General features: G+C 37.5%; 2 protein-coding genes across 2 annotated transcripts; both read right to left on the bottom strand.

Annotated features, from left to right (window-relative positions):
• Nucleotides 1-10,029: 10,029 nt before the first annotated feature.
• On the bottom strand, nt 10,030-30,445 carry LOC103508729 (carcinine transporter-like). Its single transcript, XM_008473301.3, has 11 exons — nt 30,292-30,445; nt 29,900-30,083; nt 28,967-29,225; nt 28,400-28,592; nt 27,313-27,418; nt 26,927-27,039; nt 26,394-26,608; nt 25,829-26,004; nt 24,438-24,610; nt 22,984-23,153; nt 10,030-10,137 (listed from the first exon to the last, which is right to left on the bottom strand). Exons 1-11 carry the CDS (start codon nt 30,408-30,410, stop codon nt 10,121-10,123), a joined length of 1,725 nt encoding a protein of 574 aa, XP_008471523.1. The 5' UTR covers nt 30,411-30,445; the 3' UTR covers nt 10,030-10,120.
• A 239-nt stretch (nt 30,446-30,684) lies between these two features.
• LOC113467198 lies at nt 30,685-31,743 on the bottom strand. The gene is made up of 2 exons (XM_026823245.1): nt 31,385-31,743; nt 30,685-31,065 (listed from the first exon to the last, which is right to left on the bottom strand). Exons 1-2 carry the CDS (start codon nt 31,700-31,702, stop codon nt 30,685-30,687), a joined length of 699 nt encoding a protein of 232 aa, XP_026679046.1. The 5' UTR covers nt 31,703-31,743.
• Between the last annotated feature and the right edge of the window lie 19,251 nt (nt 31,744-50,994).

Here is a 50,994-nt window from a genome sequence, read left to right as displayed (position 1 = left end):
CAAAAGTTTTGGGGTAAAAATTTTTGGGTTTTTTTTTTTTTTTTTTTTTTTTTCAGTATTTCCGACTTTTAATAATGGACTCCGAAAATTCCACAAGGCGTGAATATTGAAATTCTTGGCGGTCCCAGTTGATTTTTAGCTATATCGAGACATATGCAGGCATTTTTGAAATGGATTTCAGGCATTTTTTATATTAGGGTGTTGGGAATATTTTTTTGGGAATGTTTGGGTTATTTGGGCTGCCGAAAAATTCATCATAACCGAAGTATGTAAGATTATGCCGGAGATATTTTCATATGAGAATCATGATAATTTTTTTTTTTCTTTCGAATTTTAGAAGGAAATTGATGAAGATTTTATTAGGACTTTTATTAGATAATTAGACAGTATGTCTCAGAAAACTCCTTTGAGGTAGGTACCCATTTATCTTTTAAACGGGTAGGAAATTTTGAATTCTGATTTATCCTGGGACTAGGAAAAGGCTTATGCCCCAGCATCTAGTGGAGACGTTAAAAACCAGATTCTATAACCCTAATCCTTTAATTCCTGCGTTTACATAATACAGAACACTTGGAAAAAGCTCTCCCTGGGACGGAGGCCACAATATTCTCTGCGATGGAGCCCTCAGCTTGTGACTACAGCTCACCATGTTCCTTTCTGTCGAAATTTTTTAGTCGAATTTAAATAGCTGAAATAGAGGAATTAAAAAATATTTAATGTTTAACAAAATATGAATATTTTAACAGGGCCGTTTTCACGAAGAATTCAGAGTTTTCACGGTAGGTAGACATTTTAAGTTGGTGTACTTATGTAGGTGGGTATAGGCTAATGAAAAGAAGTCCACTCCCCGTGTGTTCTTGGGAAGTACCTAAATAACTATCCTGTGAACACTTCAAAGGTTTATATTCAAGTCGTCCTCAGACTTTATTTTTATACTTTAAAGGTTTTTTTAAATATAATTATGCGCGTTCTTCAGAGGATATTAATTTTAGTAATGATAATAATATTAATAATCATTTAGGTACTTTTTTTTACGTTGTAGGCTGCACCTATAACGACATACCTAGGTACCTATTAAATTATTTATTCACCATTCATAAATTATTAAAACTTCTCTATGCTATTTTTATTTTAATTTCAAGGTAAAAATAAAGCTATTCTCTCTATTATAGGCAAAATAGTACTTACTTAGGTACCCCCTACCTAAATAGTTACTAAGCACCTACTTGTCAAAGGAAGATTCTTTGGAATGTCTAATATAGGTTTGGTAGTAGGCATTAACTTTCTGAAGGTCTGTACCCTTTTCAAGCCTGGAATGCGGCCCTAGACATTTTATTCCTCCCTCTAAACTAAAACAATAGATTTGATGAATATTTAATTAGTACGGATTTTCGTTCTTCCTTCTCCTTCTCCTCCTCTTTCTCCTCCTCACCCTCTTATTATAAACCCCCTCTCCCTTTCATCATTCTCTTTTTATATCTTCTTCTTCTTCTTCTTCGCTTCTTATCAACATGCACCTCTTTCCTTTTTCTCTATTCCTCACTTGGGCTCCTTTATCTTTTGTTTTAAAATTCCTTCATCCCTCCCTTCCTTTTACTTTTACATCGTCTAATTCAATGATTTCTTCTCCTCCTCCTCCTCCTCCTCGTCTTCTTCTTCTCCTCATTTCTTCTTCTTTATTTTAATTTTCTGCTATTCATTAGAATTCATAACGAAAGGAGACGGGAAATGAAATTCGCATTATCTCCTTTTCTTCATTATTTTCTATCTCGTTCCTCCTCCTCCTCCTCCTCCTCCTCCTCCTCCTCCTCCTCTACTTTTCCTCCTCCTCGCTTCTCCGTCTTTCAGAAGGATCTAGGGTGGGGGGAATTGTAAGGAAAGATTATATTTTTTCATTTCTTTTTATGATAATAATTTTTGATAGAAATACAATTTATTGAATGCTAATTATTTTGTGAATAGTTATAATTGGGTCATAAAAGAAGGTACCAGGCATTTGAAGGTACAATAAATAATAGAAAGAAAAAAATACATAAAAAAAGTTAGGTATTTAGGTATGTATAGTACATACTATGTACCTACCTATACTGGGGAAATATTAGAGGTCCTTTCATTGGATTCCGTTCAAGGCGTTTTTCTAAGACGTATTCCTTGTTTTAGACTTGAACTTTTAAAAAAATAGCTATAAGTAGCTACTTACCTACCTACACACAGCTATTCACATTACATAGCTATTCGAGTAAAAATGTAGGCTGTTTAATATCCTTTTATAAATGTATGACTGACAAGAACATGATGTACGAGAAAGAGAAAAAGGTAAAAGAGAGATAAGGAGAGAGAGAGAGGAAGAGAAAGATGAGATAAACATGAAAATAATGGTGAAGAATAAATCTAATAATAACAAAGGCAAGATAATGTAAATGCAAAACCACAAGGGAGAGAGAGGAGAAAGAGAGAGAAAGAGAGAGAGAGAGAGCGAGAGAGAGAGAAAGAGAGTGAGAGAGAAAGAGAGCGAGAGAGAAAGAGTGGAGAAAGAGAGAGGGAGAGAGAGAGAGAAAGAGAGAGAGAGAGAAAGAGAGATCGACCACTCTGGCTAAAGAACAAGAAAAAAAAAAGAGTCCCTGGGCTTTTGAGCTTTTTAGAAATTTAATTATTTTGCCTCAACTACGAAGTTCAAAGGGTTTAATGGTGTTGTCTGCATATAGTACCTACATGAATCATTATTCTAATTCCCATACATATACATACCTAACTACAACTCTACAATATTAGAGATGTAGGAAGCATAGGGGTAGACGGGTGAAAAGGAAAGATTCATACCAGGGACTATCTAAGTATAACATGCTAATGATTGAAAAAAAGACAAAATTATTTCTGAACCAATTACCTATAACAGGTACCTAACTCCCTACATTAATCGAACAATCAAATTTCGCAATTTACGGTATAGAGCAATATACAGACAGACTGAAAATCTAAAAATACCATAAGAAATAATAAGGAAAGTAAAAAATACAGATCTCTCCTCGTTCGTTCAAAACGGGTCAGTTCCCACTCAGCCGATGCCCTCATAAAGTATCTCATTATTATTAAAAGCTACTCTAGGTATATCATAGTAAATAGTACCTACTCACAGCCTCTCTGGTTCATAAATTCTACTCAAAACTCCATTAATATTAATAAACACTTGAATACAAACATTTCGGGTCAGAATGATTTCAGGACCTTTTATTATTATTATTATTATTATTTTTATTATTATTAGGTATTATTATTTTTAAGAGGTTTGACAGAGGGAACTGTAATTGCTATGGTCTTATCGTCCCGAAATCGAAGGGAAAAGGAAGACAGGATAGGAGAAAGCCAGCCGTTCCGAGAACGAACATTATACCATCAGGATAAAATCCGCCCCGGGCGGGAATTGAACCCGCGGCCTAGCGCTTACAAGGTAGGCGCGTTACCCTCCAAGCTAACTAGGCTCGGACCTTTTTTTTTCTTTTTCTTTTCTCTTTGAAGGGTTTTGATAGGAACTGTAACCGCTTTGGGTTTTATCGTCCCGAAAGCGAAGAAAGAATAGGACAGGATCAAAGAAAGGCCAACCGTTCCGAGAACGAACCTTACCGGTTGAAGATAAAGTTCGACCTAGCTCGTACAAGGTAGACGTGCTATACTAAAAAGGGTGGCTAAAAGGTGTTTGAAATGACCTATTAAAGAAGAAGAAGAAGAAGAAGAAGAAGAAGAAGAAGAAGAAGAAGAAGAAGAAGAAGAAGATATTAAAGCCTGTTAAAAATATGAATTGCCAACTGCCCTGAATTTTTGCACCCGAGTATAAGATAGTCTCATAATGATTATTTTATTCCTGTATCCCCGTTGTATCTGACAAGTTTTCACTTTCAGAAAAAAGGCTCCAAGTACCTTCTGCAAGTACCTTCTGCCTAGTACTTCATTACAATTTTCAGTAAATAAGTCAGTGGAGTGGGGTGAGGTTTTCAAAAGGGGAAGCTGTACACATGTAAAACCCATACATAATATGTATTCTCCTCCTCCTCCTTTTCCTTCTCGTCATTTTTTCTTATCTTCTTCCTCCTCGTCCTCCCCTCCTTCTTTTTTCAAGTTCTTTTCCTTCCCCTCCCTCTTTTTTTCCCTTTCTCCTCTTCCTTAATCGTCTTCTCCTCCTCCTTCTTTTCCTCGTCCGTATTTCTCTTCCTCCACTTCCTCTCATCTTCTTTCGCATTTCCAGACTGCTCGATTAAAATTTCGACTCCATTTCAATGAGAAAAAAAATGGTGACAGGGTGCCACAAGTTTAGGGTGGAAGAACTCTATTATTTTGTTACTTCCCCTGATTTAGGCTGTTGGAATGGTATATTATAGTGTCGAGCTTACCGATATAGAGCTCAATATTAGAGTGCCGGAACCCAGTCACCCGATTGGGAGTGAGGTTTTCAAAAGGGGAAGCTGTAAACATGTAAAACCCATACATAATATGTATTCTCCTCCTCCTCCTCCTCCTTCTTTTCCTTCTCCTTCTCCTCATTTTTCTCATCTTCTTCCTCCTCGTCCTCCCCTCCTTCTTTTTTCAAGTTCTTTTCCTTCCCCTCCTTCTTTTTTCCCTTTCTCCTCTTCCTTAATCGTCTTCTCCTTCTCCTTCTTTTCCTCGTCCATATTTTCCTCCTCCACTTCCTCTCATCTTCTTTCACATTTCCAGACTGCTCGATTAAAATTTCGACTCCACTAGGTTGGAAATTTCAATGCGGACACTTTACGTCGTATTGAGAAATAAAAACATTTATTTTTATCCTGAATTATTTGTGCTCGTTGAGAATTTTATTTCATATTTACAGGGTGGTAAAAGTAAAGAAGAGAAAAAAGGTGTTTATGCTCCAAATTTTAGGAGTCCGTCCCACACAGTAAAAAGGAGAAAAAATGATGCCCGAGGGAGTTCTTTTGTCTGTGTAAGATCTACAACTCTACAACACTGAACCACTTTTTCACAGGATTTTGTACGCTTAAATGACAGGAATCTCACACCAGCTTTTTACACCCAATACCCAATTTAACAACTAACAAAAGACATCCTGAACAATTTGCCTTTTTCAAAATAGGAATTCTCGGAATCTGTCGATTGAGAAATAAAAACATTTATTTTTATCCTGAATTATTTGTGCTCGTTGAGAATTTTATTTCATATTTACAGGGTGGTAAAAGTAAAAAAGGGAAAAAATGATGCCCGAGGGAGTTCTTTTGTCTGTGTAAGATCTACAACTCTACAACACTGGACCACTTTTTCACGGGATTTTGTACACTTAAATGGCAGGAATCTCAAACTTTTTACACCCGAAACCCAATTTAACAATTTTATTAACAAAAGACATCCTGAACAATTTTCCTTTTTCAAAATAGGAATTCTCGGAATCTGTCATGAAAATTTCAACTTTGCATTTGCACGAATACAAAAACATCACAATTTCATTGAAATAGCACCTTCGTCTTCCACCCTTCCTGTTAAAAATAGCAACCCTGTTAAATTCTAGAAGCTTTTCATACCTCAATCTTCTCTCTCTCTCCCCCCTCTCTCTCTCTCCCTCTCTCTCCCCCCTCTCTCTCTCAACTGTTGTTTAATGGTTAAAAAAGTGTTTTTTTTTTTATCCACAGGTGTTCAAAAAGGTTTTTTAAATTCCAAGTGGTGTCTCCTAATTCCTTTTCTCTCTCTTTCTTTCTCTCTGTCTCTCCCTCTCTCTTTTTTTTCTCACTCTCTCTTCCTCTCCTTTTTTTATCTATCTTCTTTCCATCTCTTCTTTCACTTCTTTTTTATATATTTAAGTGTTGTCTTTTTCTCCTTTTTTTTTCAGAAGTCAGAGAAAAGAGGGAAAGTTTAGTCTTTTTGCGAGTTTAAATTTTCTTAAAGCTGAAACCTATCCTGCTCATTTCACCGCATTAGAGTTATTATCCTCAGGCTTATATGTAATAGTGAGATCGAAATCACAGGGCAAACAGAAAATCTGCTTAGCTTCAGGGCAGTACTTTTTTTTCACGAGGGAGCTGTAACTATTAAGGTCTTACCGTCCCGAAAAGAAGGAGGACTGGATAGAAGAAAGCTTGCCTACCGAGAACGAACCTTATCTGTTTAGGGTAAAATCCACCCGGAGCGGGATGAAACCCGCGACCTAGCGCTTAAGCGCAGCACTTTAACTTTTGGAATTCGAACCAACTGTTATTTACATAAACTTTTCTTTTTACCTGATAAAGTTAATGTTTTCTTAGAACGAAACGGACCATAAAAACCCAAGGGGTCTGTTTTTCGACTTTTTTTTCTGTACCAAAAAACTTTCTTAATTAAAATCAAATACGAGATGCTCTGTTTAAACAAAAGTTTGATGAACATTAAAGTCCGATTTACTTTTCGGGGGAACAATGAGTTAAAGTTTCAAAAAAAAAAAAAAAGGAAAAAAATAATACCTACATTCATCCCTATTGGACAAGGAATTTTAAAAGAAGAAGAAGTAGAAGAAGAAGAAGAAGAAGAAGAAGAAGAAGAAGAAGAAGAAGAGAATAATTTACTTATTTACCTACCCCCTTATAGGACAAGGAAAGTAAAAAGTAGGTAGGTATTATTATTGATAGGATTAGTCCAAATTAAGTTCGAGGATGAAATTTCATACCTGGGCCGGGACAGAACCCGCGTTCTTGCTTCCCTGCTTCTAGGTCCGTGCCTGAGCGAAAAGATGGGAAGACGCCTTGATATAGTTCAAGAAAACTCAACCTAATTAAAAACTTGTTGATTGAATCAACCTGAAAGCTCAGGGAAAAGTTTTAGCCAACACGAAAGTGAGTTTTTCTTCTCCGACAAAGGGGTCTTTGTAGTTGTAATGCGCCTTTGTGTGTTAAACGCCCTATTTCTGTGAAAAAATGAACTTAGAGACTGAACTTATTACATTAGAGAAGACTTGGGGGACGTCACGTCAATTTGGTCTTGATGAGAAGTACCTACCTAAGTTGATGGGACGAAAATAGAAGCACGATAAGCAGGAGACATAATAAAGATGAGACAAGAAGATAGGAAGGTAGGAGACACGAGATGATAAATGTATACAAAACAAATTGACAGCGAAAGATGGGAGAGGGCAGAGACGCGAGGGAGGGAGATATAGGGAGGGAATAGAGAGAGAGGAAGGAAGGAAGAAAGAGGGAGGAAAGAGAGGGAGGGATAAAGAGGAAGGAAAGAGAGGGAGGGATAAAGAGGAAGGAAAGAGAGGGAGGGATAAAGAGGAAGGAAAGCGAGGGAGGGAGAAAGAGGGAAAAGGGTTTAGAGGGGAGGAAAGGGGAGAGAGGTCAAATAAAGATAATAAGCAAGTGGAAAGGGAGGAGAGGGAAAGAGAGAGAAAAGGGTTGAGAAAGAACGCGGTCAATTGGTTATAAACAGAAAAAAGGAGAGAAGGGGGGAGAGAGAGGAGGGACAGAGGGAGATATAGAGAGAGAAGGGGAGAGAGGAAAAGAAAGTAAATAAAGAGGCACAGAGGCAGTAGCTGTATAAGACCTTGTTTAGACTGAGAGAGTAAAGGGACTTTTCAGTCTCATTCTATCTTCCTTGTCTCTGAGGTTGTAAGTAAAAGTCAAAATGTTCTAAATATCTTTTTGAGAAGGGTAACTACCTTGTAATACCTACAGGTTCTACAAAGTACAGACATAAAAAAAAAAAAATTAGGTTTATAGGTTTAAAATATAAAGGTATGAAATTAAAGGAAATTTCTTTTGTCTTCATAATAATGATAATATCCCTTCTACTTCTTCCTTGTCTCTGAGGTTGTAAGTAAAAGTCAAAATGTTCTAAATATCTTTTTGAGAAGGGTAACTACCTTGTAATACCTACAGGTCCTACAAAGTACAGACATAAAAAAAAAAATAATTAGGTTTATAGGTTTAAAATACATATAAAGATATGAAATTAAAGAAAAATTCTTTTGTCTTCACAATATCCCTTCTACCAATAACGATAGACCATACTGTAAACGCTGTTTAAGACTTACCATTTGATTAAATTGACTTTTGAATAGCAAAAGGGAAATGCGGCTGCCATTTTGAATCATAAATCATCGAAATTTTGAATCATTAAGGTGTCCTGTTAACTCTACAAAAAGAGTTTAAACTTTTATTTAAATTTTCAAACTTTAATACCTATTCAAAATTTCTATTCTTATAGATACCTAGGTACGTAAATAATAACATAATGAACTAAATTTCTACCGTTGCATAACTTTTGAGACATTATTTTACAACGTTTATTAAGGAAGGTTGTTTATAGGTACCTACATGCTATTTTTTTTTTTTTTTTTTTTTTTTAATTAGGTACATTATTTTAGGTAGGTATTTTGCTTCTTCTTCGTCTTCTTCTTCTCGTTTTTCATCTCCTCCTCCTTCTATTCCGTCTTCTCCTACTTCTTCATTCCTCTCCTTTTTTCATATCCCATATTTTTCCTTCTCTCAATCTGATGTTTGTTCTTTGTTATCATTGAGTCTGGGGCTTAGTGAGAGTTGAGTTTGTATTTGGAAGCCTGGTGGTGTGCAGTGAATAATGCCCCCTCGTAAAGTTTTTGCTTAGGTAAATAAATAATCGACCATTTTCTAGGTCGACAGGGCTGTATTTTCAGCCATTCTCTCCGAGTTCAAAACTTCTGACGTTTGCTTAAAATTGATATGTTTGGATAACGTTTGGTGAGGAGGTGGGGGCATTCGATAAGGATTAGGGGGAGGAGGTTGTTACCATCAACATTTTCGACTTTTTGACTGTTCTCTGTTTGTTTTGTTTATGTTTGCTGGCGATGAACAGTTGATACCTTTGGTTGTACCCTTACCCAGTGGTGCATATATTGACCATACTTATGAATAATTCAGCAGCCTATATATTGGACTCGAATCCTATGGAAGTTACTTTACAACTAACTGTATAAATAAACTCACATGAAGGAGTAAACACTTCGATGTGGTTGTGCCTATCATTATGAAAAATTTTAAAAGCATATTTTTTTTACTTTCTATTACTACAGTATAGCGAGCTATACTAGTAATGAAAGTATTGCAATCGGTCCAATTTTTTATTTTTTAATTCTTTTTTAAAGTTTCTCCCCCTTTCCCTCTTTTTCTCCTTCATTCAATGTCTCTCTCTTTCTCTATCCTGTACTAACTAGTTTCCTTCCCTTCTCTTAACAATCTTTCTTTCTCTCTCTTATTGTACCTATAGTTTACTTCCCCTTCTCCTAATCTTTCCTCCTGACACTCAAAAACATGGGTGGGAAACAGGAGGGGAGGGGTGTTTGTGGCGAGGTAAAAATCGGATAGAGGAAGGGTAACGAACAAGATGGGTACGATGCAATAGATAGGGCGAGGTGGGGTTGGAAGTTGGAACGAACAAGATGGGAAAACGGCACAAATAGATAGGGCAGAGTGGGGTAAGATGGGGCCAGAGGTGTCATGCAGTTCAAATATCTAAATATTTACCCACACGTTAACCACACCACTCATATACAGGGAGGTTTGTCTTAACCACACATACCTACCCATGTAAGGGGAGCATCGTCTAACACAAGATGGGTACGATGCAATAGATAGGGCGAGGTGGGGTTGGAAGTTGGAACGAACAAGATGGGAAAACGGCACAAATAGATAGGGCGGAGTGGGGTAAGATGGGGCCAGAGGTGTCATGCAGTTCAAATATCTAAATATTTACCCTCACGTTAACCACACCACTCTTATACAGGGAGGTTTGTCTTAACCACATACCTACCCATGTAAGGAGAGCATCGTCTAACCACACTCCCCAATATGAAACGATCGGGGTGTGAAGGTATTTTACCACAAGATCATTCGTACTTGCCAATTTTTGAGATACTTTAACAGGATAATAATTGGATGAAACAAGGTCGTATGTATATTATACGTCTATTTCTAGCATGGGTTCTTGTTTACCTACTTAGAACCTTATAACATCTCCCATCTTTTTCCCTCCTTAAGTACAAACATGTACGATAGTCACCCATCCGAAACTAACTGCGCACAACGTTGCTTAACTTCAGTGATCCACTGGGAACTGATTCGTACAACGTGTAATGGCCGCTGGCTTCTCTTTAATTCTCGCCGAAGCCTCGATCAAAAAACTGCTTTTTTTTTTTTTTTAAAAAAAAAAAAAAAAAAAGATCATGAATACCTACCTTACATTAAAAACATGTTTCCACCTACCTACTTTACGTCGCAGGTACTTTGTTAACTTACAACTCATATTTTTGACTTCTTTCTTCCAAGTTCAAAACTTTTAACTTCAACTTTGTTGAAGATGAGAAGCGGGTTAGGCTAAAAAATATGTTCAACAAGGTTCCAAGTTTCATATTACCCCACCTCTCCCTATTTTTCCATTATTTAGGTGATGTGTAAATTTTATTTTTTAAACCCGTTTGTTATATGGGAAGTTACTTTTGAAGTTGTGAAAAATTTTCACCATAAAACCTTAGCTGAAGCAACAAGAAACGTCTTAGCTACACTGTTTTGCGAATAAATCAAACGTGTCAAAAAAGTGTGAACTTTTTAAACTACATCCTACATGTTTTTTTTCCTCCTCCTTCTTCTTCTTCTTCTCAAATACGGTTTACCTATGGTTTACGTTTTCCCCCCTTTTTCGGCGAACCACTTACCTAGGTAATAAAAGGGTACCCATTTTCCAATTTTCATCACCCAAGAACACACGAAAAACTTTGCCAGGAAAAATGATCACATAGAAAGAACGAAAGAAAAGATTATTTTTTCCACTTTTTCCACTTTTGCCAAGTTTTTACCGTCATATTTTAGAAGAAAAACAAAAGGCAAAAATAGGCTTATGAGCAAGCCAATAATATTCCCTTATCAAACTCGCATAAATTTGATAAGAGAAGATGGGTACGATGCAATAGATAGGGCGAGGTGGGGTTGGAAGTTGGAACGAACAAGATGGGAAAACGGCACAAATAGATAGGGCGGGGTGGGGTAAGATGGGGCCAGAGGTGTCATGCAGTTCAAATATCTAAATATTTACCCTCACGTTAACCACACCACTCATATACAGGGAGGTTTGTCTTAACCACATACCTATCCATGTAAGGGGAGCATCGTCTAACACCACTCCCCAATATGAAACGAACGATCGGGGTGTGAAGGTATTTTACCACAAGATCATTCGTACTTGCCAATTTTTGAGATACTTTAACAGGATAATAATTGGATGAAACAAGGTCGCATGTATATTATACGTCTATTTCTAGCATGGGTACCTACTTAGAACCTTATAACATCTCCCATCTTTTTCCCTCCTTAAGTACAAACATGTACTTTTCATGTTTTCTTGGAAAAAAAAAGATCATGAATACCTTACATTAAAAACATGTTTCCACCTACCTACTTTACGTCGCAGGTACTTTGTTAACTTACAACTCATATTTTCGCCTTCTTTCTTCCAAGTTCAAAACTTTCAACTTCAACTTTGTTGAAGATGAGAAGCGGGTTATGCTAAAAAATATGTTCAACAAGGTTCCAAGTTTCAAATTACCCCACCTCTCCCTATTTTTCCATTATTTAGGTGATGTGTAAATTTTATTTTTTAAACCCGTTTGTTATATGGGAAGTTACTTTTGAAGTTGTGAAAAATTTTCACCATAAAACCTTAGCTGAAGCAACAAGAAACGTCTTAGCTACACTGTTTTGCGAATAAATCAAACGTGTCAAAAAAAGTGTGAACTTTTTAAACTACATCCTACATGTTTTTTTTCCTCCTCCTCCTCCTCCTCCTTCTTCTTCTTCTTCTTCTTCTTCTTCTTCTTCTTCTTCTTCTTCTCAAATACGGTTTACCTATGGTTTACGTTTTCCTCCCTTTTTCGGCGAACCACTTACCTAGGTAATAAAAGGGTACCCATTTTCCAACTTTCATCACCCAAGAACACACGAAAAACTTTGCCAGGAAAAATGATCACATAGAAAGAACGAAAGAAAAGATTATTTTTCCACTTTTGCCAAGTTTTTACCGTCATATTTTAGAAGAAAAACAAATGGCAAAAATAGGCTTATGAGCAAGCCAATAAGATTCCCTTATCAAACTCGCATAAATTTGATAAGAGTGGAATTATGGAACCCTATGTTCTATGTTTCTTATATTATTATCATAGTGGTTCAGCTCTATCCCTATATTGAATTTATGCTTCCGATTTTATGCTTCAATGCTTAGACTGTATATGTTATGCTTCCAATATCGGCAAGGGTAGAAAATTGGAAATTGAATTTTTATATTCTAAAGATTCTCAACTGGGAACTGTAATGTGTTACTGCGAACTGTGATCTGTTGTCATTCCTGTCATTCGTTAATTTGACAGCTGCCAGGAATGTTGAATTCCTCTCTATGGTAAATAAATTTCCCTTTTTACCTGTGGTACCTGCCTATTTGCCTATTTCGGTCTAGCTTTTCTTGGATCTTTGGGGTTGGCACCTGTTGTTGATTTAGGCGTATTACACTGTTACCCAGAAGAAAGAGAAAACCTACCTCCCTGTGCAAATTATCATCATTATGGAAATTTTTCTCACAACCTACAGTAACAGATAGGTATAGATAAATAGATATACCTAGGGGGTAGAAAATTGGAAATTGAATTTTTATATTCTAAAGATTCTCAACTGGGAACTGTAATGTGTTACTGCGAACTGTGATCTGTTGTCTTTTTGTTAATTTGATAGATTCCAGGAATTAACCCCCCTCTCTATGGCAAATAAATTTCCCCCTTTACCTATGGTAGGTACCTACCTATTTGCTTATTTCGGTCTAGCTTTTCTTGGATCTTTGGGGTTGGCACCTGTTGTTGATTTAGCTGTATTACACTGTTTCCCAAAAGAAAGAGAAAACCTACCTCCCTGGTGCAAATTATCATCATTATGGAAATTTTTCTCACTACCTACAGAAATAGATATAGATACCGTGAAGTTTAAAATTCGCGTCGGCACATAATTATCTCCGTGTACACAAACCTGAACTTATCTTCCACCTCTGAGACGAAGCTGTATTTTCACACATTGTCAACACAACATACCTTTACTGCTTCTATCTCCGTGTACACAAACCTGAACTTATCTTCCACCTCTGAGACGAAGCTGTATTTTCACACATTGTCAACACAACATACCTTTACTTCATTTAAAATTCAAATTTAACCAGGATAAGCACAAAACCGACTTTTCTTGCACGTCTAAGTAACTTCCTCATTATTATTCTAATTAGCTCATTCAGTATTATTCTAACAAGTTATGTGCTTATTCTATAATTCTTATTCTAATTAATTCGAGTTGTAATATGTGAACCGTAGCACCTTCAAATTAGAAACTGTTTGAAATTTGAAGCTTGCAAAAAAGCTGACGAATTCAACAGATGTTTGAGAGCCTGAATTAAGAAAGTCCTAAAATCCGTTTGACTTGAGTCAAGAGTTTAAAACATCTCGACTTTCAGGTCTTTCAGATACTTTTCGAATGTAAATAATTTTTTGTTTTGTTTTTGTTTTTTTTTCTGCTTAAAAAAAGAAAGTTTTTTTTTACTTTTTTTTCCACATTGTCAACACAACATACCTTTACTTCATTTAAAATTCAAATTTAACCAGGATAAGCACAAAACCGACTTTTCTTGCACGTCTAAATAACTTCCTCATTATTATTCTAATTAGCTCATTCAGTTTTATTCTAACAAGTTATGTGCTTATTCTAATTCTTATTCTAATTAATTCGAGTTGTAATATGTGAACCGTAGCACCTTCAAATTAGAAACTGTTTGAAATTTGAAGCTTGCAAAAAAGCTGACGAATTCAACAGATGTTTGAGAGCCTGAATTTAGAAAGTCCTAAAATCCGTTTGACTTGAGTCAAGAGTTTAAAACATCTCGACTTTCAGATAGATACTTTTCGAATGTAAATAATTTTCTTTTGTTTTTTTTTCTGCTTAAAAAAAGAAAGTTTTTTTTTACTTTTTTTTTTTCAGAAGTCAGAGAAAAGAGGGAAAGTTTAGTCTTTTTGCGAGTTTAAATTTTCTTAAAGCTGAAACCTATCCTGCTCATCATTTCACCGCATTAGAGTTATTATCCTCAGGCTTGTATGTAATAGTGAGATCGAAATCACAGGGGCAAACAGAAAATCTGCTTAAGCTTCAGGGCAGTACTTTTTTTTCACGAGGGAGCTGTAACTATTAAGGTCTTACCGTCCCGAAAAGATGGAAGACTGGATAGAAGAAAGCTTGCCTACCGAGAACGAACCTTATCTGTTTAGGGTAAAATCTACCCCGAGCGGGATCAAACCCGCGACCTAGCGCTTAAGCGGCTTATGGGCAGCACTTTACTTTTGGAATTCGAACCAGCTGTTATTTACATAAACTTTTCATCCTGTCTTCCTTCTCTCTTCGATTTCGGGACGATAAGACCATAGTAGTTACAGTTCCCGCTGTCAAACCTCTTAAAAAAAAAAAAAAAAATCACCTGATAAAGTTAATGTTTTCTTAGAACGAAACGGACCATAAAAACCCAAGGGGTCTGTTTTTCGACTTTTTTTTCTGTACCAAAAAAACTTTCTTAATTAAAATCAAATACGAGATGCTCTGTTTAAACAAAAGTTTGATGGACATTAAAGTCCGATTTACTTTTCGGGGGAACAATGAGTTAAAGTTTCAAAAAAAAAAAAAGGAAAGAAAATAATACCTATGTACATTCATCCCTATTGGACAAGGAAATTTAAAAGAAGAAGAAGAAGAAGAAGAAGAAGAAGAAGAAGAAGAAGAGAGTAGGTACATTACTTATTTACCCCCTTATAGGACAAGGAAAGTAAAAAGTAGGTAGGTATTACTGATAGGATTAGTCCAAATTAAGTTCGAGGATGAAATTTCATACCTGGGCCGGGACGGAACCCGCGTTCTTGCTTCCCTGCTTCTAGGTCCGTGCCTGAGCGAAAAGATGGGAAGACGCCTTGATATAGTTCAAGAAAACTCAACCTAATTAAAAACTTGTTGATTGAATCAACCTGAAAGCTCAGGGAAAAGTTTTAGCCAACACGAAAGTGAGTTTTTCTTCTCCGACAAAAGGGTCTTTGTAGTTGTAGTGCGCCTTTGTGTGTTAAAGTCAAAGCAAAAGCTTGTAATGCCATTAGTGCCATTACCTATACATACGAGTACCTACATTCTTTTAGCGGCTTCACAGTGTCAACATAAGTGGATATATTCTTTGTAGTGGACATAGATAGGTATTACCTATTACCTTTAATGAGAATATTAGGTGGGTATAAAAGTGGGATAACGATACCACTTCCAAAATCGACGGTACAGAGCTGGAAAACATTACATTAGGGAAGACTTGGGGGACGTCACGTCAATTTGGTCTTGATGAGAAGTACCTAAGTTGATGGGACGAAAATAGAAGCAACGATAAGCAGGAGACATAATAAAGATGAGACAAGAAGATAGGAAGGTAGGAGACACGAGATGATAAATGTATACAAAAACAAATTGACAGCAAAGGATGGGAGAGGACAGAGACGCGAGGGAGGGAGATATAGGGAGGGAAGATAGAGAGAGAGAGAGGGAGGAAAGAGAGGGAGGGATAAAGAGGAAGGAAAGAGAGGGAGGGAGAAAGAGGAAGGAAAGAGAGGGAGGGATAAAGAGGAAGGAAAGATAGTGAGGGAGAAAGAGGAAGGAAAGCGAGGGAGGGAGAAAGAGGGAAAAGGGTTTAGAGGGGAGGAAAGGGGAGAGAGGTCAAATAAAGATAATAAGCAAGTGGAAAGCAGGAGACATAATAAAGATGAGACAAGAAGATAGGAAGGTAGGAGACACGAGATGATAAATGTATACAAAACAAATTGACAGCGAAGGATGGGAGAGGGCAGAGACGCGAGGGAGGGAGAAATAGGGAGGGAATAGAGAGAGAAAGGAAGAAAGAGGGAAGAAAGAGAGGGAGGGATAAAGAGGAAGGAAAGAGAGGGAGGGATAAAGAGGAAGGAAAGAGAGGGAGGGATAAAGAGGAAGGAAAGAGAGGGAGGGATAAAGAGGAAGGAAAGAGAGGGAGGGATAAAGAGGAAGGAAAGAGAGGGAGGGATAAAGAGGAAGGAAAGAGAGGGAGGGATAAAGAGGAAGGAAAGAGAGGGACGGATAAAGAGGAAGGAAAGAGAGGGAGGGACAAAGAGGAAGGAAAGCGAGGGAGGGAGAAAGAGGGAAAAGGGTTAAGAGGGGAGGAAAGGGGAGAGAGGTCAAATAAAGATAAGAAAGTGGAAAGGGAGGAGAGGGAAAGAGAGAGAAAGGTGGTCTGGTTTATATTATTTTAAAGCCCTCTTACCAAATAGACAATGAAAGGTGACAATATGCTGGCCACAAATCCCATGGTATGAATGAGGGCCACACCCTGGCCTCGGAGTACTGTTGGCAACACCTCAGCGGCATACTGGAGGCCGATGTTGTACGAAATGTTGACCAGAAATCGGCCGACCAGGGCAAATCCTACGGAGAGCGTCCCTGAAATAAAATTTGTACTGATTTTGACTATTTTTTATTTCCTTTATGGTTCTTTGTGCTTCATTAATACGGACAGTAGGTAAGTCACTCTCGTCAAAGTCTTGTAATAAGAGGGTTATATCTTTTCGCTCATGAATAATATTTTAATCAGTGACATGTAAGATTGGATTGATTCCTTAAACAAATAGAGTTGGGTGCCAAATATCACGGTTTAGTTAAAAGAACACCAGTAAATTATAGTATAAGTTACTATAGTGTTCTTCTTTTCAAGATGAATCTTCACAAAGTCACATCAGAATCTATCAGTATACAGGTTAAGTTATTCAACCCATAAAATCAAAGTACTCTGGGGATGAGTCGGTTTAATTTTGACTAGGTTTTTTTTTTTTTTTTTTTCCTTTATGGTTCTTCGTGCTTCATTAATACGGACAGTAGGTAAGTCACTCTCGTCAAATTCTTGTAACAAGAGGGTTAGGTATATCTTTTCGCTCATGAATAATATTTTAATCATTGACATGTAAGATTGGATTGATTCCTTAAACAAACAGAGTTGGGTGCCAAATATCACAGGTTCGTTAAAAGAACACCAGGAAATTGTAGTATAAGTTACTAGTGTTCTTCTTTTCAAGATGAATCTTCACAAAGTCACGTCAGAATCTATCAGTATACAGGTTAGTTATTCAACCCATAAAATCAAAGTACTCTGGGGGTGAGTCGGTTCAGATTTTGAGAAACCAATCACTCACCGGTTTCGAGACTACAACTCATCAGACTGAATACGCCACTGAGGACCATGGTGATACACGCATACCAACGTCTCCCCCACGTATCCAGCGTGAAAGTGAGAAGGGTGTCCGCGGGAAATTCAGTGGCGGAGGCGAGGGAGAACGTGATGAAGAAATTCGTGCCGAGATTCTCCACTTGACGAACGTGTCCGTCGAATAAGAGAGACAGGGCCATCCTGAGGACAAAGTGAATCCGTTGATAGATCAATCTTATCGCCACAAGTTCTCAGATTTTACTTCCAATATTGTTCCTTTTGTTGGTATTGTTCCTTTTATAGGTGATGCCAGCTTTATAGGACCGCCTACAATATTCATATCATTTGTAATAATGTGATACCCTGCAATATAGTACCACTACCACTTCAATTCTTTTCGAGCTCTCTAAATATCTGCTCGATTTCTCCAAGAAATGAGGATCAAATTCCAAGGCTGGGATTGAAGACTGAACCCTTCCGCTCCTGTTTACCAGACGCCTTGACCTAAACTGGAATCGTTCTGCTCTTTCAATTTCCAATACGTGTCGGTTATTAGGTATCTACATGATGGGGGAAACACACGGTAGAAGAAGAAGAAGAAGAGAATGTGGGGGAGGAGGAGGAGGAGGAGGAAAGTGTTATTTTTGCTCCGACAAAGTAGACAAGTAGACATCATGTACAATGTTTTATCCAATACCCAAGGCTTACGGGGCAATTTGGAAAAAACCTCGGTCGGACGTCTTAGTGAAACCAGCTGAGATTGAACAAATTGCCAACGAATTAATGGACTGAAACACGTACAGAAAACCTGATGCACACGATCCGATTTTCCTTACAGATCGAACGATAAATCGCAGATTTTCCCGGTATGCACAGTACACAATTTTACGTCTACAAGGACGATTTTTCTTGCGGTCGGATCAGATGAAAGAATTGTAGCGTGTGTATTAGGCCTAACAATAAAACTAATAATAAATGTAGGCAGTACCTATGTTATTGACGCACGTTGATTTAAATAAATAAATGTATAGTATACCAGGTACTGCTTACTGACTATCATAAACATGAGTGAGAAGTTAAGAACTCTCAGATCTGCCAATAAGTCACCATTAGTTTGGCATCAAATAGGATGGTAGTTTCCTTCAATACCTGTGTTTATTTTCACGAGTTTTGCCATCTTCATGGTGGAATTTAGCTAATTTACTTTTAGCGGCTGTTACTTACTTACTTTCTGTGTCCGGAACGCGGCTGTTATTAGGTTGCTATAAGCTTGATATGGAACGTCAATTGGTAATTACTTCTATTAGGAGCGTATAGCGTTGCCTAAATGACTTATACCTAAATAACTAGGTGTCGTATACCTATATACCTATATTAAGGTGAGGAAGGTATATATTTTGTTGTTCTAAATACATATCATGAGGGAAAAATCAAGGGTCTTGAATATGGGAGAAAACGAAACGAGGGACAAAATAGAAAAGGATACCATTTGATGAGAGGAATTTTTGAAAAGTAACTTCTCCCCTTTTTTCCGTTTCTCTCTCTCTTTCTCTCTCTCTCTCCTTCTCTCTTCCTCTCTTTCTCTCTCTCTCTCTTTCTCTATCCGATTCCAATTTCTCCTGTACACTAGAATGGATCTCATGCTTTCTCGACCGTAAATACAAATTCAACTTTTTATCCGAACTTCTCTTCTGAAAGTTTTAGATATAGCGAGAAAGTTGCAGTAGAATTTTCCTTCACGTTGTACATTTGTAAGGACATGAATACATGATGCATAAATTCGTATGACTATTTTGATTTCAAAATTCAAACCAGTGCTATGTCTATTGTTGGCTCCTCAGTTTGTATAGGGAGAGGAAGGTTACTGACGAGAAATTCTTCTTCTTGTTTTTCTTCTTCTTCTCTTTCTTTTTCTTCTTCTTCGTCTCCTCCTCCTCTTCCTTCTTCTTCTTCTCCTTCTTCTTCTTCTCCTTCTTCTCCTCCTTCTTCTTCTTCTTAATCCTCTCCTTATTCTTTCTCTTCTTCCTTCCAAGTTCATTGCACTCACGTGTAATAGCTGTTAATTCTGTAGATAGGTAGAGACATTTCTAATAATTGGGCTTGTTACCTTGGGGTTTGTAAGGATAATTCAAGCAGGAACTATTTCCCAAGGTGCCTACACACAAGTCCTAAAGTCCAAATGGGCTGAGGCTAATTGAAAATTCATCTTGTTTGCGAGATCTGTTGTGAACACAGTCCATTTTGTTGCTCTGCTGGATTTCTGGCTAGTCAAAAATTGCGCGTACCCACGGAATGGACTCATGTAGCAAATTCCCGGTCGAAATGGTGTTGACACCGTTATTTGAATGCTTTTGAACGGAAGGACAATGGACTGGAGCCACATGGGCTGACAGAGTGTACGGGCCTGAAATTGATATCTCAATTCACGTGACCAATTAGGATAAAATATCATCATGAGATCATGGTATATCATGAGGTGATTTGTCACTGCTATCTATGGTAGGTAACAGATCACTAATATACCTAGGTAATAAATAGGTGGGATCATTCACGTAATAGGTCATTTTGGAAGCACAGTTTGTAGGGAACATCTCAGCAAAATCATTGCCCAGTTCCAAAAGGGTTGATAAACTTCTTTAGGGAAAACACGAAAAACTCATATCTTTTGAAAGAAGCAGCCAATTTATCTGGTTTTGGTCTTGAAAAAAAGCTAAAAGCTAAGGGAATCTGTTAGTAGATTCCCTTAGATTTTAGCTTTTTTTTCATTTTTTTTTTTAATACACATTTAGCAATTAGTTAGGTATATCCGCCATTAGTGCAAAAAAATGTATAAAAATAATGGGTAGCTAATAATAAATTAAAAGAACTCAAAGAAGAGAGAGAGAGAGAGAGAGAGGAGGGTTTTCATTCTTTTCAAAGGGAGTTGATGTTGAAAAGCGACAAACAACATTGTGCAATTATGCATTGAAATTTAAAAGACTGGAAATAAGCCGGAGAAACTAAAATGGAAATTTAAAATAATGAGGATCTAATTAAACTCTCGAAAACAAGAGAGGCAAAAAACAAAAACAGCAAACAACAAAAACAACCCCATCAACAACATAATGTCGTCTGGTGTTTTCCCAGCTTCGTCAAAAGTCGAAAGTTCTCACGGGTTTGCACAAATAACCAAATAACACCAAAGACCCAAAGTAAACACTCTATCCTATATTTTGCCTCTTTCTCCTACTTTTTTCTCCTCTCCTACTTTTTCCCCTCTTCTATTTTCTCCTCTCCTACTTTCTCATCTCCTACTTTATCTCCTACTTTCTAATCTCCTACTTTCTCATCTCCTACTTTTTCCCCTCTCCTACTTTCTAATCTCCTACTTTCTCATCTCCTACTTTTTCCCCTCTCCTACTTTCTCATCTCCTACTTTCTCATCTCCTACTTTCTCATCTCCTACTTTCTCATCTCCTACTTTCTAATCTCCTACTTTCTCATCTCCTACTTTCTCCTCCTACTTTCTCATCTCCTACTTTCTCATCTCCTACTTTCTAATCTCCTACTTTCTCATCTCCTACTTTTTCCCCTCTTCTACTTTCTCTTCTCCTACTTTCTCATCTCCTACTTTCTAATCTCCTACTTTCTCATCTCTTACTTTCTAATCTCCCACTTTCTCATCTCCTACTTTCTAATCTCCTACTTTCTCATCTCCTACTTTCTCATCTCTTACTTTCTAATCTCCCACTTTCTCATCTCTTACTTTCTAATCTCCCACTTTCTCATCTCTTACTTTCTAATCTCCTACTTTCTCATCTCTTACTTTCTAATCTCCCACTTTCTCATCTCCTACTTTCTCATCTCCTACTTTCTCATCTCCTACTTTCTCATCTCCTACTTTCTCGGAGAGAGAGGGAGGGATGTAGATAAAAGGATTTATCCCTTGAGATATGCATAAACCGGGGTTTTGACACTTTAAGACGTAAATAGATTTTCCTCTCTCTCACACCCACTCTCTAATCCTCTCTCTCTCTCACTCTCTTTCTTTCTTTTTTTCTCACATATTATCATCTCTTTTTATCTCTTTCCTATTTACCAAGTAAAAAGGGTTGAGATTCAGGAACTCTATGTTGCTTTTAAAGAATACGTAAGGCTTTAGGAATCGCTAGTAAATTTTATACAATGGCAACATCCCATCAGGATAAAATCCGCCCCGGGCGGGAATCGAACCCGCGGCCTAGCGCTTACAAGGCAGACGCGCCACCAACTAAGCTAACTGGGCTGGCAATATACTATGTTGCCTGTCGACATCATTAAACTTTTATTGGCTCTAATTTTATTTTGTCTATCAACATTACTACCTACCTTTTTTCTCCAACTTCCCGAAGGTAATGTAAATCTTGGAATAGACAAGAAAATAAGGAGAGAGGAGGATAGATAGATAGAGAAAAGAGAGAGAGAGAGAGGGGGGGAGAGAGAGAGAGGGATGTAGATGTAGATAAAAGGATTTATCCCTTGAGATATGCATAAACCGGGGTTTTGACACTTTAAGACGTAAATAGATTCTCCTCTCTCTCTCTCACACACCCACTCTCTCATCCTCTCTCTCTCACTCTGTCTCTTTCTTTCTTTTTTTTTCTCACATATTATCATCTCTTTTCATCTCTTTCCTATTTACCAAGTAGGTAAAAAGGGTTGAGATTCAGGAACTCTATCTATGTTGCTTTTAAAGAATACGTAAGGCTTTAGGAATCGCTAGTAAATTTTATACAATGGCATCTATTATTTTTTATTCTACAATCTACAGTTTTACACATTTCCACCAACCCCAGTGGTGTAGAGGTTGACTTCGGATCTGGGGGTTGGTGGTTCAAGAACAAGTCAGAGAATAGTATTTAACGGGGAAGTATATTTGTGGAGGGTAGCTTGTCGTCGTCATTTCGCCTCCCACCTCCACTTCCAATTGGCAACATAGTAGGCAATCCAGGGCAGTAGAGTTTCCGCTAGGGTGAAGAACACGGCAATGCTCATGTTGGCAACAAAGGTCCGCCAGTTGGGTCCAACATATTCTAACACTGAAAGCATCCCGGAAAAAGTTTCCTATTGGTTTCTACATATTTCAAAGATTACTGAGTGTAAGATTTCAACTTGTGCAGGCAACTGAGACATAAGAGGGAGGTGAAGATCTCATCTTTTTTTACACCCGGCGGAGCTATGAAATTAAAAACACCTTCATGTTTCTAATTATTTTATATGACACAGTGTCAAGTAGGTACTTCTTTTTCATATTTCTTTCTATACGTAAGGCTTTAGGAATCGCTAGTAAATTTTATACAATGGCATCTATTATTTTTTATTCTACAATCTACAGTTTTACACATTTCCGCCAACCCCAGTGGTGTAGAGGTTGACTTCGGATCTGAGGGTTGGTGGTTCAAGAACAAGTCAGAGAATAGTATTAAACGGGGAAGTATATTTGTTGCGGGTAGCTTGTCGTCGTCATTTCGCCTCCCACCAGTCCCACCTCCTCACATGAACGTCACCTATCCTTAGTGGGGACGGCAAAAGAAAGCAGGACTCGATTGTCTCGATAGTCACCCATCCGAAACTAACTGCGCACAACGTTGCTTAACTTCAGTGATCCACTGGGAACTGATTCGTACAACGTGTAATGGCCGCTGGCTTCTCTTTAATTCTCGCCGAAGCCTCGATTGACAAAGTCCATGTTTCTCCTAGTGAGACTGCGAGATTTGAGTGATTCCCTGTTCAGAGAACCGTGAGTAGATGATCGTGGAGAATTGTGCAGTCCACGGTCACCCGTGTGATTTCTCTTGATGTAGCTTTCCGCTATCGTATCTGCTTCCTCATGGGATTCTCTGAAAAAGGAGTGGAGTAATTACTTCATTAAAGATTGGTGTTTACATTCAAAACTCTTTATCAGCATAATTACCTACTTGACACCTTGTCAGAACGAATACCCAGGGGGCACGTGAACGTCAAGAATGCAAAGGAATGACATTCAGCCACGGGGGTGTTTTTGTCTTCGCCTTTTTTTCTTCCACTTCTCAAGAACTTTTCACAAATTTCATTATCTCAGGAATTACAAGAACTGCGAAGGTGAAATTTTTGCAGTGAGTTTTTCATTATTATTCCAGCTCGCAAATATTGGAAACGAATAACTTCCAGATGCTTGTCAGAACGAATACCCAGGGGGCACGTGAACGTCAAGAATGCAAAGGAATGACATTCAGCCACGGGGGTGTTTTTGTCTTCGCCTCTTTTTCTTCCACTTCTCAAGAACTTTTCACAAATTTCATTATCTCAGGAATTACAAGAACTGCGAAGGTGAAATGTTTGCAGTGAGTTTTTCATTATTATTCCAGCTCGCAAATATTGGAAACGAATAACTTCCAGATAATCGTGATAATTACAAGAACTGCGAAGGTGAAATTTTTGCAGTGAGTTTTTCATTATTATTCCAGCTCGCAAATATTGGAAACGAATAACTTCCAGATAATCGTGATAGGGAAAAGGGAATGAATATTTTATGTTAGACGAGTGTAAATTTTAAAACAACTAGGTACAGCTGAACTGAATTTCTACGCTCCAAGCCAACGGATGCCAGTGACATCCGGAGATACGTTAATTACCGTTTGTGCCATCATGTGCTCTCCAAGCCAACGGATGCCAGTGACATCCGGAGATACGTTAATTACCGTTTGTGCCATCATGTGCTGTAGGTTATTTTGGGGTGCAATTACCCTCGAGAAAATTGCATAGCTATTTTGATGCTATCAAAATGGCAGGGTGGCTTTTTCCCGATTATCCTTAACAGCTTAAAGTTTACTGTCAGGAAAACCTCGTTGGAACTTTCTTATCATTATTACTCTTTTTAACACCTCCAAAATTATTCTGATCAATATTTATTCCACTGAAGTCATCATGTGCTGTAGGTTATTTTGGGGTGCAATCACCCTCGAGACAATTGCATAGCTATTTTATCAAAATGGCAGGGTGGCTTTTTCCCAATTATCCGTAACAGCTTAAAGTTTACTGTCAGGAAAACCTCGTTGGAACTTTCTTATCATTATTACTCTTTTTAACACCTCCAAAATTATTCTGATCAATATTGCCACTGAAGTAATCAGTGGTAAACTTACCTTCGAGCGCACGGGAAGTCCAAAAACTTTTGGTCTCGTCCAAAGTTTTCAAAATCTTGCATTGTCTGGGGAAGATCCTTGCCCATCGTTTCGGGAAGGAAGAGGCACAACACTCCCGCCACAATGCCTACAATACCTAGTACTCCGAGAGGAAGCATAGGGTTGATCACAGCCTGCGAATAATCATGGAAGGAAAGTCATGAGAAAGTCGTTACTAGACGTTCAGTGAACTGTGAAACTGAGAAAAATGGCCTTTTTTGGGGATCTCCAAAAGGCTATCACAGCCTGCGAACAATCATGGAAGGAAAGTCATGAGAAAGTCGTTACTAGACGTTCAGTGAACTGTGAAACTGAGAAAAATGGCCCTTTTTGGGATCTCCAAAGGCCAGAGGAGATGAAGCCCAAAAATCAGCAAACAATGTTGTCAAAATTTTGGCAAAATTTCAGAAGGAAAGTCATGAGAAAGTCGTTACTAGACGTTCAGTGAACTGTGAAACTGAGAAAAATGGCCTTTTTTGGGGATCTCCAAAAGGCCAGAGGAGATGAAGCCCCAAAAATCAGCAAACAATGTTGTCAAAATTTTGGCAAAATTTCCTTAAAATCAGACTAAACATTCTTCTTATGATGCACAGAGAAATGAGGCGACCCGACCTGATGATATCGCAAATTCAAAAATTCACAAAGAATGTCTGCCTTGAAAAACGCATTATTCAGAGGTCACAAAACTTCACATCACTTTATTGGCAAGGGAACCATATGTTTACGTTTTACGTCACTCGAACTTTTTTCATACAAACCTATTTTGAAACCGTAAAACCGTTTACGTTTTACGTCACTCGAACTTTTTTCATACAAACCTATTTTGAAACCGTAAAACCCTATAGCTATGTTTACGTTTTACGTCACTCGAACTTTTTTCATACAAACCTATTTTGAAACCGTAAAACCCTATACCTATCTAGCAAATTCAACTTTTCTAAAGGAAACCTATGGAGACTGAACTCTTCTTACGTATAAGTTTGTGCTTAAAAAGTTGGAGCTTGCAAAACATGGAGTCTGTAACTAAGTTATCGTTTTCTGCATGTGCATACCCCACTTATGTACTAAAGTTTTACAGACAACATGGGAAACTGAAGCTTCCCTCATGCAAACTTGACAATCCTATTTACCTGTTACTACCGTATACTTTCTTCCGTAAATACATTTTCCATGTTTCCATATGTGTGTATTTATTCAGAAAAGTCTAGCTTAGCGGTTATTGGCCTAGCTTTTCTTATGGTACGGCATCTGTTGTGCATTTAGTAGGTAACTACTGTACGACTCGTCTATTTTTTTTTTAGTACTTGTCTTTGTAGTCTGGTCTGGTTTATATTATTTTAAAGCCCTCTTACCAAATAGACAATGAAAGGTGACAATATGCTGGCCACAAATCCCATGGTATGAATTAGGGCAACACCCTGGCCTCGGAGTACTGTTGGCAACACCTCAGCGGCATACTGAAGGCCGATGTTGTACGAAATGTTGACCAGAAATCGACCGACCAGGGCAAATCCTACGGAGAGCGTCCCTGAAATAAAATTTGTACTGATTTTGACTATTTTTTATTTCCTTTATGGTTCTTTGTGCTTCATTAATACGGACAGTAGGTAAGTCACTCTCGTCAAAGTCTTGTAATAAGAGGGTTATATCTTTTCGCTCATGAATAATATTTTAATCAGTGACATGTAAGATTGGATTGATTCCTTAAACAAATAGAGTTGGGTGCCAAATATCACGGTTTAGTTAAAAGAACACCAGTAAATTATAGTATAAGTTACTATAGTGTTCTTCTTTTCAAGATGAATCTTCACAAAGTCACATCAGAATCTATCAGTATACAGGTTAAGTTATTCAACCCATAAAATCAAAGTACTCTGGGGATGAGTCGGTTCAGATTTTGAGAAACCAATCACTCACCGGTTTCGAGACTACAACTCATCAGACTGAATACGCCACTGAGGACCATGGTGATACACGCATACCAACGTCTCCCCCACGTATCCAGCGTGAAAGTGAGAAGGGTGTCCGCGGGAAATTCAGTGGCGGAGGCGAGGGAGAACGTGATGAAGAAATTCGTGCCGAGATTCTCCACTTGACGAACGTGTCCGTCGAATAAGAGAGACAGGGCCATCCTGAGGACAAAGTGAAGCTGTTGATAGCTATCAATCTTATCATTGTAATACTTGTCTGAAAAGGCTTTAACAAAATTTGGGTGCTTCTATCCCCCCATCCTTCCACTTCAGAAAAAAGTATTTATCGTTGAAAATGACCCATCATTTTACTTCCCGCTTACCGAGTATGGAATTAAATTTTTGAATGTCTTGCAAAAGATATTTGAACGTCTTGCAAAAGATCCTTCGTCTTGCAAAAGATCCTTCACTGACTCAATTTTTCCCACAATTAGCTACGTTTATATAGCTAACTGGACTAAATGGGTCTGATGGACTTACCAAATAATAATGAGTAGGCAGGTAACGTTCCTAAGTCTGGCCGTCTTGAAGAGATCCAGCACCGAATATCTCTTCTGGTCCTTTTCCTGCTCAGCCAATCTGTGGCAGCTTTCCTGGGAAACATATAGGTAATTCGTATATTCAGTTTTTTTTAAGAGGTTTGATGGAGGGAACTGTAACTATCAAGGTCTTATCGTCCCGAAAGTGAAGAGAGAAGGAAGACAATATAGGAGAAAGCCAGCCGTTCCGAGAACGAACATTATCCGTTTAGGATAAAATCCAGCCCGGGCGGAAATCGAACCCGCGGCATAGCACTTACAAGGCAGACGCGCTACCAACTAAGTTAACTAGGCTGGGTAAAATATCATTGATGTCTTTTGTTTTACCTTGAGTTGTTGATAAAGTTTTGGATCGACCTGTTTCTTATTGATCTTCTCGAATTTCTTCATGATGATCACGGCTTCATCTACTCGGCCTTGAGATACCAGCCATCTGAAATATCACAAGATTGGTTGATTTGAGGACCAGCAGAGGATTTGGTTTTCCAGTGATGCAATGAAAAATTTCAGGAAACCCCTTTTACGGCTTCATCTACTCGGCCTTGAGATACCAGCCATCTGAAATATCACAAGATTGGTTGATTTGAGGACCAGCAGAGGATTTGGTTTTATAGCGATGTAATGAAAAATTTCAGGAAACCCCGCTTTGTTATTTCTAATGACCTTGAAAAATTCTAGTTTTGTTATCTTTATCATAATATATCATAATGTTTTTGATTAAGGAAATCTTGAGCACTTAGAACATTGGTATTGTGAGCACCTCATTCCATCTTTCTTAAATTGGTTGAAAAGTAGGTACACCAGATGGCTGGTATACCTACAGATCTTTAAATAATTTACTAGGTATGGTCTATTCCTAAAAGAAGGTTGAAAATATTTATAATCGGTTAGTAAGTCAGTAGTTCAAATCAAAAATTAACAAAACGAGAGCTAGCTAAATACCTGGCACTTTCCGGCACTAAACCCCTTTTTTGCTATTTCTAATAACCTTGAAAAATTCTAGTTTTGTTATCGTTATCATATATCATAATGTTTTTGATTAAGGAAATCTTGAGCACTTAGAATATTGGTATTGTGAGCACCTTATCCCATCTTTCTTAAATTGGTTGAAAAGTAGGCAGAAACCCCTTTTTTGCTATTTCTAATAACCTTGAAAAATTCTAGTTTTGTTATCGTTATCATATATCATAATGTTTTTGATTAAGGAAATATTGAGCACTTAGAATATTGGTATTGTGAGCACCTTATCCCATCTTTCTTAAATTGGTTGAAAAGTAGGCAGATAGGTACCTACAGATCTTTAAATAATTTACTAGGCATGGTCTATTCCTAAAAGAAGGTTGAAAATATTTATAATCGGTTAGTAAGTCAGTAGTTCAAATCAAAATTAACAAAACGAGAGCTAGCTAAATACCTGGCACTTTCCGGCACTATCCACGCTATGAAAACTCCGAGCAGCAAAGGCAGTGACGTCACAATACACAGCCACTTCCAATTGGCAACATAGTAGGCAATCCAGGGCAGTAGAGTTTCCGCTAGGGTGAAGAACACGGCAATGCTCATGTTGGCAACAAAAGTCCGCCAGTTGGGCCCAACATATTCTAACACTGAAAGCATCCCGGAAAAGGTTTCCTATTGGTTTCTACATATTTCAAAGTTTACTGAGTGTTAAGATTTCAACTTGTTCAGGCAACTGAGACATAAGAGGGAGGTGAAGATCTCATCTTTTTTTACACCCCGTCGGAGCCATGAAATTAAAAACACCTTCATGTTTCTAATTTTATATGACACAGTGTCAAGTACTTTTTTCATATTTTTTTTTTAAAAGACATTTTTTTTCTCCTTCTCTATTAGTTTTCAAGTGGATATGAAAGGCGAACCGGCCTGCACAAGATGTAAAAGACATAAATAACTAATTGTTAAGGCACCTCATTTTGAAAAGATGCAGTTAGGACAAGAAAGATTAAAAATTAAACATTACCCAAGATGTACATCATCGTGAAACAATTGTCGAACGAGAGGCCGACGAAAAATCGGCAGAGGGCGAACTGCCAAAACGACTTCGTGAAAGCTGTAACGACGCCGAAAATGAATCCAACCAGATTGGTCAGAACCAGAGCCGGAACACGACCAAAGCGATCTGCCACCCAACCAAACACCAAACCCCCCACGATGGCACCACAGAAGAAGAAAGCCTGGGCCCAAGTTGACAGGGTGTCCTGGGTACATACCCAGTTTAGCTGGAGTAAGAGATAGAGATCATAATTATTAAACCCACCCTTGATCAAACTTCATTTTCTTATTGCTTATTTTTTGTCATCCTTTTTATAATAGCTATATTTTTCTGGAAGATAGTTCAATTGTTTCAATAGGTGGTTTGTTAGATACAGAGGTCATTTGTCTAATCGCATACTTCCAGTCGGTGTCGTGCGATAGTGTATTAAACGTAACCTGGACCTACCTCTACAATCGTACAATCCTTGTAGATAATTATTTAAAATTGTATGTTGAATTGAACGTTTGTGTCATTTATTGAACATCTGTCCCTCACACAGGTCAATTGGGATTTCTTGAACTTCAAAATTACTGATTTCATTTCCACCATTAACCCTATCGGTGCTTGATAGTGTATTAGACGTACCTGGACCTACCTCTACAATCGTACAATCCTTGTAGATAATTATTTAAAATTGTATGTTGAATTGAACGTTCGTGTCGTTTATTGAACATCTGTCCCTCACACAGGTCAAATGGGATTTCTTGAACTTCAAAATTACTGATTTCATTTCCACCATTAACCCTATCGGTGCTTAATTCCATACACAAAAAGCCCAGGCCGAGGCTTAGGTGTAGGGGCAAACAGCCCTAAAGGATGGGTTAAGCTTCTACGAATCTACAAACTCTATTGTCCTACCTCGGTGGCAATGGTGGTATACGGAATATCACTGTGGTCGTAGTCCCAGCCATGTTGACACTCCACAATGGGCCAACTAGGATCCGCCTTGGTAATTCCAGACCCTAGGAGGTGAGTGTAGTTCACAGCGTACATCCTGCAGGAATCAAATGCGGCGCCTATCTGAGGAATCGATATCAGCTTCCTGGAATAATAAAAGAAGAAGTCATATTATGCCTAACTTCCTTGCATACGTATATTAATTTGATTTTTCTGGATATATTTTTCTCATTTTTAATGTCTACCTCGTCTGTTGAAGACGTGAAGAGGATACAGATGATACGAGTCACATAATACAGAGATCTGTTGGGATCAATAATTATAAATTATTAAGACAGAATCATAAATCTTACCTTTGCTCAAAATCTAAATGGGATAGTTCAGGCACTCTACACCAATAATGTTCCGGTATTACCGTGATGAATATCTGAGAGAAATATACAAAAGCTTCGGCGAATGCAAACAAGATCATGGAGAAGAACAAAACTTTCTGGTAGCGACCAAATTCACCCAAATTCTCGCCGAAGCCTCGATTGACAAAGTCCATGTTTCTCCTAGTGAGACTGCGAGATTTGAGTGATTCCCTGTTCAGAGAACCGTGAGTAGATGATCGTGGAGAATTGTGCAGTCCACGGTCACCCGTGTGATTTCTCTTGATGTAGCTTTCCGCTATCGTATCTGCTTCCTCATGGGATTCTCTGAAAAAGGAGTGGAGTAATTACTTCATTAAAGATTGGTGTTTACATTCAAAACTCTTTATCAGCATAATCTAAATGGGATAGTTCAGGCACTCTACACCAATAATGTTCTGGTATTACCGTGATGAATATCTGAGAGAAATATACAAAAGCTTCGGCAAATGCAAACAAGATCATGGAGAAGAACAAAACTTTCTGGTAGCGACCAAATTCACCCAGATGTGGCAGGACGTCATCAAAATCCAAGTTCCTAGTTTTATAAATTGGCATTCCTTTCGGTAGCACACATGTCATTGTGACGGATATTTCTGGAGTATCTTCCCCATTCAGATTCACATCTTTCATTGTTCCATTTGGCTTTAGAGTAGTATTGATAACATAAGTTGGAATCTTTCTAACCACATTTGAATCCTGTATTATTCCATTGGGATATTTCTGGAGTATCTTCCCCATTCAGATTCACATCTTTCATTGTTCCATTTGGCTTTAGAGTAGTATTGATAACATAAGTTGGATTCTTTCTAACCACATTTGCATCCTGTATTATTCCATTAGGTACATTGTTTGTTTTATGTTCTGATCTATCAATGTCCACGTTTTCACAAACGAGATTGGTTTCATGGTAATCATTATCACAGTTGGCATCTTCTTCCAATTCTGCTAGTGCTTGATCAATTAATTTACTTACTTCTTCATTTATCTTTATATTTTCATTCTCATCTTCAATTTTAGAACTGTTTGTTTCTAGTACATTGTTTGTTTTATGTTCTGATCTATCAATGTCCACGTTTTCACAAACGAGATTGGTTTCATGGTAATCATTATCACAGTTGGCCTCTTCTTCTAATTCTGCTAGTGCTTGATCAATTAATTTATTTACTTCTTCATTTATCTTTATCTTTTCATTCTCATCTTCAATTTTAGAATTATTTGTTTCTTTTTTGTTTGAATTAATGTGAGATCCTTCATTGATTAGGGTGCTTGCATCCTCTTCCTTTTCCGGATCCAACCTTGTTTTACTAGTTCTTTCCCGATTTGAATCATTATTTGGTTGATCGTTTGGCATTTTATGGTCAAGTTGAATTTTGGTGTTACCATAGCCCTAGTATTGTTTCTCTTCGTTTTCCGGATCCAACCTTGTTTTACTAGTTCTTTCCTGATTTGAATCATTGTTTGGTTGATCGTTTGGCATTTTATAGTCAAGTTGAATTTTGGTGTTACCATAGCCCTAGTATTGTTTTATCTGTACAAAGCTATAAAATCAAGTATTGAAGTTCCATTCAAAATAATCTGAAGAGGTAGTCACTGTTTTCAGTATTTAAGATGCTAAGATCTTTAATCCGTGATAGTAGGATTAAATGAAAATACACTGAATCATAAAAAAAACAGGGCATCCAAAAAGGAGATACTTAAACTATTTACTATATGTAAATTAAATTTATTCAATTATTTATTATATGGACACATTTGTAAAAGGACGATTAAACTATTACACTGCAATCCAGAACTTTACAGAGGAATAAAAAATTATAATCAATCAAATAAAACCAACAATCATGCCAATGAACCACTCGAAATTGATGAAAATTCATGTCGTGAAGATGTTGACAAAGCCGACGCGATCAGCTAACTAATAGGTTGACTATCAAAACATATCCTCTGCTTTATGTAATGATTCGAAGATTATCCCCAACCAGTGGAAATTGTGGAAATCCAACTTGAATTCAGCAGCACGAAGTTACGTACTTAAGTCGCGTCGTAATGTAGGTACCTACGAGTAGAATGAGAAAATAATAATTATACAATACACATAATAGGATACCTATGTATGTACATCGTAGTTGTTTTAGGTCCATATCTATGTACTGTAAGTGAGTCACCTAGTCATTAAATCAACAACTACCAATTTTCCCATTAGAATTCTAATGATAAGAGTTATAATCTTGAAATCGCTGAGGCCTCTCGCACTCTTCGACGGAGAATTGGAAATTTAATGAATTTCGATGCAGAGTGTGAACATACAAGTGCCACAAGTTCTCAGATTTTACTTCCAATATTGTTCCTTTTGTTGGTATTGTTCCTTTTATAGGTGATGCCAGCTTTATAGGACCGCCATTAAATACCTACAATATTCGTCATACCATTTGTAATAATGTGATACCCTCCAATATAGTACCACTACCACTTCAATCCTTTTCGAGCTCTCTAAATATCTGCTCGATTTCTCCAAGAAATGAGGATCAAATTCCAAGGCTGGGATTGAAGACTGAACCCTTCCGCTCCTGTTTACCAGACGCCTTGACCTAAACTAGAATCGTTCTGCTCTTCCAATTTCCAATACGTGTCGGTTATTAGGTATTTACATGGGGGAAACACACGGTAGAAGAAGGAGAAGAAGAAGAGAAGGGATCAAATTCCAAGGCTGGGATTGAAGACTGAACCCTTCCGCTCCTGTTTACCAGACGCCTTGACCTAAACTGGAATCGTTCTGCTCTTCCAATTTCCCATACGTGTCGGTTATTAGGTATCTACATGGGGGGAAACACACGGTAGAAGAAGAAGAAGAAGAAGAAGAAGAGAAGGTGGGGGAGGAGGAGGAGGAGGAGGAAAGTGTTCATGTACAATGTTTTATCCAATACCAATGGCTTACGGGGCAATTTGGAAAAAAACCTCGGTCGGACGTCTTAGTTATCTTAGTGAAACCAGCTGAGATTGAACAAATTGCCAACGAATTAATGGACTGAAACATGTACAGAAAACCTGATGCACACGATCCGGTTTTCCTTACAGATCGAACGATAAATCGCAGGTTTTCCCGGTATGCACAGTACACAATTTTACGTCTACAAGTACGATTCCTATTGGTTTCTACATATTTCAAAGATTACTGAGTGTAAGATTTCAACTTGTGCAGGCAACTGAGACATAAGAGGGAGGTGAAGATATCATCTTTTTTTACACCCGGCGGAGCTATGAAATTAAAAACACCTTTTCATGTTTCTAATTTTATATGACACAGTGTCAAGTACTTTTTTTTTCATATTTCTTTCTAAGACATTTTTTTTTCTCCTTCCCTATTAGTTTTCAAGTGGATATGAAAGGCGAACCGGCTTGCACAAGATGTAAAAGACATAAATAACTAATTGTTAAGGCACCTCATTTTGAAAGACGCAGTTAGGACAAGAAAGATTAAAATTAAATTAAACCTTACCCAAGATGTACATCATCGTGAAACAGTTGTCGAACGAGAGGCCGACGAAAAATCGGCAGAGGGCGAACTGCCAAAACGACTTCGTGAAAGCTGTAATTACGCCGAAAATGAATCCAACCAGATTGGTCAAAACCAGAGCCGGAACACGACCAAAGCGATCTGCCACCCAACCAAACACCAAACCCCCCACGATGGCACCACAGAAGAAGAAAGCCTGGGCCCAAGTTGACAGGGTGTCCTGGGTACATACCCAGTTTAGCTGTGGAGTAAGAGCCCAAGTTGACAGGGTGTCCTGGGTACATACCCAGTTTAGCTGTGGAGTAAGAGATAGAGATCATTATTATTGAATGGAGGAGAAGAACTAAACTGCTGCTGCCAACCAATCGCCAGATTGTAACCTACCCAAGTTGACAGGGTGTCCTGGGTACATACCCAGTTTAGCTGTGGAGTAAGAGATAGAGATCATTATTATTGAATGGAGGAGAAGAAATAAACTGCTGCTGCCATCCAATCGCCAGATTGTAACCTAAGAGAGAGAGAAACCCACCCTTGATCAAACTTCATTTTCTTATTGCTTATTTTTTGTTATCCTTTTTATAATAGGTATATTTTTCTGGAAGATAGTTCAATTGTTTCAATAGATGGTTTGTTAGATACAGAGGTCATTCGTCTAATCGTACTTGGACTCGAACCACCAACCTCCAGATCCAAAGTCCAACGCGTTAACAACTGCACCACTGAGGTTGGTTGCACCACTGAGGTTGGTCTGTGGAGTAAGAGATAGAGATCATAATTATTAAACCCACCCTTGATCAAACTTCATTTCCTTATTGCTTATTTTTTGTTATCCTTTTTATAATAGGTATATTTTTCTGGAAGATAGTTCTAGGTGGTTTGTTAGATACAGAGGTCATTCGTCTAATGCTAATCGCCTATCGTATCTGCTTCCTCATGGGATTCTCTGAAAAAGGAGTGGAGTAATTACTTCATTAAAGATTGGTGTTTACATTCAAAACTCTTCATCAGCATAATTACTTGACACCTTGTCAGAACGAATACCCAGGGGGCACGTGTGAACGTCAAGAAAGCAAAGGAAATGACATTCAGCCACGGGGGTGTTTTTGTCTTCGCCTTTTTTCCTTCCCTTCTCAAGAACTTTTCACAAATTTCATTATCTCAGGAATTACAAGAACTGCGGTGTAGATAATTATTTAAAATTGTATGTTGAATTGAACGTTTGTGTCGTTTATTGAACATCTGTCCCTCACACAGGTCAATTGGGATTTACGATAGTCACCCATCCGAAACTAACTGCGCACAACGTTGCTTAACTTCAGTGATCCACTGGGAACTGATTCGTACAACGTGTAATGGCTGCTGGCTTCTCTTTAATTTTCGCCAAGCTGATGGGATAATGTTCGTTCTCGGAACGGCTGGGTTTCTTCTATCCTGTGTTCCTTCTCTCTTCGATTTCGGGAGGGTAAGACCATAGCAGTTACAGTTCCCTCTGTCAAACCTCTTAAAAAAAAGCTCTTTTGAAAAAAATATAAAATAAAGAAAAATTAAAAAAAAATTTTGATATTGTACCTGGTTTCTTGTTTATTCAATGAAATTAATTTGTCCCCCTCAAAAATGAGTGTGCCCTTTTCAAAATCACACATATTCATGGGTGGTTAAAACAAAACCACACAAAACCACCAGGTTCGCTGCAAAAGCACACATGTCCAAATTTAAAATTGGATTTTCTTCAATTTGAGTTACTCAATACAGAAAATAATTTTATTTTTAGGTATTTAGCGTTATTCCACATCTATTTGAAGTATTTTTACATTCCTACCTACCACAGAAATGCTTAAATCAGTTTTTGGGCTCTCCTGAAAAATTGTGCTTGAGTGACTTGTGAGGTTTTGAAAAGTACCTCCTCATTTTTGCTCCGACAAAGTAGACAAGTAGACATCATGTACAATGTTTTATCCAATACCCAAGGCTTACGGGGCAATTTGGAAAAAAACCTCGGTCGGACGTCTTAGTGAAACCAGCTGAGATTGAACAAATTGCCAACGAATTAATGGACTGAAACACGTACAGAAAACCTGATGCACACGATCCGATAAATCGCAGATTTCCCCGGTATGCACAGTACAAAATTTTACACAATTTTACGTCTACGAGTACGATTTTTCTTGCGGTCGGATCAGTTGAAAGAATTGTTGCGTGTGTATTAGGCCTAATAATAAAACTAATAATAAATGTAGGGAGTACCTATGTTATTGACGCACGTTGATTTAAATAAATAAATGTATAGTATACCAGGTACTGCTTACTGACTATTAGAAACATGAGTGAGAAGTTAGGAACTCTCTGATCTGCCAATAAGTCACCATTAGCTTGGCACCAAATAGGATGGTAGTTTCCTTCAATACCTGTGTTTATTTTCACGAGTTTTGCCATCTTCATGGTGGAATTTAGCTAATTTACTTTTGGCGGCTGTTACTTACTCACTTCCTTACTTTCTGTGTCCGGAACGCGGCTGTTTATAGGTTGTTATAAGCTTCATATGGAACGTCAATTGGTAATTACTTCTATTAGGAGCGTATCGTTGCCTAAATGACTTATACCTAAATAACTAGGTTTCGTATACCTATGCCTATATTAAGGTTAGGAAGGTATATATTTTGTTGTTCTAAATACATATCTTAATCCCAAGTTCATTGCACTCACGTGTAATAGCTGTTAATTTTGTAGAAACTGTAGATAGGTAGACACCTCTAATAATTGGGCTTGTTACCTTGGGGTTCGTAAGGATAATTCAAGGAGGCACAATTTCCCAAGGTGCCTACACACAAGTCCTAAAGTCCAAATGGGCTGAGGCTAATCGAAAACTCATCTTGTTTGCGAGATCTGTTGTGGACACAGTCCATTTTGTTGCTCTCTGGCTAGTCAAAAATTGTGCATACCCACGGAATGGACTCATGTAGCAAATCCCCAGTCGAAATGGTGTTGACACCGTTATTTGAATGCTTTTGAACGGAAGGACAATGGACTGGAGCCACATGGGCTGACAGTGTGTACGGGCCTGAAATTGATATCTCAATTCACGTGACCAATTAGGATAAAATATCATCATGAGATCATGGTATATCATGAGGTGATTTGTCATTGCTATCTATGGTAGGTAACAGATCACTAATATAGGTAATAATTAGGTGGGATCATTCACGTTTCACGTGACCAATTAGGATAAAATATCATCATGAGATCATGGTATATCATGAGGTGATTTGTCATTGCTATCTATGGTAGGTAACAGTAACAGATCACTAATATAGGTAATAAATAGGTGGGATCATTCAATAGGTCATTTTGGAGGCACGGTTTGTAGGGAACATCTCAGCAAAATCATAGCCCAGTTCCAAAAGTGGACAAAGGGTTGATAAACTTCTTTAGGGAAAACACGAAAAACTCATATCTTTTGAAAGAAGCAGCCAATTTATCTGGTTTTGGTCTTGAAAAAAAGCTAAAAGCTAAGGGAATCTGTTAGTAGATTCCCTTAGATTTTAGCTTTTTTTTCATTTTTTTTTTTAATACACATTTAGCAATTAGTTAGGTATATCCGCCATTAGTGCAAAAAAATGTATAAAAATAATGGGTAGCTAATAATAAATTAAAAGAACTCAAAGAAGAGAGAGAGAGAGAGAGAGGAGGGTTTTCAAACTTTTCAAAGGGAGTTGATGTTGAAAAGCGACAAACAACATTGAAACACGAAAAACTCATATCTTTTGAAAGAAGCAGCCAATTTATCTGGTTTTGGTCTTGAAAAAAAGCTAAAAGCTAAGGGAATCTGTAAGTAGATTCCCTTAGATTTTAGCTTTTTTTTCATTTTTTTTAATACACATTTAGCAATTATTTATATCCGCCATTAGTGCAAAAAATGTATAAAAATAATGGGTAGCTAATAATAAATTAAAAGAACTCAAAGAAGAGAGAGAGAGAGAGAGAGAGGAGGGTTTTCATTCTTTTCAAAGGGAGTTGATGTTGAAAAGCGACAAACAACATTGTGCATTGAAATTTAAAAGACTGGAAATAAGCCGGAGAAACTAAAATGGAAATTTAAAATAATGAGGATCTAATTAAACTCTCGAAAACAGGAGAGGCAAAAAACAACAACAGCAGCAAACAACAAAAACAACCCCATCAACAACATAATGTCGTCTGGTGTTTTCCCAGCTTCGTCAAAAGTCGAAAGTTCTCACGGGTTTGCACAAATAACCAAATAACACCAAAGACCCAAAGTAAACACTCTATCCTATATTTTGCCTCTTTCTCCTACTTTTTTTTTCCTCTCCTACTTTTTCCCCTCTTCAAGACTGGAAATAAGCCGGAGAAACTAAAATGGAAATTTAAAATAATGAGGATCTAATTAAACTCTCGAAAACAAGAGAGGCAAAAAAACAACAACAGCAAACAACAAAAACAACCCCATCTACAACATAATGTCGTCTGGTGTTTTCCCAGCTTCGTCAAAAGTCGAAAGTTCTCACGGGTTTGCACAAATAACCAAATAACGCCAAAGACCCAAAGTAAACAGGTAAACACTCTACCCTATATTTTGCCTCTTTCCCCTACTTTTTTCTCCTCTCCTACTTTTTCCCCTCTTCTATTTTCTCCTCTCCTACTTTCTCATCTCCTACTGTCTAATCTCCTACTTTCTCATCTCCTAATTTCTCAAAGACTGGAAATAAGCCGGAGAAACTAAAATGGAAATTTAAAATAATGAGGATCTAATTAAACTCTCGAAAACAAGAGAGGCAAAAAACAAAAACAGCAAACAACAAAAACAACCCCATCAACAACATAATGTCGTCTGGTGTTTTCCCAGCTTCGTCAAAAGTCGAAAGTTCTCACGGTTTGCACAAATAACCAAATAACGCCAAAGACCCAAAGTAAACACTCTATCCTGTATTTTGCCTCTTTCCCCTACGTTTTTCTCCTCTCCTACTTTTTCCCCTCTTCTATTTTCTCCTCTCCTACTTTCTCATCTCCTACTTTCTCATCTCCTACTTTCTCATCTCCCACTTTCTCCTCTCCTACTTTTTCCCCTCTTCTACTTTCTCCTCTCCTACTTTCTCATCTCCTACTTTCTCCTCTCCTACTTTCTAATCTCCTACTTTCTCATCTCCTACTTTCTAATCTCCTACTTTCTCATCTCCTACTTTCTCATCTCCTACTTTCTCATCTCCTACTTTCTCATCTCCTCCTTTTTAATCTCCTACTTTCTCCTCTCTCTACTTTTTGCCTCTTTTTACCAATTGCTAGTCAGCTCCCATGGCGTAGTGGTCTCTGCGCTTGCCTTGCACGCGGGAGACCCGGGTTCGATTCCAGGAGAGGTCAAGAAATTTGTATCATGCTCGCCTTGCACGCGGGAGGCCCGGGTTCGATTCCCGGCGGGGTCAAGAAATTTGTATCATCCAAATGATCGATTCCGTGACTGGCTGTTGCGGGGCCCACTCAGCCTTGTGAGGAAAATGAGTAGCTACTTATGACATATAAATGCGCATAGCGACCGGTCCAGCATGGTAGGTGAACATTGGATTTTGGGATTATTGAGATATTGGGGAAATCCTACAATGCTGCAGTGAGCACCAAACTTGTGACATAATAACACAAAGAAACTTCATTTACATTTACATTTTTACCTATTGCTGTTATTGTTGTTGTTGTTGTTGTTAGTTTTGATTTTTGGAGGATAGGTACTTATGTGAAATGTGACAAAGGTGGGTTTAATGAGGGAAAAATCAAGGGTCTTGAATATGGGAGAAAACGAAACGAGGGACAAAATAGAAAAGGATACCATTTGATGAGAGGAATTTTTCAAAAGTAACTTCTCCCCTTTTTCCGTTTCTCTCTCTCTCTTCCTCTCTTTCTCTCTCTCTCTCTCTCTCTCTCTCTTTCTCTATCCGATTCCAATTTCTCCTGTACACTAGAATGGATCTCATGCTTTCTCGACCGTAAATACAAATTCAACTTTTTATCCGAACTTCTCTTCTGAAAGTTTTAGGTATAGCGAGAAAGTTACAGTAGAATTTTTCTTCACATTGTACATTTTTAGTCCGTGCTTCCTTTATTATTACAATAGTAATAAAAAGGTATAAGGGACGGACTATTTTATTCGCTTCGGTGTCTGTCACTCGGTCTGTCGGTCTGTCTGTCCCCATAGAAGGACTTATCCAAACCTGGTCGACCTATATATCAAATTAAAGGTCTTTTTACCAGAAACACGAAAATGGTGGTGATAATCAAGGAAGTTCAAATGCCATATTGCCATGGCGCCATACTATTTTGCCATATTTTAGCAAAATTTGGGAAAATGCCATAAAAAGCCTAGGGGAGGTTGAGAATTCAATTTTTATTTGACGTTCAAAGGAAAAATGTAAAATAGTTGCCTCTGATTCTTGAAAACATTGCTTAGTTTTTGCCATGTTTTGAACAAATAAATGCCACATTTTCCCAAAACAAGTGCCATATTGCCATGTTTTTTAGTGTCATATTTTGGAAAAATAAGTGCCATATTCTGAACTTCTCTGCAATGATAATAAACTGAATATTAAACAAATTAGGTAGGTACATATGTAGGTACTGATCTTCTCTAATCACGATCGAATAAACTACGGGCTTAAAAAATCCCGGAGGGACGGACCCAGCTTGTTTTGTAAGGACATGAATACATGATGCATAAATTCGTATGACTATTTTGATTTCAAAATTCAAACCAGTGCTATGTCTATTGTTGACTCCTCAGTTTGTATAGGGAGAGGAAGGTTACTGACGAGAAATTCTTCCTCTTCTTGTTTTTCTTCTTCTTCTCTTTCTTTTTCTTCTTCTTCGTCTCCTCCTCCTCTTTCTTCTCCTTCTTCTCCTTCTCCTTCTCCTTCTTCGTCTTCTTCTCCTTCTCCTTCTTCTTCTTCTTCTTCTTAATCCTCTCCTTATTTTTTCTCTTCTTCCTTCTTCTCCTCCTCCTCTGTCTTTTTCTGCTTCTTGTATTCTTCTTTTTCCTCTCGACCTCTCGGAGAAGAAGGTAAAAAGGAAACTCTTCCATAATATGTATGCTTCTGCTTTAGCTCAGTATTTAGTCAAGTGTGTAGATACCTAGGTACATTCCCGGTACCTTACCTGGGTAGCTTTCGTCCCTTAACGCTCTGTCTATTTATTATTCCACCTGAAAAACTAGATACTATAGCTTAGCTATTCTCTAGTAATAAAAAGTAATAACAATAATAATTGACTGTACGAAGTGAGCGTGAAGTTTTAACTCAAGCTCGATGGTTTAGCTCATTTGGATTTATGCAGTTTGCTTATGTTATACCTCTCAAACTTTGGAAGGAGTTGTCTACGCTACACCTAACATATCTCTCAAACTCTCGAAGGGCTAGTCAGATTAGAAATCACCTGTTCTTCAAAATATCCTTTTTTGGGGGGATTTTTGTCTTGATGTTTGAGTCTGAGGAAGAATTTGCAAGAAAGAAGAAAGACTCATGCACATCAGCTGTTATCTCAGAATCTGGGACGTCTCTCTCTCTCTCTCTCTCTCTCTCTCTCCCTCTCTCTCTCTCTCTCTCTTTCAATCTCCCTCTCTCGCTCTATTTTCTCTCTTTTTTTTGAAAACTATAAAAAAGCTAAACGTGAAATCTTTCTGTTCCAGTAATTTGTAGCAAGTGCATTTCCTCAGAATAGGAAGTGGGGGGCGGGGGGGGGGAGGGAGGAAGAAAAAAATAAATGAAATTCATAATAAAATGCATTGCTAGATGAGTTAGTTGAAAATTTCTTCCCCAAGTCTCTTTATTTAAGTACCTTTTTCGCATTTCAACTCCTCTTACCAGGCGCCGAATAAAGGATTTTCAGCTAGGGGGCAGGCCGAAAGAATTCAAATTCAAAAACTTCAGAGTACCTACCTAGAAGAAGAAAGGATGCTCACATGTGTTTTTTTTTTTGTTTTTTTTTTTGTACTAGAGGTTTGACAGAGGGAACTGTAACTGCTATGGTCTTATCGTCCCGAAAATCGAAGAGAGAAGGAAGACAGGATAGGAGAAAGCCAGCCGTTCCGAGAACGAACATTATCCCATCAGGATAAAATCCGCCCCGGGCGGGAATCAAACCCACGGCCTAGCGCTTACAAGGCAGACGCACTACCAACTAAGCTAACTAGGCTGGCCACAATGTGTTTGGTACTAAAAACTGACAATCGAAAATTCTGACCGAAAAAATACCTATAGGTACCTAAAGAGGTAATACAATGGTTTTTAGTGCAATGAGCCCATTATTAATTAACCCCCGGGTGGGAGTAGGCACCCCGGGCCCCCCTGAAAAGGCCCCTGGAGTCTCTACCTCTCCGTTTTCTTTGCTTTTCATCTTTCTCTAACTACTTTTCTCTCTTCACCCACTTTTCTCTTCTTACCCACTTTTCTTTCTTAAATTATAACTGGCTCCTGATTTCGTTGTTTACAATCTCTTGGGTAAGTCTCACCGCAATTTTGTTCTATTTCCTTCAGACCACTATCATCTTCAATTATTTTAGATTTCGCTGTTTTGCAATCCTTGCTTCCTACGCTCTTTTCGCACAATTTCTTCAGAGTTTTGCATCCCACGCCCTACATTGCTTAGCTTACAACAGGTATTCCAACACTTTCCGAATGCTTGATTAAATTTCTATTTTTGGCGGCGAATCTGTTAATGACTTGCTTTTCCAAAGTTTTAGTTTATGGGATAAGGACAAGATTCGTTCTTGGAACGGCTTCTATCCGCTCTTCCTTCTCTCTTCCCTGTTCTTGCTACTGCCTCTTTTTACATACTTTTTGTTGCCTTCTCTTTTTCGGATAAGGACAAGATTCGTTCTTGGAACGGCTTCTATCCGCTCTTCCTTCTCTCTTCCCTGTTCTTGCTACTGCCTCTTTTTACATACCTACTCTTTGTTGCCTTCTCTTTTTTTATCTTAAGACAGGCTTATGACTTATAATCAAGGAAGTTCAAATGCCATATTGGCATGGCGCCATACTATTTTGCCATATTTTAACAAAATTTGGGAAAATGCCATAAAAAGCCTAGGGGAGGTTGCAAATTCAATTTTTATTTGACGTTCCAAGGAAAAATGTAAAATAGTTGCCTCTGATTCTTGAAAACATTACTTAGTTTGCCATGTTTTGAACAAATAAATGCCACATTTTCCCAAAATAAGTGCCATATTGTCATGTTTTTTTAGTGTCATATTTTGGAAAAATAAGTGCCATATTCTGAACTTCTCTGCTTATAATGCAATGACAAAATGGCGACGCGCGACGATTTGAAGCCGTAAATTTCTTCAGTTTAATTTTAGCGTTAAGTTGACTTTTGTATGAAGCCCTTGGGCATTGTGTGCCATAAATTCTAGTCTGTTTCTATTTTTCTCGCTCCTCTGTTTTTTCTTCCTTTGTCTCATGGTCTTCTTCTTCTCCGCCTTATTCTTCTTCTTCTTTTCCTTTATCTCCTTCTTCTTCCCTCTGTCTATAAGAGTATTCGAGGAAATGAAGAGCACAAAACCATTTGCTCAGAAGTTATTCTTCTTTAGCTTAGGTCCTTAGAAGGTTTTAATTTTATGCGGAACAATTTATAAAATAAGTAATAGCATTCAATTCAATTCAATTCTTCTCCTCCCAAACGGTTTTATTATTATTATTATTATTATTATTATTATTATTATTATTATTTGTAATCCCTCTGTTTATCCTCTTCTTTCCTTATTCCCGTCCCAATTTAGTTAGAAATCCCCCTATTTATCTCTCTTCTAATTTCCTTATTTTTTCTCTTCCTTCTTTTCTGCTTCTGCCCTTCTTTCCACCCCGTTTTGTTTGGGGAAATCCTCTATCTTTTCTTCTAATTTTCTTCTCCTTCTCCTCTTCTTCATGTGCTAATTCTCTTATATTCTTGCTCGTTCTCATTTCGTCTCTGCTTCTTTATTTTTACCGTCGAAATGTTATCTGTGTCTGAAGGGAAGGAAAGCTTTCTGTCTCCCCTCCTTTCTCTTCCACTTCCCCTTATTCTTCCCCCCCCCCTAATGAGTCGGAATTAGAAGACGCTCTTTTTTTGTGAAGAAAATATTATTCAAAGTAGTGGAATTGTTCCAACGAAAATTCAAACGCACAAATTCAAATATTTGAAGAAAGAAAGGCAAAATACAGAGATTTACCTTTATTCCTTCTTGTTGTTTCTCTTCTCCTTCTCCTCTTCCTTCTTTAATTTCTTCTTCTTCATTTTCTTTTTACATTTTTTCTTCCTTTTCCAATTTTCCGGTCCTTTCAAGGAACACTCTCCAATATTGAATTTCTTTTGAAAACGTTCTTTTTTCCTCCCATTTCAAAATCATCCTCCGCGTATTAGAAAATGATAAATATTTATGTATATTGAGTGACTTTCAATAATTTATGCACGAGAAATCCTCTTCATAAGAAGTATCTAAGTGAATTATATTGCTCCAAAAATCTCATGATACATTTTTTTTTTAGAGAGAGAGGGAAAGAGAGAGAGAGAGAGATCAGGAATATTTTCGTCAGTACTCGTGTATATTAGAAGAATACCTATGAAAAGCTTCATTGGCAATTTTGTAAATTTAAAATTGTACTGCCTCGGTAGTGTAGTGGTCAAGACGCTTGCCTGGTAAAGAGGAGAGCGTGGGTTCGGTCAAAATTAATGTTAAAATGTCAGACCTAATCGTTATATAAAACAAAATAAAATCCCAGCCGAGCAGAGGTACCTATGGAATTTTATCCTCAATATAATTTGACCGCTATCTTCGTATTTTATTAATAGTAAAATTTAATAATAAAATTTAATTTCAGCTTCAACACAATAACTAAAATTCCAAACCTCGGTTGAGACTGCTCAGACTGCTGGGAGTTCTGAGAATCGAATAATGGAATTGAAGTTGAACATAATATTTTTGTAGGTACATAAGCCTTTACTGAACCCACGCTTTTTTGTGTACCAGGCGAGCGCACTGACCACTACAACCACCGAAGCAGAGTATTTTCATTATAAATCATTAATAATTCCTTGCTTCTTTTTTGATTCCAGGTAAGAGAACGAATTCGCGGCCAGAAGAATTATGACTATTCTTCCTTATTCACCTTCTACCAAACCAGAAGTCCAAACAATCGATATTCAGGTAGGTCTGCTTAGGGAACCTCTCTAGTTCTCTTCAGTCTACTTCGGTGGAGCTCTGCCAAATATGTAATAGGTCCATTATAATCTACATACTTGTACATAAGTATTTATAGGTATGTACCTCTATAGGTACTAACTGGGTAGCTTGGCGTTGGAACTTTAAACTTGGTGGATATTGAAACTTTGAAATTTTCATCAGCGCTGTCATTGGGGATTGAGGGCACCTGTTTTGGTTTATTTTGGTTATCAAGGTCAACTTTGATTTATGAGACAACCTTTACGTAAAAAAAAGCTGACGTCAGCACAAAAATTGTGTTCTCTATTATATTTTGTTTGAAGTTGAAATGATTTATGTACATACATAATGAATTATATTTTTCTGTCGAGTTGAAAATTTGCATTTGCATCTTTTTGATATTTATTTTTTTCATAATAATCTCGTTGCAAAAAGTTATGAAGTTTTAGAACAGTGTGGTTGGCATCCCTGGTTGACTCTCATAAACCTAAATGAATTCAGGAAAAGTTAATGAAAAATAATAATAATAATAAAAAAAAGAACGCAAACTTTTTGGGGAACAGAAGTTATCCCAATTAAACCTTTGAGTTTTTTTCTGTCGAGTTGAAAATTTGCATTTGCATCTTTTTGATATTTATTTTTTTCATAATAATCTCGTTGCAAAAAGTTATGAAGTTTGAGAGAACAGTGTGGTTGGCATCCCCGGTTGACTTTCATAAACCTAAATGAATTCAGGAAAACTTAATGAAAAATAATAAAAAAGAGAACGCAAACTTTTTGGGGAACAGAAGTTATCCCAATTAAACCTTTAAGTTTTTTTTCTGAAAAAAACAACTAAACATTCTGTTCTGTATTATAAAATTAGGAAAATAAAAATTAAGGATTACCTACGAAAAAGTTTTTTTCTGAAAAAACAACTAAACATTCTGTTCTGTATTATAAAATTAGGAAAATAAAAATTAAGGATTACGAAAAAATAACTTGAAATGCACATTTGATCGGCTGTCCGTTCATCGGTCCTCGCTTCCGAAACAACAGGGTGATTCAATTGTAGACTTTGGTCTGAAAATTGAATCTAAGAAGGTCAGGTCCAGTTGAAATGTAATTTTTCCCCTATAAACCTAGAAATGGCTTGGAATCCCTTTGAATCTTATACCCATAGCATGAAATAGAATAGAATGGAGTAGGTACTTAGGATAGAATAGAATAGAATAAGACAAGATAGAATAGAAATCAGTGAACTGCCTGTGGACCTCACGTTCTTTGAATTAAGAACAAGAGAAAACCAAATTACTTGAAATTGAGTTCAGCACAAGTTCGACCGCACTTTCATATAATTTTATACACAAACTCCGAACAAACTTTTAGAACATTCCTAGACCTTGTGTGAGGGGTTAAATGTTTTTCTACATGGGTACTTAAATAATGTATGGGAATATGATACTCCTAACATAGCAGAAAAAAGGAAGAAGAGGAGGAGGAGAAGAAGAAGGAGAAGAGGAGGAAAAAAGAAAGAAGAAGAAGTAAATTCAACATGAAAACCTTCCTGAGGAAAATTGAGTTTTCCCTGGGAAATAATAAAAAAGGGAGAAATATGTATTATGATTTTAACACTTGCTTTCTAGTGAATTTTTATGTAGGTAGAGGAAAGAAAAGGTAATAAAGAAAGATCTCAGTACACAGTTTGGTTTAGAAAGGTCCAAAGCATTGGAAAGCTAGAAAGCTATGCCACATCTATGTACCTTTCATTTTCTATTGGAATTAGTCCAATTTTTTTTTCTGTTAAGGGGAAACAACTGTGTGTTCAAAATTAAATTACAAGGTAATAAAGAAAGATCTCAGTACACAGTTTGGTTTAGAAAGGTCCAAAGCATTGGAAAGCTAGAAAGCTATGCCACATCTATGTAACTTTCATTTTCTATTGGAATTAGTCCAATTTTTTTTCTGTTAAGGGGAAACAACTGGGTGTTCAGGATTAAATTATCTATCTCAAATTCTTTGTGGTAAAGCGGAGCTTTTTCAGATATCACAACATTACTAAGTGCCTCCTTTGCAATCAATTTCAATAATCTTTTTACACTGGTAATGTCGCCACTGGTCGCTACTCGAATCAAGTAGCTACTCAATTGTCCTCACGAGGCTGAGTGCACCCCGAACTCCAAGCACAGAGCAAAAAAAAAAACCTTGGCCCCGCCGGGAATCGAACCCGGACCTCCTGCGTGCAAGCCTAGTATGATACCCATTCGGCCAAGGAGGTTGAAATAAATTATAAATAGGTAGATAAATAATTCTAAACACAAATAACAAAATAATATGCCTACATGAAAGAAGCAAAAACCCCTACCACCCTGTAATCTTTATGAGATCACGTCCTTTGTTTATAGGGAAGACCACACTGTAACGTGTAGGTAACTTTTGGAAAGTTGAATCCATACATAATGAACTATCCCTACATAGGTATCTATTACCTATTACCTATATTACTGAGGTAGGTATCTACCCACCTAAGTATGTATTATATCTATATTACCTACCTACAATAGTGTACTAGAGAACTAATATTCCATGGATTGTACATGTACAGATAGATTCACAGCACCAATAACGGAGAAAAGTGTCCTTTGGCGTTATAATTAACCTCATTAAAAACTTTTCTATAATAAATTATAATTCACTATACATTCCTACTCTACTTTAACCTCTTATTCTTTACACAATTATTATAATAATAATTATAAAACAGACACGTGGAATCGTGGATCATGTATGTTTTTTCAAAGTTGTGACAAAACAAAGTAGAAAAAAAAAACAATTTCTACTTATAGCTTTCGGTGTAAAAGTTCGACGAAAGGTCAAAGTAATCAGCAGTAATAATGATAATCAGGAGTATCATGTACAATCAGCAGTATCAGACAGTCAGCAATAACACTGATAATAATCAGTAGTAACACAACAAGAACAATCTGAAATCTGGCCCTTGCTCTTTTCCAAATGAACTTTCAAGTCCAATACAACTGGACTGTATCTTTTCCTATTAGAGACTACTTGTAAAGTTTTTTTTTTCCCCAAAGAAAACTTTTCATCAGATGCTGTGGCGGCTCAAAATTAATTTCCCCATAGTGTGGTTCTTTACGCTAAACTTTCTGAATTGAATTGAATCAGAACCACCAACCTTCAGAACTGAAATACAATGTGCTAATGCTAACCACTACAGTACTGTCTACACCACTTGAAAGAAATAAAAATATGAATCTCCCTAAAGAACGAAACTTGCAGGACGCTTTATTAACGTCTAACTTCTGCAGAAAATAATAATTACATTGCACTCCTGTCTAGAATATTGAATCCCATGAGACTGAGTCCACAAGGAGGGAAAGTTATGGGATTGATTGAACGTCAGACGTAAATATTCTTCTATTATACAAACAGGTTTAGGAACGTGCTGAATAAAATTATAATCCTATTCCAAAGGGAGTATAGGGTAGGTATTTAATTTTATTACACATGGAAAAAGTGGTTGGTTGGAAGAGCTCCTTCAGGAGAACTCTGCCGCTATAAATAAAGCATAAAAAAGAACGTGGAACGAACAGGTTCTAGCCGGGAGCAGAAACGTATAGTCCGAAAATTTCCGTCCCAGCCGGTATTCGAACCCAAGCGCCTCCAAGTTGAGACTTAGTACTCCGAACAACTCGGCCACAGAAGAAGTGCGGTCCTTGGTCCAAATTTCCATTGCTATGTAGGGGTGATCGACTAAATAGAGGACATCTATTTAGCCGCCTTCCCCTAAGAAAGTACCCCATGTCAATTAGTAGAAGAGAAAAACTTGAAGCGTATATGGAGAGGACCATTAGGATGAGAACACCTCCCCTATCCTCCTGTAGATAGTGTTGTCTATACAGGGTGTCGATTTTTTTTTTAGTGGGAACTGTAGGTAAAGAGAGGGGAAGGAATAAGAAAATAGGGAAATGATCCCCTCCCCCTCCCCCGAGGTTTGATCGAGGGAACTGTAACTGCTAAGGTCTTATCGTCCCGAAAACGACGAGAGAAGGAAGACAGGATAGGATATAGGAGAAAGCCAGCCGTTCCGAGAACGAACCTTATCCGTTCAGAATAAAATCGCCCCTGGCGGGAATCGAACCCGCGGCCTGGTGTTTATTAAGGCAGACGTGATACCCCCCAAGCTAACTAGGCTGGCTCAGAAATTTCATCACACCATCAAATAGGTGGCTTCATAGACAAACGGGGACAGCTTTATATTTTATCTATTGCACATTGCATACCTTGAAAATTTCAGGCATTCATACAAATTGCTCATACAAGTTACGGGTTACTTTCTGGTGTTCTCGTGTTGACCCAGCACCTAAATGGGAAGTATTGTGTCTCTTCTCGCCCATCTGATGAGGGACATACCTACTACGGGATGGGCATGCTAGGACACAGACCACATGCGTCTAATGTAGAAGTTGTTTACAAATTTATAGATCTTATCGTTCGTAGCAGATGTTTAATTCCTACGAAAGTACGAAATAAAAACGGCGGTGAAACACTCATCTTTTTTTTTCCAAGTCTCCAATATAATTCTGATCCAAATCACCAGTACAAACATAGAAAATCCATATTAGGTACCTCATAAGTCATAAATAATAATGAAACTCTAAATGCTGAGAATAAAAACATCCAGTATACACGAGAAAAGCTCAGCTTGGGAAAACTGTTGCATATTTAATCACCTCAGATATTATCTTTAGCTTGACCCAGCTTTACTACCTGTTCCATTTGTAGAATATTTTCTTTCATCACTTTGTATATCCAATGTCCAAAGCTTCTATATCCTTGATAAATTGTAGAGTTGTCAGTTTTATCCGTCATTAATGGGACTGTAATTTATTTTGAATGGAGAATCAGCTATGTATTCAGCTCTTGTGTCCCGTAATAATTCCTGTACAATACGTAATACGACAGATTTACTTTTTAATCACCTCAGATATTATCTTTAGCTTGACCCAGCTTTACTACCTGTTCCATTTGTAGAATATTTTCTTTCATCACTTTGTATATCCGATGTCCAAAGCTTCTATATCCTTGATAATTGTAGAGTCGTCAGTTTTATCCGTCATTAATGGGACTGTAATTTATTTTGAATGGAAAATCAGCTATGTAATCAGCTCTTGTGTCCCGTAGTCCCGTAATAATTCCTGTACAATACGTAATACGACAGATTTACTTTTATTCCTTTTTGATATTGGGAATTCCTACATGCATATTTAGAATGTAGAGTTGTCAGTTTTATCCGTCATTAATGGGACTGTAATTTATTTTGAATGGAAAATCAGCTATGTAATCAGCTCTTGTGTCCCGTAATAATTCCTGTACAATACGTAATACGACAGATTTACTTTTATTCCTTTTTGCTTTTTGATATTGGGAATACCTACATGCATATTTAGAATGGGTTTGATAAGAAAATAGTAATTAGTAATTAATTACTAGTGGCCATTTTCCGCCACACTTAAAAAAAGAAAACCTTTTTATTGATACCTAGTTAACAATAATAAGTCAGTTACTACAAGGCAGTTGTCCACATGTGTGGACATTGGTCCGCTATGACTACAAACACAAATTTGACGTGGTCCTCAGGAGGTTAAGTTTTTTTTCTGAAAAAACAACTAAACATTCTGTTCTGTATTATAAAATTAGGAAAATAAAAATTAAGGATTACGAAAAAATAACTTGAAGTGCACATTGGATTGGCTGACCGTCCATCGGTCGTCGCTTCCGAAACAACAGGGTGATTCAATTGTAGACTTTGGTCTGAAAATTGGATCTAAGAAGGTCAGGTCCAGTCGAAATGTAATTTTTCCCCTATAATGGCTTGGAATCCCTTTGAATCTTATACCCATAGCATGAAATAGAATAGAATGGAGTAGGTACTTTGGATAGA

Source organism: Diaphorina citri, unplaced genomic scaffold (assembly GCF_000475195.1).
Source record: "Diaphorina citri unplaced genomic scaffold, Diaci psyllid genome assembly version 1.1 scaffold428, whole genome shotgun sequence".
Classification (NCBI taxonomy): Eukaryota; Metazoa; Arthropoda; class Insecta; order Hemiptera; family Psyllidae; genus Diaphorina; species Diaphorina citri.
This window is presented reverse-complemented; position numbering and strand designations above follow the sequence as displayed.

What these genes read in the sequence shown, in the direction of transcription:
- LOC103508729 (XM_008473301.3), bottom strand. Translation starts at nt 30,410, where the DNA reads ATGATCTTGTTTGCATTCGCCGAAGCTTTTGTATATTTCTCTCAGATA. An exon ending in CACGATGATGTACATCTTGG is followed by an intron (nt 28,593 to 28,966) that starts GTAATGTTTAAT and finishes GGATGCTTTCAG; the next exon opens with TGTTAGAATATGTTGGGCCC. An exon ending in GAGTTGTAGTCTCGAAACCG is followed by an intron (nt 26,005 to 26,393) that starts GTGAGTGATTGG and finishes ATTTTATTTCAG; the next exon opens with GGACGCTCTCCGTAGGATTT.
- LOC113467198 (XM_026823245.1), bottom strand. Translation starts at nt 31,702, where the DNA reads ATGCCAAACGATCAACCAAATAATGATTCAAATCGGGAAAGAACTAGT. An exon ending in AACATAAAACAAACAATGTA is followed by an intron (nt 31,066 to 31,384) that starts CTAGAAACAAAC and finishes CTCCAGAAATAT; the next exon opens with CCCAATGGAATAATACAGGA.